This window comes from Pelodiscus sinensis, chromosome 33 (genome assembly GCF_049634645.1).
Source record: "Pelodiscus sinensis isolate JC-2024 chromosome 33, ASM4963464v1, whole genome shotgun sequence".
NCBI lineage: Eukaryota > Metazoa > Chordata > Testudines > Trionychidae > Pelodiscus > Pelodiscus sinensis.
The window spans coordinates 3,172,182-3,237,413 of NC_134743.1; the positions used below are offsets into that span (position 1 = coordinate 3,172,182).

Genomic DNA, 65,232 nt, shown 5'->3' on the forward strand with positions numbered 1-65,232 from the left:
TGTTTGTGGAAGGCTGGAGATGGATGGCATGAGACAAATGGCTTGGTCATTGTCTTCGGTCCATCCCCTCCAGGATACCTAGTGTTGGCTGCTGTCGGCAGACATGCTACTGGGCTAGATGGACCTTTGGTCTGACCCACTACGGCCGTTCTAAGCTCAGGGCTCAGGGTTGGGGGTCTCACTGGACCACCTCGATATTCATGTAAACCTGCTCCTGGGTGGCCAGGCTGGCAGCTATCCTGCCCTAGGGTATGTCTACACTACCCCGCTAGTTCGAACTAGCGGGGTAATGTATGCATACCGAACTTGCTAATGAATCCCGGGATTTGAATTTCCCGGGCTTCATTAGCATAAAGCCAGCGCCGCCATTTTTAAAAGCCGGCTAGTGCGAACCCCGTGCCGCGCGGCTACACACGGCACGGGCTAGATAGTTCGAACTACGTAGCCATTCCAAACTATCTAGCCCGTGCCGCATGTAGCCGCACGGCATGGGGTTCGCACTAGCCGGCTTTTAAAAACGGCGCGCCGGCTTTATGCTAATGACCCCGGGAAATTCAAATCCCGGGCTTCATTAGCAAGTTCGGTATGCATACATTACCCCGCTAGTTCGAACTAGCGGGGTAGTGTAGACATACCCCTACATGGCCACATTCCTGTGCCTAGTGCAGAGGTCGTGGATGAGGTCCACGATGTCTGCACTAGACCAGGCGGGTGCCCGCCTCTTGCGGACCTTGGCAGGCTCCCAGGATCTGCCAGCCTGGTCCCTGGAAGAGGCGGAGGACTGGGTGGCAGCGGGTGGCTGGCTCAAGCCATGCCAGGTGCAGGGTCTGCTGGCTGGTTGCTGGCAGGCTTGCACCTGGCACGGGCACCGTAGCCAGCCTGTGCCCCTTTAAGGGCTCCGGGGCCGGAAGGGGGGCAGAAGAGTTTCCCTGGTGGTGCTCAGAGTGGCCACCAGGGAAAGCTGGGGAGGGCTGGCCTCCCACTAGTTCGAATTAAGTGGCTACACAGCCCTTAATTTGAACTACTTATTTCAAACTAGGCGTTAGTCCTCATAGAATGAGGTTTACCTAGTTCGAATTAAGCGCTCCGCTAGTTCGAATTAAGTTCGAACTAGCGGTTTGCTAGTGTAGCGCCTATCAAAGTTAATTCGAACTAACGTCTGTAGTGTAGACATGCCCATAGCTCTTGCGCAAGAAGCCCTCTCTTACCACGCCGTACTATAAGTCTTCTTGTGAAAGAAAAGTGGGGGGCCATGTGGACGCTCTGTAGATTCTTGCGCAAGAACAACCATTCTTGCACAAGAACTCATTAGTGTAGACATAGCCTTGGAGTCCAATCAGCTTGCTAGTCCTCGGGTTCAGTCGTCTGCTTTGCCAGCCACTGGCTGATTATAGCAAACCTGCTGCTGAGGAGGCAACATAACCAGTAGATTTCCTGTCTCCCCACAGTGTGTTCTGTTACAGCGGTCACACCTTCAGTCCTCCCCCTCCGTCCATTGGGCCCCAAAGCACCGAGACCTGTGTGTTTGTGAAAAGGCACCTCAGCACTTGGGGGGTTGCAGGAGTCTTCACCTATGAATCCGACAGTTTCTCATTTGCCGCCATGTTCTCCAACCCCTTTGACAACAACCTGCATGATCTTGAGTATGGACTGGAAATCCTGGAAGGCAAAAAGAACTTCAGTGAAACAGATCTGAAGATCATGTATGAAAAGATGCGCAGCTCTCAGAGTAAAAGTGAAACATACGTAAGCGAAAAGCTTAGCCGAAATTCAAGAGCTCTTGCGGTTGCACGAGGGCCATTTAAAATTTCTGCCACCATGTCCAACCACAGTAAAGCTGTTTTTAAGATCCTGATTGAAGAAATTGAATCCCCCCCTGCCTATGCTCCAGCATCTGAGGAGCCTCAATCCTTATTTCATGCTAAAACTAAGCACTAAAATGCCTGCAAATGATTGAACATCGAACATGGTGCATTTTAAACAAATGGAAAATGTTCCTCTGCTTTTGAATCTCATTCCACAAGCTGCAGAACTCAGGATGCTTTCCCCCCCAAAAGAAGTTCCTGCCTTTATTTTTTGATGTTTGGGAACTTTTCATAAACTAATTTTTGAGATGTGCAAAGTGTTTCAGTTTGGTCCTTTTTCTCCTACCACTTTTAAAGATGAACCTCCCCCCACCCATACACACATGCTGTTGGATTGATGAACTGCTTTCAATCTATTTTTTTTTCAATTTCCAATTCCTGACAGTTATGCTTACTCTTTAGCTGTCTGATTTTATCCCAACTCATAGTTTGGAAAAAAAAATTCCTACAAAATATTTTTGATTAAACCAATTTTTTTGGGTTGGAAAATGTTTCCAGCAACAAAAGTTGTAATTAGCTGTCGTGCAGTGGTTTGACAGGCTCATCAAAATTGGAACACGGGCTAGCTAGGTTATAAGGCACAATATTAATATATGGAGATACACCTGTCTCATAGAGCTGGAAGGGACTTTGAGAGGTCATTAAGTCCACTCTCCTGCTCTCATGGTAGGATTATCCCTGAGGGTATGTCTACACTACAAAGTTAATTCGAACTAACAGACGTTAGTTCGAATTAACTTTGATAGGTGCTACACAGGCAAACCGCTAGTTCGAACTTAATCCGAACTAGCGGAGCGCTTAATTCAAACTAAGTAAACCTCATTCTACGAGGACTAACGCCTAGTTCGAAATAAGTAGTTCGAATTAAGGGCTGTGTAGCCACTTAATTCGAACTAGTGGGAGGCTAGCCCTCCCCAGTTTTCCCTGGTGGCCACTCTGGGCACCACCAGGGAAACTCTTCTGCCCCCCTCTCGGCCCCGGAGCCCTTAAAGGGGCACGGTCTGGCTACGGTGCCCGTGCCAGGTGCAAGCCTGCTAGCACCCAGCCAGCAGACCCTGCACCTGGCACGGCACGAGCCAGACACCCACTGCCACCCAGCCCTCCGCCTCTTCCCGGGACCAGGCTGGCGGCTCCCGGGAGCCTGCCCAGGTCTGCAAGAGGCGGGCGCCCACCTGGTCTAGTGCGGAGATCGTGGACCTCATCAGGTTTGCATGAAAATCAGGGTGGTCCAGTGAGACCCCCAACCGTGAGCCCTGAGCTTATAACATAAGAACATACAATTGGCCGTACTGGGTCAGACCAAAGGTCCATCTAGCCCAGTAGCCTGTCTGCGGACAGCGGCCAACACTAGGTACCCTGGAGGGGATGGACCGAAGACAATGACCAAGACATTTGTCTCGTGCCATCCAGCTCCAGCCTTCAATAAACAGAGGCCAGGGACACCATTCCTACCCCCTGGCTAATAGCACTCCATGGACAGAACCTCCATGACTTTAACTCACTTCTCTTTAAACTCTGTTCTAGTTCTAGCCTTCACAGCCTCCTGCGGCAAGGAGTTCCACAGGTTGACTATTTGCTTTGTGAAGAAGAACTTTCTGTTATTAGTTTGAAGCCTGCTACCTATTCATTTCATTTGGTGTCCTCTAGTCCTTCTATTATGGGAACTAATGAAGAACTTTTCTTTATGCTCCCTATCCACACCACTCATGCTTTTATAGACCTCTATCATATGCCCCCTCAGTCTCCTCTTTTCTAAGCTGAAAAGTCCCAGTCTCTTTAGCCTCTCTTCATATGGGACCTGTTCCCAACCCCTGATCATTTTAGTTGCCCTTTTCTGAACCTTTTCCAAGGTCGAAATATCTTTTCTGGGGTGAGGAGATCACATCTGTACACAGTACTGAAGATATGGCGTACCATAGTTTGATACTTCCCTTTCTCCTTCTTTCCCTGGCTCCCCTCTCCCAGGTTTCCTCCTCCCCCTCCCACCCTCTCTATTCCCCTCTCCCACCTCCTTTTCCCAGTCTCCCCGAGTTTTGTTCAATAAAGAGAGTTTCCATTTTTGAACACACGTGTTCTTTATTTTGTACATCAGGAAGGGGGGCTAGAGAGGGGTAAGTGGAAGGATGTGAGGGAGGAATGGGGTATGAGCCCCCAATGGGGAGCACTCTGTGGGCTCCTCAGGGTGGAAGCTCTCCTGCAGCTCCTCGATTGACCCCCCCTCGGATGGCAGCCTGCGGCAAGTGCAGCCAGGCTGATGGCCGAGTGCTGTGATGTGCCGAGTGTGGGCATTCAGGGCACTGGAAGGAGGTGAGGGAGGAATGGGGTACGAGCCCCCGATGGGGAAGACTGGGCTGGCTCTGCGGGCTTCTGGGGGTTGAAGCTCTCCTGAAGCCCCGCAATTGCCCCCTCTACCCAGATGGCAGCCTGCGGCAAGTGCAGCCGGTCTGATGGCTGAGTGCTGTGATGTGCCCAGTGTGGGTACTCCGGGCAATCCAAGCCAGGACTGCTTTGCAAGCAGGGCACCCCTGAGAACTGTCTGTCTGGGGTGGGGGTCGGGCCCCTTTAAGCACAGCCCTCGGCTAGCCTGAGGCAGCAGCTCCATGCTCTAAGTCCTCATCTGATGCCCTGCCAGCACTGCTTCAAGCCATCCTTAACCCCGGTTCAGGGTCCACTTAATGTGGACATGCTAGTTCGAATTAGCAAAACGCTACAGGCAGTCCCCGAGTTACGTGGATCCAACTTATGTCGGATCCGCAGTTACGAATGGGGCTTTTCTCGCCCCGGAGGACGGGAGCGGCGGGATGCCCAGATGCGCCGTGGTCCGCCGCCCCCGTCCTCCGGGGCGAGAAAAGCTGCTCCCCATCTCCCTGGTCTGCAGGGAGACGGGGAGCAAAGCCTTGGAGCACGCCTGCGGCGGGACAGCCCAGGCGCGCTTGGGCTGTCCCACTGCCCACGTGCTCTGCGGCTTTGCTCCGCATCTCCCAGGTCAGCAGTCCCGCCACCCCCGTCTCCCTGGTCTGCTGGGGGGGGGGGGTGCAGCTAGTGCCCCCCCCCCCCCAGCAGACCAGGCTTTTCTTGCCTACCCCTGGGGTAGAGCAGCTGGGGGCTGCTGGGTTGGTCCCGCAGCGCCGCTCTGGACCAACCCGGCAGCACCCCAGCTGCTCTGCCTCAGGCGTCGTGATTCAGCCGCACTACTGGAGCAACCCAGCAGCACCCCAGTTGCTCTGCCCCAGGCGTCCCCAAGTCAGCCGCTGCTGAAACTGACCAGCGCTGACTACAGGAAGCCCGAGGCAGAGTTGCTCTGCCCCAGGCTTCCTGGAATCAGCCGCTGATCAGTTTCAACAGCAGCTGACTTGGGGACGCCTGGGTTTCTTAAGTTGAATCTGTATGTAAGTCAGAACTTGTGTCCAGATTCAGCCGCAGTTGAAACTGATCAGTTTCAGCAGCGGCTGACGCCAGTTCCTACTTACATACAGATTCAACTTAAGAACAAACCTACAGTCCCTATCTTGTACGTAACCCGGGGACTGCCTGTAATTCGAACTAGTTTTTTAGTCTGGATCCGTTAGTTCGAATTAGCTTAGTTTGAATTAACTAATTCGAACTAAGTTATTTCGAATTAGCGCTGTAGTGTAGACATACCCCAATTTAGCCATGAGATGTTTACATTCTTAGTTACAGCATGTCTTACCCCATACCATCCGTTGCCACTTCCCTTGCCTCCCCCCAAAGTTATTTTGAGGATTGCGGTGGTCGCTGTCATCGAACCATACCGGTCTCCATTGGAAGATGTTGCTCTTGTTCCACCAGTTGTTTAGGCTGAGAGGGACAAACTCGATTCCCAGTCCAGGAGAGGAGTCAAGTAAGGTGTTCTGGTACAGCAGTAGCAGTTGGAATGAGAAAGAAGACCATGGCGAGTTGGAGTACCATGTCTTGCTTCAGCTTAGGGTTTTTTTTCTATAGTTCAGTCTATAACTAGCAACAGCGATTGCAAGCGCTATAACAGCAAGCGGTATATATACAAAAAGTTCATGGTGGTTTTCCGGATCCACACCAGCGTTGGGAGGGATCCATCCCACTGGAGCACTGTTCAGGGCCATTGCCTCAGTTTCCTGTAATAAAACATAAGGTTTGCTGGTCTTGGATACAATCCAAGCCTCAGTAATGGTTATTGGTGTTAGCCCAACGTCTGCAGTGGTCCAGATTCCTTTTCCCTTGTGGGAGTGCAGTACGCGGATTTGCATTCTTAAACTGGGGTGTTTGATTACCACAGTGTCTCCGGGTGCATATTTAAAATCTTTGAGTGGGACAGTGGGGCTAGGAGGTGTTCTCCCTGTAGGGAAGAATCTCTTACTGATCGAACTGCCTGTAGGGGTCTGCCAATTGTTTAATTTTTGCACCACAGTATCTAATCTGTTTTTCCATTTGCCATCTGTGGGCCTTTGGGTCCTCATGGATTCTTTACTTCCCCACTCCCATGGGTAGGCACGGGGGAGATGGGGACTCACCACCATAAGGGCAGGGTGGTCAAAGCTATCCTATTCTTCAACACTGGCCTTCTAATTCTTTAATTTAGTTCCATTAATTAACAATCTAATTAGTCTCTGGTCCAAATATTTGGTTAGGTCTAGTGAAGTGGACACAGAGCTGGACAGATCCTTCAAACTATTCAGGATCAGTCGGTTGGCTTGGCTGGTGTCTAGTCCTCCACGGGCACTGGATATTACTGCATCTACCAGCCTGGATTCTATACAATTTCTAGGCTATGACATAAGTGTTGCTGACAGGGTTTTCAGGCCTAAACCAATCTGCGATGGTATCTGCTAAGGCCCGTCATTGCTTAATTAGGCACTTGCCAATTTGATTAGCCAGTCTAGCACACAGCTGGTCTATACCAGTGTGGAACATCACCAAGGTAAGGACCAGTGACAGTTGTCCTGGTTCTGGGACAGGGGTCTGTTCAGGGCATGATGCACAATTGGGAGGCTCTATTTTGTCCTCAAAGTCCTGGTTAATAATATCTAAATGAGAGCAAGTTAGCAATGGCCATTGTTTAACAAATGACAGCCATGCCTCAGGGGTTACCTTTGTCTGGGCTTTAAGTGGTAAGCCCCAGTAGGAGTCAGTAGGTCCAACTTTAGTGGCCTAATGTTAGTGTTTAGCTTCTTTCCCACAATATTCTACACAAACTTTAACTCAGAGGACTGTGTATTCTTTGTCCTCGTAGCGTTCATGTTATTACAATAAACAAAATAATTCAGTGTGAATGAGGGGCAGCCCAAGGCCGTGTATTCCCCATCGCTATTAGTGTGTATTTGTTCTATGTGTGTGACTTGAAGGAGGTTACGTTTACTAGAGTCACTGTTTCTCTTATACGATCAAGCATGGTTCACAGATGTTTAATTGTTAACCCATGCAATTCCATAATTCTTGAGGCCTTTTAAAGCATCAGGCACCAATGAGTAGCAGGGCAAGTAGCTGTTATTGCAATGGTGAGGTTACTAGTTTCCTCATTGTTGTGGGCATCTTTACTTAAATATGCTGATGTCCTACTTGCTCGTGTTGTTTCTTATAGATTTCTTATTATCTCTGGCGCTCTAGAGCTATTAAAGCAAAACCAATCCAGTGGAAGTGAGGGCTGGTACCTCACTCCCAGTCCTTCTGTTCACGTGATGCACTCCTTGCTTCCTTCCAGTTTCTTCTTTAATTACCTGTGGAGACATTGTTAACATTCTCCTAGCCTAAACAATTACCAAACTATTATCCTTTCACTAAAGTTTAAAGTTGCCAATTGACTAAGTTTAGAGTTGCCAATTGATTGGGCCCAATTATGAATTTTGTTGGTTTAAATTCATGCTTCTGCTTTACTCAAATTATCCTTTCATTAAAACAATATCTTACACACAACAATATTTGCAATGCGTATTACAATTAAGACACACAAGACAAACTTGGACAGAACACAAACTTATTGTGTCATGACACAGAACCATGGGTGGTAGTGGTTGTTGTTGTTGTTGTTGTTGTTTCTTCAGCTGGCACCAGCACTTTCTGATGATCTGAAAGACAAGAAAACATCTCTACCCCCATCGGGGTGGCCTATTATAACTTAAAATACTGCCTAAGATCTGCATGGGGAACCTGTTACAGCTAGTTCCTTAACACTTCTATGGGTGAGTGAGCTACAACTTTCTTAGAACGGCGCTTTATCGGTACTCGTGACCTTCCACTCCCTCGAATTACCTTAGAGTTGCTAGCCCTCCCTAACAGTAGCATGCCTCAGTTTCCCTCTTGTACCACAGATCAGGCTTAATGTGTGAAGCTATAATGCTTTTCCTTAGCACAAAGTGTTGGTTAGTTACTGTTCCTGCAAGCAAAAAGATTTTATTTTCCTAAAAAGATTCATATGTACAATGTTACAGGCTTACTTATGAGAGACAGTTGGTTTTACACCTCTTCAGAACAGACAGGCAGTCTGCACCTACTTACAACCTTGAATCTGAGAGCAAGCTAAAAGTGTTATCAACTCAGCCTTGAACAAAGACACAGTGAAGTTTCAGAGTTTGGATTCTTAAAACAATAACTTGGTTTTCTTAGAGAGCAAATTTAACTTTAAAAGTTGAATGCCCAACAGAAGCACTAACTAATTTGTGCTTTGTCTGTTTGCAATTTTAAGCAAGAGGACATTGTCCAAAACAAAATAAAACTAGTTCATTTGAAACCTACAAAATAAAGTTACAATATATAGAACTCATTCTTTATGCAGTTAACCAATTAAGTTTCAGTAGAATACCTAATTTTCCTTTGCAGATTTAACAAAAGTATCCATAGACAAATGTTTACAGTTGATTGTTTCTTTGCCTAGATGGTTTGCACAGTGCTTAAGAAAGAGGCTGCAAAGAAACGAGGTGTCATTTTTAAAGCAGGTTTCTCTTCACATATTACAACAATCGCTTAATTCCTTCCACACTCCCTTGGAGTTCACTTTTTACCTTCACATGCTTTTTCCTCTTATGGTCCGTCCTGATTTCTGCTAAATGACTTTTTCCAATGACACAGGTTTGTTCAGTATCAATTTGGTAAGGAGGGTGAGCTTTTTAATTAGTCCCTCACATCTTTTGATTCCTTTCAATAGGTAAATCTGACTGTTTATTATTGCAGTCAGCTATTACTAATTTTAAACTTCTTAGCATAGGGTTTTTATAACATCCATGCTGCAGCAAAGTCTGTGGTGTAAATAGAGTGCTCATCTTTGGACAGTCATTTTCTTTTGGGCTATTCCCAGTGGCAACTCCTTTCCTTCCAATATGGGCTTAATGATTGGGAGAGGAGTGTGAAGTGTTATGGCTTGAGCTTGGGTTAGCTCCTCTGTTTCTCTTAGTGCTTTGTAGGCTGCCAGAAGCACTTTTTATAAGGCAAGTAATTTGACTGTGACCCCTGCCATAACTTCGAGCCAAACTGTATGGGACGGCGGGGTACCATTTCTCCTTCTTGCCATAGGATATCCCTGAGTTTCCCACAGTAAGGTACAAATGAAATGGGATCCATAGACTGATAAGTGCGTATCTCGTTTTCAGCTGTCTCAGAGCTTCCTTGTGGGTAGGGGCTTATTCCCATCGAGCATGCTTCCTGAGCAAATTATACGGGGAGTAGGTACAAATTAAGATTCCCCGTTTTTCCAAATCTTTAATTAGTTCACAGACCAGAGCCATAGCTTCGGCTGGAATGCTGTACTGTTTTATCTTGGTTACAGTGGAAGGCGGGAGAGCGGGGGTTTGAGCTAGCAAAGTTCTAAAGCCAGCTCCAAAAGCTCATTTTTCTCTATTAATTACTTTCTCCTTCCCCTCTCTAGCCTCAGGAGGAGCCGTTCCTGTAGGTGCTCCATGTCCTTATTTAGGGTTCGCACCTGGGTATCCAGGTTCTGGCATTGCTCCCAGAGTTCGTATCTCTCTCTCTGCACTCTGATAAGCTCTGTTTCTAACTTCCAGTAGCTAGTACAAGCTGCTTGCCACACACCCTTTAACAGCCAGATGCAAGCGCCTTTCCCTAAAATCTCTTTATCCCATTTAGGGTTGCCCTCTTGGGCAAATGCTTTCTCCATACAGCTAAAATCCATGTCCAGCATGACAGGCTTCATGCTGCTGTATGTGAACCAATAACACAATCCTGCCGACTACGCCAATTCTGTCAGCCGACGGTCAGGGCATTGTGTGTGTGTATGTTTCTGAGAAAAGGTTTAACGTCCGTGTCTTTACTGCTAGGACCGGGGTCCTGTCGCAGAGGGTGGCCAGCAGGCCAACAGACGCCCCGTTATATAGGAAGAGCTTATTACACCTTAGATTTTAGCTGCTAGAACACAGGGGTTCCTTCGCAGCGGGCAGCCTAGGAAAGGCTGAAAAGGTGCCTCAATGGATCTTGTCACCTGGGAGTGACACAGATCCAAACGCCTAAGCTCTCCCTATGTCTGTCCCTTTATGACCGGCTGAAGTTCTTTTAAATTGTGCTTGGTTCTATTACAGCAACTGAAGGAGTCAGGTTAAAGCTTAAACAGTTACAGGTTTATTAAAGAGGCTTATAAATCATATGGTTACAATGGCTATTACTTTATTTCTTAAATGCTAGCAAATATATATATATATATATAGATCTTAAAAATGATTACAGGAAAAAGGTAAAGATAGAAAATAGAAATAATGGTACCAAGTGACAGCTTAATCTTTAAAGAGCTCTAACACTATGGCTACGTCTACACTGTCCCCTTTTCCGGAAGGGGCATGTAAATTTCAGCAGTCGTCGTAGGGAAATCCGCGGGGGATTTAAATATCCCCCGCGGCATTTAAATAAAAATGTCCGCCGCTTTTTTCCGGCTTTTAAAAAAGCCGGAAAAGAGCGTCTAGACTGGCCCCGATCCTCCGGAAAAAGTGCCCTTTTCCGGAGGCTCTTATTCCTACTTTGAAGTAGGAATAAGACCCTCCGGAAAAGGGCACTTTTTCCAGAGGATCGGGGCCAGTCTAGACGCTCTTTTCCGGCTTTTTTAAAAGCCGGAAAAAAGCGGCGGACATTTTTATTTAAATGCCGCGGGGGATATTTAAATCCCCCGCGGATTTCCCTACGACGACTCGTGAAATTTACATGCCCCTTCCGGAAGAGGGGCCAGTGTAGACATAGCCCTCGTATATATATACTTAAACAAAGGACCACATCCAGGTACAATTTTTACCCCTTTCTGTGCCTCTCGACTCCAGCGTGTCAGGCCAGGGCCGGTCTCTCAATTCCTAGGAAAGACGAATACAAGGTGGGCGTCCCCTCTGGAACCTCGGGAGATCAAACACCTAACCCGACCAGCAGATAGATGGTAGATTGACACTCAGAGAAAATGTGCTGCTGGACCCATCTATATACCCCTGGGGGCCCGTATCCTCTTTCTTATCTAAGATGCTGAATTGTACTGGTCCGTTTTGTGGTGCCAGTTCTTACAAACAAGTTTCAAGTTAATTTACACTTGCAAGAGAGATAACTAAATTGTGAGTACTAGACATTTTTTTACTGGGCGAGAGATTCCTCCCCTCGCAGACGGCTGTGTGTTCGTATCAATATGGGTTAAGTCAAGGACACTCCTTGGCAGCCTCTTGGTCAGCAATTGGAGTATCTCTGTTTACAGCCATTCACGGTCACACAGCCTGGGCCTTCTGCTCTGTATGCTCCAGGCAAGCAAAAATGGATGTTACAAGGGGCGTTCCTGTCTGGCTACAGCCTCCCTCTACATCAACAGGAAGAAGTACTTCTCCGTGCTCCTGCAGGCCGGGTCTGACCACCGGGGCCAGTTCACGGACATCAGTGTGGGCTGGTCTGGCAAGGCACACGATGCGCGGGTGTTCCGCAACTCCACCATGTGGCAGAGGCTGCACGCCGGGACCTTCTTCCCCAACCGCCACATCAGGGTCGGGGACGTGGACATGCCCGTGTGCCTGGTGGGGGATGTGGTCTACCCCTTACAGCCCTGGCTGATGAAGCCGTACACGGGGCACCTCAACCCTTCCTGCCAGGCCTTCAATGCTAGGCTCACCAGGGGCTGCATCATGGTGGAGGGGGCCTTTGGCTGACTGAAAGCATGGCTTAGGTGTCTCCTCATGCACCTCGACCTCGCTGAGAACAATATTCCTCCCGGGGTAGCAGCATGTTGTGTGCTACACAATTTATGTGAGTGGAAGGGGGAGGCTTTCCTGCCAGCCTGGATGGCTGAGGTGGAACACTTAGCTGGCCAGTATGTGCAGCCCTGCACCGCCGCCTTCCGGGAGGCCCAGCGGGGGGCTGTCCAGATCTGGAAAACCCCGCGGGAGAGCTTCCAGGAGGAAGAGGACTGAACTCTTCCTGGCGTGCCCCACTTTTCCACCCTCCCCTCCTTCCCCTTTCCCCTCCCTAACCCCCTTCCTAATGTAAAATAAAAACACCAGTTTTGCCAACAACTGTGTCTGTTTATTTCATAGAACTGAGATGGAGGAAGGGGGGAATGAGGGTGGGAAAGGGGAGGGGCAAACCTGGGAGGAAGCAGCTGGAAGGGAGAGGTAAGGGGAGGAAAGGAAGGGAAAGCTCAGGGTTTGGGAGTCCTGCTGGCTCTCCCATCTCACAGCACTGCGAGTACAGGGGCGTCGGGGGGGTGGGTGTGGAGGGTGAGGCAGGAGGGACAGGGAGGCAGAGGAAGCAGGGGTGGGAGCAGGGGTGGGAGGAGGAGTGAGAGCTGGGGTGGCTGCAGGGGCTGGAGCAGGAGGAGGCAGGAACCTGTCCACCAGGTTCTGGAGGTGGCCTCAGAGGTCATGGCCCTGCTCCTCCAGCGCCTGCAAGCTCTGCTGCCATATCCGCAGGTCCTGGTTGCGGAGCTGCTGCCCCAGTAGCCACATGTGCCGCTGTTTGTAGTCCTCCTGGTTCCTGGTGCGCCTGCTGGCCCAGATGCAGTTGGCTGGTCCCAGCAGGGTGGTGCGCCCTGCACTCACAGATGCTGCGGCTCTGGTGAAACAAGAGCAGTGGTCAGTTCTCCCTGGGGACAAGGTGGGTGAAACCCAGCCCCCCTCTACAAGGCGAGGTCGGAGTGTGGGGAACGGGCCAGGGCCCCTGCATGACACCCAGCTGCTGCTCCATGGGGGGCAAGGCCCAGGCGCACAGTCCCTTGCCCCCCCCCCGCCTCACACACACATAAGGGAACCATGACGGCACTCACATGTGGAGCCCTCCCCGGCCTCAGATGACACAGCTGATGGGCTCTGTGGGATGACTCGGGGGTCCTGGGTGCTGGGCAGGCTACCTGCAGGCTCCTGCGGCTCCTGGCTGTTGTCCTCCTCATCTTCCTCCTCTTCCCGTTTCAGGGGTTGGGCTCTCTGCCCCGGGGTCAATCACAACCCAGGGGGCACGGACTGTGTGAGACCCCAGGATGTGGTCCAGGGCCTCATAATGAGGGCAGGTGTCAACCCCTGGTTGGGAGCCCCTGGAGTAGGCCTGCTGCAGGTCTTTAATTTTGCAGCGCACCTGCTCCTGGCTGCGCATGTGGCCTCTGGTGGCCAGGCTGGCAGAGCTGTAGACGGCTGCATTCCTGTGCCTAGTGCAGAGATCGTGGGCATTGGAGGCCTCCCCCAAACCTCAGTGAAATCCGTGATCTCCGCACTAGACTAGGTGGGCACCCATCTTTTTCGGTCCCTGGCAGACTCCTGAGAGCCGCCAACCTGGTCCTCGGAAGAGGCAGAGGGCTGGGTGGCAGCGGGTGGCTGGCTCATGGTGTGCCAGGTGCAGGGTCTGCTGGCTGGATGCTGGCAGGCTTGCACCTGGCACAGGCACTGTGGCCAGAATCTGCCCCTTTAAGGGCTCCAGGGCTGGAAGGGGGGCAGAAGAGTTTTTCTGGTTTGGCCCAGAGTGGTCACCAGGGCAAGCTGGGGAGGGCTAGCCTCCCACTAGTTTGAACTAAGTGGCTACACAAACCTTAATTCGAACTACTTAATTCGAACTAGGCATTAGTCCTCATGGAATGAGGTTTACCTAGTTCGAATTAAGCGCTCCGCTAGTTCGAACTAGCGGTTTGTATGTGTAGCCCCTATTAAAGTTAATTTAAACTAACAGCTGCTAGTTTGAATTAACTTTGTAGTGTAGACATACCCTCCCAGAGCCTCAGACAGGTCGGGGGGAGGGGGAGGACAGGAGGGACGTGGACACAGTCTGGGAACCACCACAATGTCTACAAACCCACTGCCCTGAGTGCTGTAATTAAACAGTTAAACTACAACGTCTTCTCAATGAGCCATCTAGCATTGCTCCCTTCTGTCACCTCTTCTTCATTTGACTGTGGTGCTTTCCTGTGGTTGATCAGCACAGTCACCAGCTGTTTTCCCATAAATGCTGTGAGAGGCTTGTGGTCTTTAGACCCGGGGGCTGGACTCTGCCTTCCTACAAAACCGGCAAGAGCCGCTACATCTGAGGACAGAGAGAATCTGGAAACGCCCAAGGGAGCTCGCCAGCAGAAGGCTGTTGATCTGCGACAATCCCAGGTACGTCGGTTCCCGTTGCCCCTCAGCAGGGCTGTCCAAGTGCATCCACAGCTGCTGTTTTGTTGTAGGCTCGAAAGGATGAGATTTTAATCAGGGAATAGCAGCAAACGTCGATTTCATGCGTGAACACACAAACCAACAAAAATTACCCTGGATAACAACCTACCTTTGCTGCCAGGAAGAATGAGAAACATGCTAGCTGTAAAACTCTGGAGCTTGATTAGAGGTGATTTGTGGATTTGAAATCTAATGGTGGTGATTTGTGGCAGAGGGGCTGCGACGCTTTAACTTTTTGAATCTCAGTGTCCACTGTGGTTCAATTATTGTCGCCCGACGCCTCCGTTATCTCCACCAATGGGAAGCCGAGTCACCTCTTCAGGGGAAACCTCAATGAGCTGCTGGAGACAAACCCTGCCCCTCCCACTGCCGGGGTCCCTACAACCGGCCCTTCTCAGCTTGGGCTTTGCACCTGGCTCCCGGCCACTCCCTGCAGGCTGGTGCCCGGCCAAGCGGAGGAGCAGGCTGGATGTCTGTGTCCCCAGACACAGACAACGCATATTCCTTGTGTCCCCAGCACCAGGTCTGGTTCCTGGGCCTGGCAGGGTTGTCAACAAAAGTTTATTGTTGTAAACATGGAACTGCTGAACTTTGCCGTGCTCACGTGTTTACATACAGGCAGACGCTGGCTTTTAAACTGTCTTCCGCTTGTCCCCCCACCTGGCTGCCTCTGACAGCAGCATGGGGGCAAGTGGCTCCATGGGAACTGCTACACGCAGGGATTCGACTTCCCATGTGTCCCAGCTCTGTGGGAGGCAGGGTGGGGGAGAGGTGGCTCTGCAGTAGCTGGCAGCCGCAGAGAGCTGGCTCCCTGCACATACCGGCTCCTGCCTGCCCTTCCCGCCCTATTGCCTGTGATATGCCTATGATACAGAGGCAGCAAGGGGGAGGGGTGGAGTGTATCCTTTTGGAATAACCAATGAGCCCAGGTTTATTGGTTAATTGTATAAACGCGATAACATCCCGAGGGCCCGGGGTACCCATTGAGCTACGGCAGAGGTGCCTGGGCCCCCTTCCTCCACTGAGACAGGTTGTGTAGATCCCTGTAAGGAGCAGGCCAGCCCGAGAGCCAGCAAGTAACCCACAGGGGCGGCAGTGAGCTTCCCCTGTCATTGTGCTGGCTCTGCCCCTCCTTCCTTAGCCAGGGTTCCTTTGTAGCCCTTCCACCCCCTACATCCTGCCTGTGCTCAGCCCTGCCCTGCAGACCAAGGGCGCTGTGTGACCCAGCTGGAAGGACACCCATGCAGCCAGGGCTGGCAGGGGAGTGAGTTGGCTTTTCTCCCACAGGGGCTCTGCAGAGGCTGCTGCTGAACAGTTCCTCAGTGCTGCATGATGACGACCATTGAAAAGGAAGTGGCGGAGCTGAACGTTGGCAGGTGTGTGGGCATCGAGATAAGCAACAAAACCAAAAATGTGACTCTCGAGAAACCCAGGTGAGCGAGTTTCCATGGCCCCCCCTACACGTCTCTATGGACTGGCCAGGGTGTGGGGTACATGCCTGCTACCGAGTGTCTGTCTGCCATTCCCATACACCTCCTCCATCCATCCACCCACTCCCATACACCTCCCCTGCCTTCTCTCTCTCCCCGCCCCTTCCAGACTGGGTGCCAAGGGGCTCCCTGGGAGTGGGCTTGGAAGCTCACTAGCTACCAGCCCCACCCCTGGGGACTATCCAATAGCTGTGTAACTGCCAAGATTTCATGCAGTTACATACATGACTGTTCAGTGACATGGCAGATAATGCACCGAGTCTGGAATGGAACTTCACCATTTAAATGTCGCTACTGAGGCTCGGGGATGCACATGTGGGGGATTCCCTCCCCCTCCATGTGGTGTCTGCGGGGCTGGGAGTGTCTCACCCGAAACCAGCGCAGCCCCTTGGGGAAAGCTTAGTGCTTCCTCCTGTGCAGCATCTACAGGGGCGAGAGGGACTTCACTCCCTTCACACACTGACTCCCAGACTCAGCAGCCGGGATTAGGGATAGGAATAGGGATAGGGATAAGCTTGCATCTTATCCTTCCACTCTCCAGAATTTCAACAATTTTTTAAAACATGGACAGGACACCCACAATACTAACTCTCACCCTAACCCTAGTCCTAACCCTAAACATAACCCTAACTTTATTTCTATCCCTATCCCTAACACTAATGCTAACCCTATTCCTAACCCATACCCTATCCCTAACCCTAACCTTAACCCTAACTTTAATCCAAAATCTAACCATAACTCTTGCCAAACACAATCCCTACTCCTAAACCTAACTGCATCCTAACCGTAACCCTAAACACTAAGGCTGTGTCTAGACTGGCCAGTTTTTCCGGAAAATCAGCCGCTTTTCTGGAAAAACTTGCCAGCTGTCTACACTGGCCGCTTGAATTTCCGCAAAAGCACTGCCTTCCTACTGTAAGAAATCAGTGCTTCTTGCAGAAATACTATTCTGCTCCCGTTCTGGCAAAAGTCCCTTTTGCGCAAAGTGTAGACAGCTCAGATTAGTTTTCCGCAAAAAATCCCTGATCGCGAAAATGGTGATCGGGACTTTTTTGTGGAAAAGCGCATCTAGATTGGCACGGACGCTTTTCCGCAAAAAGTGCTTTTGTGGAAAAGTGTCCATGCCAATCTAGATGCTCTGTTCCGAAAATGCTTTTAACAGAAAACTTTTCCGTTAAAAGCATTTCCGGAAAATCATGCCAATCATGACGCAGCGTAACTGTAAACCTAATTCTATCCCTATTCCTAATCCTAACCCTAAACCGTAACCCTAACCCTACTCTAACCTATTCCCTGTTCCTACCCCTAATTCAAATCTTTCCTTAACCCTAACCCTAACCCCTGACCCTAATCATATCTTTAGCCCTATCCCTAACCGAAATCCTAAACCAAACCCAAACGCTAACCCTAACCATAACCAAATGCTATCCCAACACTACTCACACTAAACTCTACCCGAACTCTACACTAACCATAACCCTAACCCTAACCCTAGCCTTAACCCAAACCCTGATGCTATCCTTAACTTAAACCTTATCCCTAACCCTCTCTCTAACCCTCTTTCCCTAACTCTAACCCTTACCCTAGCCCTACCTCTTGTTACCCCAAACACATTCTCACTGGAGACTACCCAGGGTTACACTAGTGTGGGTTTATTGCCACTAGGTAAAACTAAAGAGGAGAGAGCAGCCACCAAAGGTTTAAACTGAAGAAGATACAGAGCTCACACACACACACACACACACACACACACACACACACACACACACACAAAAGCAGGCACACACCCCCTCCATTCATTCATTCACTCACTCATTCACACCCATTCATTCCTGCCCTCAGGCACTCGCACACTTACACAGGCATATGGATTGCAGAAGGAGCCAAGACATGCAGATTCTGGAGAGTCTGTCTGCTTATAATGGCTGGGGAAGCTGATTAGGAGGAAAGACACTAGAGAGGAGCTTCTCAGGAGAAGGGAAGAGAAAAAGAGTCTCATATGTGCTCCCTCTTTTTATATTGTGTCTGAATGGCTCCTGTGACTCATTCACCTCGTCATAAGGGAGCATGCCCAGACTTCCTAAAACTAATGGTAAGCCTAATCCTAACCTTGAACCTAACCCTAAACAAATGTGATCTCTAACCCTAATCCTAAAATAACCCTACACACTAATCCTAACTCTAACCCTAAATTTAACAGTAACCAAACACTATTCCTAACCCTAACCCTAACTGTAATACTAAATGGTAACCCTAACCCTAAATATAACCATAACCAAACACTATCCCTAACCTTAACACTAACACTAACTCTAATCCTTAATGCTAACCCTAATCCTAAATTTATTCCTAACTTTAACCCTAACCTTAACCTTAACCCCTAAAACAAACCCTAACCCTAATCCTAACCAAATGGTATCCCTAATCCTAACCTGAACACTAATTCTAATCCTATCCCTAACCCTAATAATAAACCTCACCCTAAAACATAGCTCTAATCCTAACAATTCTAACCCTTTCACTAACTCTAGCCCTAACCTCAACCCAATCTCTAATCCTAATGCTAATCCTGACCCTATTTGTATACATAACCTAACTCTAATGCTATCACTAACCCTAACCATAACGCTAACCCTAACTCAGTCTGTATTGCTATCCCTCGCCCTGTCTTTAATCCTATCCCTAATGCTCACCCTAACCCTATCACTGACCCTAACTCTGTCACTAACCCTAAGCCAGTCTTCTGGCAGTGGGGATTCTCATGATCTTAAACTCATAAGATAAAGGAAGCAAATGGAACTTTAGTCCCTTAACAATGACCTGTACGTTGTAAGCACGCACAATCTGGTTGGGAGGGGAAGGGGCATTTTCGTTAGAGGGACTTCAGCCAAATCAGTGTAAATCTTTTAAACTTTCATTCTGATTGGTGGGATCCAGAGGTGGGTGGACTCCAGGAGCCAATCTAAACCTGAGAAGCAATAGCAACTATCAAACTCCTGAACATGAAAAAAATCAAATCAAACCAAAACACACCAACAACAAACTGACCAACATAGTAAAAGGAGCCAAGTCAACCAAAACAACTGCATTTCAGACTATTTTTGGCTGAACAGGTGATGTGTATGTGGCCCGTGACTAATTTTTCTGTGGATCAGCAGCTCCCGACCCAAGAAAGGTTCCCCACCCCTGCCCAAGGATAAACCAGAACCCCAATGTAAGCTCTGGCACCCTGATGCCCCCTTTCTATCCTCCTAAGTAAAAACCCTGTTGCCTAGAGCCTCCTGCCACCCCAGTAACAACCCAGAGCCTCCAAGAAACACCCTGCCACCTAGAGCTTCCCCACAAGTGTTCCCTCTACACTGAGTGGCAGCACGGCCCTGCAGCTGCTTAATCAGCTCTGCTCAGCCAGGCAGCGCCCTGCACAGAGCCCTGAGCATTTGACTGGGCAGGGCTGATTAAGCAGCTATGGGGCTGTGCTGCCACGCAGCTTAGAGGGACACTGTCCCCTGAGCCAGCCCCATCATGTTCAGCCTAGTGGGGCAGCTGTGCCTGCTCCTCTTCTTAGATCCATCCTGGCTGCTGCTGCCTCCCAGACCGGAGGTCTCCTCCTTGCCCATCCTGGAACCTGCTGGGCTCCACCTGCTCAGCCCAGGCTCTGCAGCCACAGCTTCCCCCAGGCAGGCTGGTGCTGTGTGAGCAGGGCACTGGCAGGGATAGGGGCAGAGCCCAGCCTGGGTTGGGTGGGAGGGTCAGTTCCCACTTACCTTATCTCTGCTCCCTTATGCCTTGGTCATTCAGGAAAGGCCCCTCTGCCCTGGGCTTGGCCCAAGTTGGGTCGTGCTCCCTTGTCCAGCGATGTGCTGTGCATCTCTCTGTAGAAGAGCTGAGACGCTGTGACCCACCTCAGCCCCAGGGTCAGGGGTCTCCTGCTGTTAATTATTGTCAGGGATACTGTGTGCTGAGGTGCCCTGTTGTCTGTTCCTCCAGGACTTACTGTAAGAGTGGCTACGTATGGACGGAGCCAACACTTGAAATCTGCCCTGGCTCCTCGGGGAGAAGCGTGTTTGTGAAAACTAGATACACTGCCCGCGGGAGTGTGGGGGCGCTGAGCTATGAGTCCGATACCTTCACCCTGGCCATCATGTTCTCCAACCCCTTTGACTACAATTTGTACAGCATCACGTTTGCTCTTGAACTCTGCAGTGGCAGGGAGCACTTCGAAAGCATGAAACGCCTCTACAGCTATATGTACGACGGTGGCCCGCCCTACCAGTGCAACTCCTTCAAGAAAGCAGTGCTCCAGGGGTGGAATCCTGGGGAACTGAGGGTGCGCAACCAGGAGATAGAGGTGAAAGCCACCATGACCAGCAACTATAAGTCCTACATTAAAGTGGAGATTGAGCAAAAACAATCCTAGCCTGCCCTAGCTATACACTCAGCCCAGGCAAGTGTCCCTGTGTGACAGACTGGGGTGGAGTGTGTGTGTGGAGGGGCAGGGGCAGGGACTTTTTTCTCCCAGCCTGTGTAGACAACCTTGCGTTAGCTCTGCTCATGCGAGGCCACTAAAAATGGCCAGAGCAGTGGGGTTGGTGGGAAGAGCTAGCCAGCCAAGTACCATCTTGCCTGATCTCTTGGGTTTGCACTCGGTGGCTAGCCTGAACTGCTCTTTTTTGGCACTAGTACATGTCTGTCTCCTCAGTGTGGGGGTATCTGGGCATGCAGGATTATAAAGAAGGTATTTTTTTTCTGCTTATTTCCTAATCTCAGAAATAGTAGGTGTTGGCATATGAAGGCCTGAAGCTTCAGCATTTATCTTGGTGATAAAGCTTTGCAAAAAGTCATGCTAAAAAGATAACAGAATTTTTAAAAAATAAATGTTGAAGAGCTTGACCTTTTGGTGTAGCTGTGTAAGGTTGCTATTGATTGCATGTGTGCTTACGAGGAAAACTAGAATTGGCTAAGCAACTTGAATGGCAAGTTATAAACACACAAGGAAAGGGTAGGTGCAGAAGATCATAACACAATTGCCCACTGTGACGGACCGGGCCGTGTCTGGGCACAGCTGAGGGCGTCCGCTCAGGGCGAATTGCTCGAATCCGGGGCTCCTTACAGCCCCCAGACTGGTGACCTCTCCACACAGGCCACAAACCAGTCTCACAGAGCGCTTCAGCAACCTGCCTGAAGCCTCCTGAGCAAAACCCCTCCGATACCCCAGCAATATCCGTGCCCCAGATGGCCCCGGGCCTCATACACAGGTGGGGGGTCCTAGCACCCAATCCCACCTACCCCGAACAAGTTCTGTCCGGTTCCAAGAAACCAGCCACAGATCCCTGGTCAATTTACCCTCTGGACCTTACCCACAAATCACGCTGAGCCAATCCTTTAGCATCTAACATCTAAAGGTTTATTATTACAATAAAGAAAAGCATGAGAGTAAGGTTGTTAAAGAATAGTACGTTACATGCACCGAATCTCCCAGTCCTCGATGCAGGCTCTAGCAGAGATGTTACAGCTGCTAGTTTAAAAGTTCTTGTTGAACATCCTAGGGTCAGGATGGGTTCACAGGTCTTCCGGGCTCTTCGATCCCTGCAATGCTGCCTCTGGGATGAAGTGCTGAGCTGAGAATAAAATGGCATCGACCACATGGCCTCTTTATACCTCCTTCCTGGCCTCTTCTTCTATGCAGCAAGTCACCTGGTCAGAGGCCAATCTCTATGTTCCCTGCTGGCTGCTCTCAGGTGACAAACCCCATTCTTTGGGTGTGTCCATAGCCCATTGAGATCCATTGTCCCACAGGGCTTCGCTACTCAGCCTGTCCATAGCCATGCTTAGCCACATTCAGAGAAATATTCAGCTTCCACACAGATTACAGATTCCTACCTACACACATAGACATTATACACTCACATAAATAGCGTACATAAGATCAACAAACGATAAGCTCCCATTCAATACCCCACATGGCTCCCTTTTATACCAATTTCTGGGGCCAACACCCCTACCTAGGGGTGCAGCAGCGATCTGGCTGCTTCCCTCCAATTCGGTAATGTGACACCCACCCAACCCAGTGCCAGATGCTTCAGAGGGAATGAACAGAGCAGGACAACTTCAAGTGACCCATCCCCTGTGGTCCACTCCCAGCCTCTGGCAGTGAGAGGTTTAGAGACACCTAGAGAATGGGCTTCGGCCCCTGCCCACCTTGGCTAGTAGCCATTGATGGAGTCGTCCTTCATGAACTTGTCTAAGTCGCTTTTGAACCCCATTGTAATTTTGGCCTTTACAACACGCCCAGCAACATGTTCCACAGGCGGACTGTGAGCTTTGTGAAGAAATACGTCCTTTGGTCTGGTATAAACCTGCCCCTTTGAATGTCATTTGGTGACCCCTAGTTCTTGTGTTAGGAAAAGATGGCACCTCCTTATTCCATGAATACATTTCCCTATTTGCTTTCTCTGCACCATTCAAGATTTTATAGCCCTCTGTCATACCCCAGCAGGTCTGTGCGCCTGTATTTGCCCCTTTCATCACACGGCTGCAATCATTTGTGTACAAATTTGGAAAAGTCCTAACTCACTAAACAATACTGTTCTGAAAAAACACATGTAGCAATATTGTATGTAAAGTGTGGCAGGGTCAGTCCCACTCCTGGGCCCCTGTTCAGCCCACTGTCCCACAGTCTAGAAGTCACAGTAATACGGCTTATTCGCCTTGGTTTGAGTTTTGTTGTGTCCCTGTAGTCTTTTAACAAGGTTGATGCTGTTCTCTTGACTCCTCCAGTGTCTTTCTCTCTCCAAACTCCTCCACAGTTCACTCCACACTCTCACAACTCTCCAAACTCCTTCCCTTCCCTTCCCATCTCTCTCTCTCTCCTCACCCACAGGGAGGGTTCTTAAATAGGTCTCCAGGTAGCCTCAATTGGTTTCACCTGGGCCCTGGCTCAGCTGCCCCTAAATAGCCAGGATTGCTGACTCTCTCTGTCCCTCTCTGGCTACATCCCCCAGCTCTGTTTCTGACTTGGAGGTCTATTTGGAAATCATGGGAGGGTGGGCGGGCAGATAGAGCAGCGGACCCGCGCTCCACCTGATGGCCTGAAGCGCGGGTGGGAGGGAGCCGGCCTGCCACTCGTCCCCGACCACCAGGCCAGAGCTCTTGACCCAGTTGACCCGGGCGGAGGAGGCTTGGCAAGCCTCCACCCGCGCCAGGTCACCCGGGTCCTGGACCACGAGGAGCACGTCATCGGCGTACGCCGACAGGACCAGCCGCAGCTCCGGCTCCCGAAGCACCAACCCCGTCAACCTCCTACGGAGGAGACAGAGGAAGGGCTCGATCGCCAGAGCGTACAGCTGGCCCGACAGCGGACACCCCTGACGTACCCTCCGCCCGAAGCTGACCGGCTCGGTCAGGGTCCAGTTGAGCCTGACCAAACACTCCGCGAGGGCGTACAGCACCCGGAGAAAACCCACAAACCGGGGCCCGAAGCCGAAGGCCTGCAGGGTGCCCAGGAGATACCCGTGGTCCATCCTGTCGAACGCCTTCTCCTGGTCCAGGGACAGGAGGGCGAAAGACAAGCCGTCCCTACACCCGAGCTCTAAGAGATCCCGGACCAAATACAAGTTATCAAATATACTACGGCCCGGGACGGTGTAGGTCTGGTCGGGATGGATCACGTCCGCCAGCACGGACCGCAGTTGCAGCGAGATGGTTTTCGCTACGATCTTGTAGTCCATGCTGAGGAGCGAGACGGGACGCCAATTCCGTAGGTCGCGGAGGTCCCCCCTCTTCGGCAGTAAGGCGAGCACCGCTCGCCTGCACAACAGAGGGAGGACCCCGCTCTCCAGGGACTCGGCCCAGATGGTGATGAGGTCCGGGCCGAGGACGGTCCCAGAACACGCAGTAGAACTCCACGGTCAGCCCGTCCATGCCCGGGACTTGGAGGTGGAGAGAGGAACCACTCTTCCACTGAGCATGGCAGGCTGCTGGTCTGGGCTTGTTGTGCTTTTTCCTCCCCTGCACCCCTCCCCTCCATTTTTTGGGAGGTGTGTGTGTGGGGGGGGGGCTACTGGGGTTGTGGCAGGCTGGCCCTGGCTACATTCTGGGCTAGGTCCCTTTTCTCTCTGCCTGCTCTATCTGCAGGCAGCCTTTCCCTACCCCCACCCCTCAGCTGGCTGCAGGAGCTGCTGGGAGTGTGGGGGTGGACGGGGGGCCTTTGCTGCCCTCACCCTGGTGGGGGGAGCAGGACCCCCCCATTTTCCATCTTTTTGGGGACTGCCTGGCCCCTTTTTCACAGTTGCAGGCCTGAACTTCACCGTTCCTGCAGCTGCTACTCCCTCTGGAGTGGAGGAGGTAAGGGGGCTGCTTTACAGCAACTCCTGGGGTTCTTAATTCCCCTCCATGAGTTTGTGGGGGGGGGGGTGAGTGTTTGTGAGGGGCCTCTTGCCATCTGGGCCCCTAGGTGGCAGCTGGCACAGCTTTTGTGGGGTGCTGGGACTGGGGGTGGTTCCCTCTGCTCCCTGCTGTCTCCCCTGCATTTCTGCTGCTGCTGTTGCTGCTCCCTCCCCTGCCTCAGGTGCTGCCTCAGGTGCTGCAGGGCTATCTTCTTCCTTGGCCCCACTGCTTGCCTCCCTGCCCCTCCCTTGCTCTGGTGGGTCCTGCAGCAGGTACAGTGAGCCTGCCACTCAGGTGACCGTGGGCACACTCGCTTCCTTTCCCCCTCTCCAGCCTGAAGTATCTTGCTGCCCTCCTGCTTTCTTGAGCAGGCCCCTTCTCACAGGCTGCATCCCCTCTCCTCTACCCGTGCCATGCCCCCTCTGGCATCTCGTTTGGCGCCTGAGCCTCCCACTCTACTTTAGTTACCCCCCCCCACACACACACACCATTTCACTTGCCACATGCCTTTCAATAATTGACCCTCTCACATTCCCAGTGCAGCCGGAGGAGCCGCTCTTTCTATCCCGTGCTGGGAGCTGTATTCCTTCCTCCTCCTCTCCCTCTCCCTCCTTGTTCCCTCCCCTGGTGTTTTTGGTCCTTCCTTCCCACCTATAACCACAATGGAGGGGTTGTCCAGTGACACCCCTGCCAGACCTTCCCCTCCCACCCCTAAAAACAAGAACCCCTCTGAGGCTGCCGGGCCCCCCCGTCACTATGGTAGAGGGGGCGAACATGGATGAGGACCCCAGGGCCTCGACCGCTTTTGCCGCGGCACCTCCAGTCACCTCTAAAGAACTTCCCCTGAAGGGTAGGAAGGGCCGGGGGACCAAGAAGGGCAAGAGCCCCGCCCGGAAGGCAAAACCTCCTGAGGCGAAGGCTCGCTCCCCAGCCACGACCCATCTGCTGGCCGCAGCCCCCCCCCCTTCCCGCTCCCCTGTTCCTTCCACCAGCTCTGGGGGCAACGGTGTCCCGGGCCCCAGGGCGTACGCCCAGGTAGCTGCCACCCTCCCACCTGCTGCTTCTCAAGCCGCCTCCCGGAATACCATCCCCGGCAGCCGCGGCCCCTTTCCCACCCTGACCAGGAGGCACGGGGTCCGTTGTCTCTTGGTGGCTTCTCGCCCCACGTGGAGACCTACGTGCGGGCGTAGGCACGCGTGGTGGGGCCCGCGGCCGTGGTGGCAGCCTCTAGGATGTTCGGGAAGGTGGTATTCTTCCTGGCGTCTGAGGCCGCCGCCCAGGAGGCGGTGGAAAGGGGTTTGGCGGTGGGGGGAGTCCACATTCCCCTCGAGCCTTTGGAGGACGTAGGAGTATGGGTGGTTTTGTCCTCCATTCCTCCTCAATGCCACCCTGTTGCCTTTCCTCTCCACCCTGGGGAGGCCTCTGTCAGTCCTGAGTCCCCTTCCTCTGGGCTGCAAAGATCCTACCCTCCGCCACGTCCTCTCCTTTCGCCGGCAGGTACAAATCCAACTACTGCCGGCGGGACGTGGCGGAGAAGCCCTCAAAGGGTCATTTCTGGTGCCCCATCAAGGGGCCCGGTACCGGATGTACTACACCATGGGGGAGGCCCGGTGTTTTCTCTGTCGGGCGACGGGGCACGTCTGAAGGGACTGTCCCCTGGCCCGGTTTGGAGAGACACCCGGGACCCCTGACGCCCGGGAGGGCACCGGCCCTACCATCGCCAGTGGCCCTGACGGTCTGGACCCTGGGGTCACCCCTCCTCCAACCGTGACCGTCGTCAATCCTGCTCGGGTTCCGCAGGGCCCAGACGAGCGTGCGGGTGCTGTTGCTGCCACTGCCAAAAGCGGCAAGGCCGGGCCCACGGAGGAGAGGGCGGCGGGGTCAGTGAGGGGACTCGGGCAGGACCTGCCTCAGGGGGAGGCATCCCTTTCCCCTGCTGCCCAGCCCTCATCTACCCTTGCCCTCCCACCACCGCCCTTGTCCCCTGGCTCTTCCTCCCATCAGGCTCAGCCCCCTTCCTCCGAGGGATGGGAGCTTGCAACAGGGAGGCGCCGAAAGCGTGCTCGGCATTCCACCCCGCCCACTGAGGGGGAGGACAACCTCCCTGCACCTATGGGGATGGATGCTGGAACCGTCCCACCCTTTGAGCCCTCGAACGATTCACAGCACTGCGAAGCGGTTGAGGTGACCGCGGCGGTTGCGGGAGAGGTGAACACCTCCCTCCCGGGGTCCCTGCAAGAGGGGGAGTTCGTGAAGGATGCTCTCACTGTTCCCACCTCCGCTGAGGGGGCAGCTGCTGACCTTGCCACCGACAAAGATCACCATCTGGTGGCGGCTAGCAGGCTTGCCTTCCTCTCCCAGGAGGTGGAGGCTTTGGGGCTGACCCCGGCTGCCTCGGGGGGATCATCAGGTCCTGGAGGGACAACAACAGACCTCTCCTTCCCCTTCCGACTCGCTGCTATCCCTTCTCCCTGCCTCTGAGTTGCCCCGGGGTGCGACCATCTGCCCGGCCATCGACAGCGGAAGGGAGCTCCCATTAATATCCATCACCCCCGGTGCTGAGGCTTCTGGTGCTGCACTCTCTGTGGCACTGGAGCCCAGCACTGGGAGAGTATTACTACCCCTACCGTTGCCACTGACTCTCTGCCCTGCAAGGAGGCACCGCTGAGGCTTCTTGCCCTCCTCCTTCTCCTGCTCCCTGTTCCAACCCCCTCCCAACTGAGCTTCCTGACCCTCTTCCTCCTTCCCCCCAGTCCTTGTCTTTTCCCCAATCCCTCACCTCTTCCTCCCCCTACTCCCCTTCCTCGTCTCCCTCCTTTTCCTGATCCCCTGCCTGAACTTTTTTCCTCCCCTTACTCTGTTACTGCCGCCCCTGGGGTTGCCACGTTTACTCTAGACGTTGACCCCCGGGAGGCGGTTTTCGTTTCTCTTGCTCCCAGCACATCTGGGGCTGGGCTCCCTCCGCCACTGTCCTCCCAGCAGGGACCTCAGATGCCCTGCATCCCGGTGTCGATGGGCCACAGGGCTCAGGGAGGGGTCTGGCCCCAAGGCGTTCGAGGGCCCGAGCCCCCGACACCAGATGCGCTGAAGGGAGAGATGCGTGCTTTCTTGGAAGACATCCGTGCCTCCAAGAACAAAGTCGCTCTCGCCCTTCAGTGCTGGGGAGATTTTCATCTCATCCTACAAATAGTAAGGGCCCTCCTGGGGGAGGGTAAAAGGACCGGGCGGCAGGAGGCCACGGCTTACCAGCGGGTCCGCAGCTTCCGTGACACCCTTCTTACCTTTGGGCACGGTCATGGTTTGCTGCGAGTCCCAATGGGGGCCGCTGGCACTCCTGCCAATGAGGATCTTCCCCAGCCCTCTCAATGCCTCTGCTCATCATTGCCACTCTACACACCTGGGGCTGCCGGTCCGGCCTCCGTAGGTGTCAGGTACTCACCTTCCTTCGGAAGGGGAGGTACTCTGTCGTATTCCTCCAGGAGTCCCATGCAGCTGTGGCCGCCAAGGCTAGCTGGCAGCTGGAGTGGGGGGACAGGGTTTATTTCAGCCACCTTCGGGGGCAGTGGGTGCTGTCTGGGATTCTCTGCCCGGTGTCCCCATCCGCTTCCCTCGTTTTAACCCTTTGACCCTCACACCCGTCCCTGTTTTTTCATTTGTCCCCAGTAATTAGTTGGTTTTTCTGGGTTCTGTGGACTCTCCCTGCAGGATAGGGGGAGGTCCTTTAGAGGTGGGCGGGCGTTAGCCCGCCCACCTCCTGGATACCAAATAGTATCAAGCTCTTTAATCTGCTTTATCACTCCTGCTCTGTCACAAAAGTTAATACGCTTGTGTTCTCAAAATCGAGGGCTGTGTCTAGACTGCATCCCTTTTTTCGTAAAAGGAATGCAGATTAGACGTATCGCAATTGCTAATGAAGCGGGGATTTAAATCTCCCCCCGCTTCATTAGCATAAACATGGCTGTCGCTTTTTTTCCGGCTCGGAGCTTTGCCAGAAAAAAGCGCCAGTCTAGACGCGGATCTTTCGGAAAATAAAGCCTTTTCCGAAAGATTCCTTATTCCTTATTTTAAGAGGAATAAGGGATCTTTTGGAAAAGGCTTTATTTTCTGAAAGATCCCCGTCTAGATTGGCGCTTTTTTCCAGCAAAGCTCCGAGCTGGAAAAAAGCGGCAGCCATGTTTATGCAAATGAAGTGGGGGGGATTTAAATCTCTGCTCCATTTGCAATTGCCATGTGTCTAATTTGCATCCCTTTTACGGAAAAGGGATGCAGTCTAGACACAGCCAATGTGTTTGGATTTAAGTGCCTGGGGAAAACTCCCTTTAGAAGAACAGGATTTGTGCATGTCATCCAATGTCGCTGGCTGGGTGTCCTGAGTGGTATCTTCCTCTCAAGTGCCAATAACCATTTGGCCGTGTGCATGTGCTCCCTCTGTGCAGGTAGCCAGCCCAGCAGGTCACAAGAGAACCTCCAGTGACCACAAATCAGATAAGGGACAAAGGCACCGGGGGCAGAGTTATTGTGAAAGCAGTTCAGTAACAGCAGCTGGTAGACTCTACGAGGATAATAAGAATGTTTGTCTATGACAATGGATTCAGCTCAGCAGGGGCAGAACTTTCCACTGCCGTCTAGGCTGGACAAGGACAGTTCCCATAGAGCAGTGGTCTCCAAACTTTTTTGATTGCGCACCCCTATCAGTAAAATTTTTGAGCACGCACCCCCTATATTTATGTATTTATAAATTATGTATTATAAAACATACACCAGAAATAGAAATTAAAGGATGAGATAAAGATGAACTAAACAATGTTTTTAAAATATTTTATTTTATTTATGAATGGTACAGAAAGCCTTTTTGCTCTCACGCTACACACCTGCCCTGCTTCTCTCCTCTGGTGCTGGTCCCTCCCCTGCAGGTGTCTGCCCTTCTGCTTCACCCCCAGAATCCTCTGGCATCTGCACCTTCCCTTACCCCTGCACCCTCTTGGTGCTTCCCCCTTCCTTCACTGCCCCTGCCCCCTTGTCCTCTTTTTCTCTGATACCCACCCCCTCACCACCCTCTGCCCCCGTTCCCCTCATGTCTCTTTGCCCTCACACATTAACTTGCTCAATCCCTGCCTTCCTCATGCCCACCCCTTCTTTCAAACCTTCTCCCAGCACATCCCCCTCCCCCCTCTAGCCCAATACCCTTACCCTCTCCTCTCCCTGCATCACCCTGTCCCCCCTCCCCTCAGCACAAATCCCTTCTTCTCCCATCTCTTCCCCTCTCCTACCTTTGCCTTCCAGTTTGCGGGGCTGGAGTCCCCATTTTTCTCTGTTGCTTTCCCAGCTGGAGGGAACCGTGGCGGATGGTTGCATGGTGGAGCAGCTGTGATCGCAGCTCTCCTGCTGGAGCGGGTGATGGCTGTCTCCAGATGCTGATTGCTCAAGCACTTGGCAGGCACCAGGAAGGAGGCGCGGGCAGGAGGCTGCTATAGTGGTGGGGGCGGCAGTGGCAGCAATGGGAGCGGGCTGCTGAGGGGTGGCCGGGGGAAGGTGTCTGCTGCCTAGCCTGAGCCATCGGAGCCCAGACAGGTGGCACTCACTGCGGGGGGCCCATGCAGTGACAGCACCAGGCCGCGGGTGCCCTCTGGGTGAATTTGCAGCCTGAGGAGTGTGTTGCTTGTCCTTGGCGCTCAGGCTATGGGGCCCCACTGCGGCTGAGCCCCAGCAGCCACTGAGTCCCTGAACTCTACTCAGTGAGCTGGGAGTCGGCTGCTGCCGAGAGCAGCCACTATGTCCACAGCCTGCCCTGCCCCGTCCTCCAGGAAGTGCCCCAGCAGGAGTTCTGGAAGAGGCAGGTGTCATGCGCCTTTCCCAATCATCCGACGGTGATGTCGGTGAAGTGTCCTTTGTGATTCATGAGGGCCTGCAGCACCATGGAGACGTTCCCCTTTCAGGTCATGAACTCCGAAGCTTGGTGATTGCCAACTATGGCCCCCCAGCTGTTGGGGAAGCCCATGCCGGCAAAGCTGGCTATTATGTTATCCATGTTACCCAGAGTGATGACCTTCTGTAGCAGCACGTGGCAGATGGCCATGGCTACCTGCAAGAGCCTGGCCCCTCCTGTGGAATTCCCCACGCCAAACTGGTTCTTGACTGACCAGTAACTGTCCAGCGTGGCGAGCTTCCACAGGGCGATGGCCACTTGCTTCTGCACGGGGATGGCGGGTCTCATGCAAGTGTCCTGTCATCTGAGGGCAGGTGTGAGGCAGTCGCAGAGCTCCAGGAAGGTGGCCTTGCTCATGTGGAAGTTCTGCAGCCACTGCAGGTCATCCCATCCCTGCAGGACGATCTGGTCCCACCAGTCTGAGCTTGTCTCCCACTGCCAGAAATGGCATTTTGGGGCACTGAGGGCCATGTACAACTGAGGAGCATCAGGACTTGGCTGAGCAGGGCCTCCTTGTCTTTGTCCTGCTGGAGCAGCATGTGGGTAGTTTGGAAGTACTGCACCATGAGGCGCAGAACAAGGCCCGTGGGCATGGCACTGCTTTGCAGCAGCTCTGTCTCCAGGCTGTGTGTGCTGTGGCATCCTCATGGGCAACCAGAGCACAAGGAGGCACGTATTCACTGCGTCCCACTTGTGTCCCGCAGGAGGTAGGCGAGGGAGAAGTGGCTTGTGAGATGCAGCAGGGGCCACAGAGAGGAGCCCTATGAGTGCACATTGCAGCTTGCCTGACCAAGCAGCCACAGACAGTATCTGCCCTTCTGGTGCCCTCCCCAGAGTGCTCCCAGGGGTTCAGTCCAAGGTGGACTCCAGTCGGTGGAGACGTGCTATTTCAGACTAATTCTAACACTTTCAATGCTTGCCCATAGCGAGGACACTCGAGTTTGACTTTCCCACCCAGGGAATTAAGTTGAATTTTGAGATGTTGAGATAATTTCCGAGTGCAGATGTGGCCTTAGCGTAGGTGGAAGGTCTCTGTTCAGACACAGGTGCTGTGTTTTGTGCAAGGCCATAGTTTGGCCACAGTGTCAGATGTCTCAGGGGAGTGTCCGGACGCACTCAGTCCAAAGTTGGGCTGTTGTGCGGAGGGGCCAGGCAGCCCAGGAGCCGACAGGTGGGAGGGGGGTTGAGGCAGAGGCTGGCTTCCTGCTGTGTCCAGTGCATGCAACTTCTTGGGACAGAGTAACTTCCCCTTGCCTCAGGAGGGAGGGCGGTGTGGGAAGTGCTCCGGCCACTCCCTCTAGGGCACCTGGCACTGGCCACTGTCAGCAGAAATGACACAGGGCTAGATGGGCCGTTGGTCCAACCCAGTCTGGCCGTTATGAGGTGCTAGCAAGGAAGGTCTGTGGGACCCACCGGGAGAGGTTAAAATGGTGAGTAAGGGAGGGACGGCTCTGACATGGGACCCAGACAGCTTGTGGTACAATTCCAGGAATGCACATGTGCGGCAGGTAAGGGAGGGAACAGCCTTCCCCAAACTGCCTACATTCCCAGCTGCCAGGGAGGGCTGGGGCCATGGTGTGACAACCCGGGATCCCAGCCATCAGGGAGGGACGGGCCAGTGGCACGGCAGCCAGGCTCCCTGGCCACCCCAGAGCACTGGAGCCAGGGCTGCGGCACAGCAACCCTGACCCTCCAGGTGGCCAGGAAAGATTGGGCTGGATTGGGTCAGACTCCTCCTCCCACTTTTGTCTCCCTTCCTGGGCAAAAGGTGTTACCTGGTCGCACCCCCTCTTGGGCTCAGGTTACGAAGGGAGTTTGCTGTTGTTCACATACAGGCCATGGGGCAGCCTTCCTCAAGTCAGTCACACCTGAAACTCCCATCACCATCTAGGCCTGGATGTAGCACCCAGGGAAACTGAGGCACACACAGGCTTTGGACAGCAGAGCTCAAGTGCAACATAACACAGTGAATAAAATCCTTGCTCCATCACATGGGGGAACTGTGTATTACGGAGCCAGTAGCACCATGACAGGCCCACGCTTGAAAGGGCTCCTAACAATTACCAAGTCAATATGGGGAGAGCTGCAACCCCCCATTATTATTGGGGCTTCTGGTTCTGTAGACCCAGGATCTCCCAGGGCCTTTCTCAGTCAGTGTCACCCCACTGGTCAGATGGTCAGTGGTAGCTTCCAGCTGCTGTCCTCTTATTATTTAAGCATGGAAACTCTGTCCATAGGAATGTGATGGTGCTGTGGTGCCGTTTGAGTCATTTCAGATGGTAACTGTATTTGACTCTTCGCTTTCTTTCCCATACAGAGCCACTCCTTTCTCTCCGGTTTCCATCTGAACGTTATCAACTTCCATTCTCTCATCTTTGCTAGGATAGTGTCCCATTTAATAAATCCCCCCAAGGGAGGTCTCTGTCATGTGCTTCTCTATTGCTGTTGGCTCCCTCCATCCCAGCCCTTAGTGTAAAATCTCCTCTACGGCCTTTTTAATTTTCCATGCCAACAGTGTTGCTCCTTTTCAGTTTAGGCAGAGCCCAGCCCTCCTGTGGGCAGAGATCATCAATATACCATGCGCATGCCGCAAGTGGCGTGTGAGATGGTTTTGAGTGGCACACGGCCCAGCCGGCAGGGCTGTGTGATGGGTGGCTGCCCAATTTTCCATGGTTGGAGCCGGGTCATAGTGAGACTGTCCCTACTGGGACTGCATCACCACAGTACCTGTTCCCATGGCAGCCACACAGCCTAGCCAGCTCCAGGAGCTGGGCTGTTCTGGGTGCTGGAGCTGCTTCAGTTAGGCTCCTGGGGGTGGCCAGCCTGCATGGAGGAGCGGGGTTGGTGCGGGGGCTGGGGTTTCTTCAGGGGTGGTTAGGCCATATGGAGGAGTGAGGCTTCCCGAGCCAGCTTCTGGAGGCAGGCTAGAGCCGGACTGGGGTGCAGTGGCCATGGGGAAATGGGGGGGGGACTCACTCTGGTGCTGCTTCAGAGGATTGTGGTGTGTGTGTGTGTGTGTGTGTGTGTGTGTGTAGCTGCCTTCCTGCCCCTCCAGCGCCTTCGCCTGAGAGTCCCATCCCCACCTCCTCCAGCCCACTGCTCTCCGCCCTGTTATGCAGACCCAGCCCTGCAGCCTTGGTGCCCCCACTCCGCTCGCCTCCCTTTCTGCCTCGCGGTGCCCCTGCCAGGCGGACTAAAGCTAGTGCTGAATTCACACTCAGCCACAAGCACCACTGCCGCTGGGCCCCAAAGCTACGTTGGCCTCTGGCTGCCTGGGTCTCTGGCAGGAAAGCGAGAGCACCATGGGCTGGACCCGCACGGATCCCTGTCTCCACCCACCCACCCACCCCTGCCTTGCCCATTTCTCTGAATCCCCCCAGTGATCCTGACCCCAGCCTATGCTGGTGGTGCAGCATCGCGCCCCCTACAAGATTGGAGCCAGTGCCAGCTTCCTGCGGGGGTTAGGGGTGGGGATGGGAAGCCCCGAGGCTCCGCGCTACATCCATCTTCCAGGGAAGTGCCATGTGCTGCTCCTTCCCTCCTCACAAGGCAAGAGCCCAAGCGGGGCGAGCAGTGGAGAAAGCCCCTCTCCCGCTCCCTAGAGCAGTGCAGCCCAGAGCAGGAGGGTTAAATCTCGGCACAGCACTCCGGAAAGCTTGCTGACCCCTGCTGAAGAGGTTCCTCTTTATCCAAAAGGTTCCCTAGTTCCTCATAAACTTGAATCTCTCCTTCCTGCACCAGTGTCTCATCCCTGCACAGAGACCCTGCAGATCTGCCCAACTGGCCCTGGGTGTGGAATTGGAAGGATTCCAGAGAACGCTACCATGGAGGTCCTAGCGCCGGTGTGGGCAGATATCTGGTTTGGCAGGGTTAACCCCTAGTTGCCTCACCATTGTATTTACCTCGGCAGGCATGGGTGATTGCAGCTCCTGTTGGCTGCATATCACTGTTCCTGGCCAATGGGAACAATGGGAAGTGGTGTCCTGTTCCATGCTACTTGCTGCAGCTCCCATTAGTCAGGAACGGCAATCCGTGGCCAATGGGAGCTGTGATCACTGGTGTCTTCAGGTAAATATAATGACGGCAGCCCGCCGGGGCTAATCCCAGTGAGAAGCTGCCATTTTATTGTCCACCCCGTCCTAGATTCTCACCTAGCAGTCTCAATTGGACCTCTCACTTATGTGACTGGTACCATATGTACCACAATTTAGAAAAACTTTATGAAAAGGGGAAAACACTAAAAAGCAGACCAGATGGGGGTTGATAATGTGAAATCACAAATCGGGGGGAGGCAAAGAAAAGGTTTATTCTAGCTGCTTGTGGACATAGGGGGTTCTTGCAGTGCACCGGGCACATTGCTCAGCAGATCCCTGTCAGGGGATTGTATATACATAGGAACTAGAATTGAGATCCAAACTGTACGCACCTGATTATAAAGCAATAGAAGTAAGATGAGGGACTCCTTTGCATATAATTGACCATGGGACACAAAATTTGAGAAATGCTCTTGGGCTTTTGCCTGTTCCCTGTGTAACACCGTAGCAGAGGACAAAAGTGAACAGGAAATGAAAGTGAAAGTGTTCCAGCTGCTGCTTGATGGTGCTAGATACAGAAGAAGCATTTGTGTCTTGCCATTTATAACATGCCTGAGATGAGATCTGTGAAAAAGCCAGCAACAGCACACAGAGAAAACCCACCGAAAGGTCAAAGAGAGGTTGAGACAGTTATGAAACAAACATAGAGAGCAGGAGCCAGCCACAAATTATGCAACATGTGGCCAGATAATAACTTATGAAAACAACTGAAATATTGTGGTGCTGTATTTAGTGTCTTAAATCCTTTATTTTCTCTCTTTCTAATTGTATGAATTCCTTCCTTTCTGACATTTTCTTAATGGGTACTTGCTTGTTTCCTTTTTTCCCCCTTGAATTCTGCATGTGCAAAACAGACATCATCACAAACGTTTCCCTAAAATTTATAATTAGGCTAAGTAATACAATTTAAAAGCAACACCTCATAATTATTTATTTGCGCCTAAATTCAGTCATTTATTTTTACTTAGAGGTCACTGTAATTTTGGATTTTTGTGGATTAAAATTAATTTAGCAATTACAGGACACAAACACTATACTTCTGTTTTCTAAAGGGCATTGATCTAAGCATTAGAATTACCTTGTAGTGTATGTTTCAAAATCTGGAATTGAACTGTGTGTTGTTAAATGTTTGGGAAAATATTATTTAATGTTTAACCTTGTTGTGTTGTTATATGCTACTTAAAATGCACAATTATGTTAAATCTAGCCTGTGTGCATTACATACACTGAGGGTATGTCTACACTACCACCCTAGTTCGAACTAGGGTGGTTAATGTAGGCAACCGGAGTTGCAAATGAAGCCCGGGATTTGAATTTCCCGGGCTTCATTTGCATGTTGCCGGGTGCCGTCATTTTTAAATGTCTGCTAGTTCGGACTCCACGAGGAGTAACGGTAGTTCGGAATAGGAAGCCTAATCCGAACTACATAGTTCGTGCCACGTGTAGCCGTGGGCACGGAGTCCGAACTAGCGGACATTTAAAAATGGCGGCGCCCGGCAACATGCAAATGAAGCCCGGGAAATTCAAATCCCGGGCTTCATTTGCAACTCCGGTTGCCTACATTAACCACCCTAGTTTGAACTAGGGTGGTAGTGTAGACATACCCTGACTATGTATGTCTACACTACCACGTTTTGTTGACAAAACTTATGTTGACAGCCAAAATTCAAAAAATCAAAGATTGTCAGAAAGTGTTCACACTTGATCCTTCTATCTACCGAGCATGTGCACACTATCATTAACATGTGAGCAATACGTTGTGGGGATATGCCCCACAGAGCAGTGTTGTGAGAAAGCAGGACTGATTGCTGTGATTTTTAGGATGCCCTCCAAATTCTCCCACAGGTGCTGGGAGTTCAACTATGTGTAGGGGTTTGGAATGGGTCCCATATGAGGAGAGGTTAAAGCGACTGGGACTTTTCAGTTTAGAAAAGAGGAGACTGAGGGGGGATATGATAGAGGTCTATAAAATCATGAGTGGTGTGGAGAGGGCCGATAAAAAAAAGTTATTTATTAGCTCCCTAAATAGAAGAACTAGAGGACACCAAATGAAATTAATGGGTAGCAGGTTTAAAACTAATAAAAGAAAGTTCTTCTTCACACAGCGTATAGTCAACCTGTGGAACTCCTTGCCAGAGGAGGCTGTGAAGGCTAGGACTATAATAGAGTTTAAAGAGAAGCTAGATAATTTCCTGGAGGTTAGGTCCATAAAAGGCTATTAGCCAGGGGATAAAATGGTGTCCTTGGCCTCTGTTTGTCAGAGGCTGGAGAGGGATGGCAGGAGACAAATTGCTTGATCACTGTCTCCGGTCCACCCTCTCTGGGGCCCTGGTGCTGGCCACTGTCGGCAGACAGGATACTGGGCTAGATGGACCATTGGTCTGACCCAGTACGGCCGTTCTTATGTTCTAAGCTCTCTGTGCTGAGGAATGTTGAAGCAACGCAGTAATCTGTCTCCCTCCTAGAGCAGCAGCCTTCTGCCTGCTATGTGTTCCTAACAAGGCAGAAAAGAAGCAGTATAATGGGAGCAGCTCACTCAGCTGTCAGATACTTCCTCAAGCTTTGACAGGGGAAGGGTACATGCAGGGAAATGAGGCCGGATTATGACATTATAAGGCCCTATGCTAATGTCAAGTTTAAGAGGCCCCATGCCATAAAAATATATATATTATTTTCACAGAAAGGACATTGAAAATATAAACATAAAAGGTTTATTATTTGCATCTATACAAAGGCAACATTGTAAGAATACTAAATTCACCTAATGTTGATGAAACATTTTCTTCAAACAAATTTCAGGTAAAATCCTTTATCCCTATAATGGATGCACTTGAAACCAATGTGAAAGAAAGAGCAACCATATATAGAAGTATTGCAAACAATTTTGTATTTTTTCACTTTGGGTTGACTTAGGTGAAAATGAAACATGTCTTGCAATATGCCTGTTTGCATTATAAAATAGTTAAAAATTAGCATATTTTCATGTATGATTTCTTAATAAGTAGATATGAAAACTTTATATCTACAGACACACCAAAACAGCTACAGGTGCACAAACCACCTTATAAAATGGAAGCAGTGCAACTGGCAGAATGGCAGTTTGCACATCACATTAATTTTAACACTGAAATTTAAAATGTGTTGTGCTTTTTGGAGAGCAAAGTTATTGACGAAGTCCTCATCTGATAAGGTACAGAATTTGTCACTCTCAATGCACTGAACGCTTAGGATAGATCGCTTTTCTTGTAGCATTTTTGTTCACAGTTCATTCTTGAGATATTTTGGTTGCAACATATGGCCTTTCTCCTGAGCAGTTAGCTACTATGAAACTAAAAAATAAAAAGATGCAAAATCATTTCTGCATTATGGAATGCTAATGGAATCTCATCTTGGATGATGAATTGAGAAAGGTCCTGGTGGTTCAAATGTCCTTTATGTGCATATTTTTTTTCCTTGATATAGGCATGGAAGTGCTTTATTTCCCCAGCGAGGTTAACACCAACAGCGTCAGGGCAGTTTTTCATCAAGAGCATTATTCTTTCATTTTGCTGTTTCTCCCAGGCACCTTAGACAACCAAAAGTGAAAAATTGTTTGCAACACTTTTGTATATGATTTCTCTTGTCTTCAAATTGGTTTCAAGTGCATCCATTATACTATAGCAAGGGTGGGCAAGACACAGCCCAGAGGCTGGCTGTGGCCTGCCAAGCCATTCAATCCAGCCCACAACCCTGTCCCACAAGACCCACAGACAAGGTGCAGCCCCAGGGCTCAGAGCAGATGGCTGCTCCATCTGCCCCTCTGTGCTGGCGTTAAGGGGATTCTTCATGCACTGCGAACCCCCTCCTTCACCCAAACTCCCTCTCAGACCCCACACCCCCTCCTGTACCTCTATCCACTACTCCAAGCTCCCTTCTGTACCCAAGCTCCGCCCTTATATGCCCTCCATACAAAAGTGCAACCCTTGACCACTTACCAAATTTTGGAGTGCCCCCCCCCCATCAAAAGTTATTGCCCACCCCTGTACTACAGGGATAAAGGATTCTACCTGAAATTTGTCTCTTGAAAAAAACATTTCATCAATATTAGGTGTGTCACCACCATTAGCTTTTTTAAACTTCTTTTCTGGTTAGCTATGGTTTGTGGTCTATGTCAGGCAGTTTTTCTTTTGCTTTATGTCCCTGGTTGTCTAAATGATTCTGGGTTTCTTTCACAAAGCAGGGCAGTGAGATGCCAAACTTTGCTCATGTATCAAGGGTTCTCCCTGCATCGTGTGGTGTCCTGCTGGTGTCATGGAACTGATTCCAACGTTCTGACTGGAGCACAAGGACCACGCTCCTCCTTGTTGTCATGGGGTATGTCTACACTACAGCACTAATTCGAACTAACTTAATTCGAATTAGTTAATTCGAACTAAGCTAATTCGAACTAGTGCATCTAGACCTAAAAACTAGTTTGAATTAGCATTTTGCTAATTCGAACTAGCATGTCCACATTGAGTGGACCCTGAACCGAGGTTAAGGCTGGCCGGAAGCAGTGCCGGCAGGGCATCAGGTTAGGACTTAGAGCGTGGAGCTGCTGTCTCAGGCTAGCCGAGGGCTGTGCTTAAAGGGACCCGACCCCCACCCCGGACAGACAGTTCTCAGGGGTTCCCCGCTCACTTGTCTAACTCGATAAGGGGCAGCAAAGCAGTCCTGGCTTGGAGTGCTCTGAATGCCCGCGTTTGGCACATCACAGCACTGGGCCATCAGCCCGGCAGCACTTGCCGCACGCTGCCATCCGGGGGGCAGGTGTCAATCGGAGGGCTGCAGGAGAGCTTCCACCCAGAGGAGCCCGCAGAGCCACCCCAGTCCTCCCCATCGGGGGCTCATACCCCAATCCTCCCTCACCTCCTTCCACTTACCCTTCCCTAGCCCCCCTTCCTGATGTACAAAATAAAGAACACGTGTGTTCAAAAATAGAAACTCTCTTTATTGAACAAAACTCGGGGACACTGGGAAAAGGAGGTGGGATAGGGGAAGAGAGAGGGTGGGAGAGGGGAGGGCAACTAAAATGATCAGGGGGTTGGATCAGGTCCCATATCAAGAGAGGCTAAAGAGACTGGGACTTTTCAGCTTAGAAAAGAGGAGACTGAGGGGAGATATGATAGAGGTCTATAAAAGCATGAGTGGTGTGGAGAGGGTGAATAAAGAAAAGTTCTTCATTAGTTCCCATAATAGAAGGACTAGAGGACACCAAATGAAATGAATAGATAGCAGGCTTCAAACTAACAAAAAGTTCTTCTTCACAAAACAAACAGTCAACCTGTGGAACTCCTTGCTGCAGGAGGCTGTGAAGGCTACAACTAGAACAGAGTTTAAAGAGAAGTTAGATAAATTCATGGAGGTTGGATCCATGGAGTGCTACTAGCCAGCGGTTAGAAATGGTGTCCCTGGCCTCTGTTTGTGGAAGGCTGGAGATGGATGGCACGAGACAAATGGCTTGGTCATTATCCTCGGTCCATCCCTCCAGGGGTACCTAGTGTTGGCCGCTGTTGGCAGACAGGCTACTGGGCTAGATGGACCTTTGGTCTGACCCAGTACGGCCATTCTAAGCTCAGGGCTCAGAGTCAGGGGTCTCCCTGGACCACACTGATTTTCATGTAAACCTGCTCCTGGGTGGCCAGGCTGGCAGCTATCCTGCCCTAGTCGGCCACTTTCCTGTGCCTAGTATGGAGCTCATGGATGAGGTCCACGATCTCCGCACTAGACCAGGCGGGCGCCCGCCTCTTGAGGACCTGGGCAGGCTCCCGGGAGCCGCCAGCCTGGTCCCGGGAAGAAGCGGAGGGCTGGGTGGCAGCGGGTGGCTGGTTCGTGCCGTGCCAGGTGCAGGGTCTGCTGGCAGGCTTGCACCTGGCATGGGCACCATAGCCAGCCCGTGCCCCTTTAAGGGCTCCGGGGCCGGGAGGGAGGCAGAAGAGTTTCCCTGGTGGTGCCCAGAGTGGCCACCAGGGAAAGCTGGGGAGGGCTAGCCTCCCACTAGTTCCAATTAAGTGGCTACACAGCCCTTAATTCGAACTACTTAATTTGAACTAGGCGTTAGTCCTTGTGGAATGAGGTTTTCATAGTTCGAATTAAGCACTCCAATAGTTCGAATTAAGTCCAAACTAGCGGTTTGCATGTGTAGTACTATCAAAGTTAACTTTGTAGTGTAGACATACCCATGCCGAATACCAAACCTCTCTCCTTGTATTACTTTTTTCACTGCCATCAGTATGAAGAGGATTAAGTGGTTTAATAATTGAACTGTAGCTATCTGCTGTAAACCTTGCCCATGCTTCCCAACTAGCATCAGAAGGAAGTTTTGGTATGGGGGACTTGGGACTCAAAAACAATATGAGCGCTGTCTGGTGGTGTGATGAGACAGGAAAGAATGTAGACAGCTCTTCCACAATAGCAAACAAGTTAACTGTAGCTACTCAGCAATCTACTACAGCAAGGGTGGGCAATAAAATGGCAGCGATTCACCAGAGTTAGTCCCTGGTGGGCTGCTGCTGCTATATTTATCTGCACCTCTGCAGGGACTAGCAATCGCAGCTCTCGTTGGCCAGGAATGGTGATCCACAGCCAATGGGAGCTGAGATCTCCTGGACCTGTGGAGGCACAGGTAAATATGGCAGTGTGGGGGCCTGCCAGGGGCTAACCCTGGCACTATATCTGGCCCATGGGCCAGTGTTTGCCTATCCCTGAACTCCAGCATGGCCAACAAGAGTAAGAGAATGTCTAGCACTGCTGGCCTTCCAGCTGTTCCCAGCCAAGGGGGAGGCTATAGGTGTCAGCCGCAGGCCGAGTCCCATCCAAGTAGAGCTTGACAGGATTGCGGCACAACACCACTGTCATAGTTCCCCCAGTTTTATCAGCAGTGAGCTTATTTATTTATTTCAATCGGCTCTGAAGGCTCAGCCAGAATTTTACCAGGAGCCAACAAGACACTGGCCTTGGGACACTGATAGCGGACCTACTTGTAGAAATACCAGTTTTATAAATGCAATTATTTTTTTCAGCCCTGGCCTCCTGCCTGTCAATAATGAAGGGTGAGGGTATTTATTTTTCTAGCCAGATGTGTATATTTTTGCCATATTTGAATGGAAATGTCTGTATTTCCAGAGAATCTTTTCCCCATAGCTCCTTTATTTATCAGCTGATTTTGATCAAATTAGAAATGGAGTTCATTGTTTTTTATTTTTTAGCAGTCCCTCATACTGCCAGGCCCTAAGCTGTAACTTAGATAGTTCATGTCTAAATCCAGCACTGCCGGAAGAGCAGCAGAAATCAAAACACAGAGCAGAGCCAACAGGGCAGGCATTGTGGGATATTGGGTGGAAGCCAGTTCTGTCGTCAAAACAAACAGCAGTTCTATGTTGACAATAAAGAGAGGAGAAAGAAAAACATCTCTAGTAGAGATGGAATTTTTCTGTTGCTGAAACTGGGCATTTTTCCAGACATTGCATTGTGCACGTCTCACTGTTTTGTCACTATAAGGCAGTTTTTGGTGACAAAACTTGGATATGTAGATGCAGCCTCAGTTCCTGTAGATGAATTGCTCTCTGTGTGAGTGAAAATGGTACAATTAAAAAAAACCTTTGCTGTAAATAAGTTCAGTAAAACTAATTATTTTAACCTTGCAAATTCCAAATCTCACTCTTCTACTATAATTTCCAAGCAACAAAGTGTTAATGTTGCATTCTTTCCATATGTATTGTAGGCCTCGGGAGGTAAGGACAACAACAGTACAATAAAAATGAAGTTTTGTTTCATTTAGAATTTGCTTAATTGCTGTTTTTGAGAGGTAGGATTCTTTTTTCTCTCATTTAAAAAAATCCACTCTTTTCCAGTGAAGAAAATATATATATATATATATATATATCTAAAGGAGTGTAAGGAAGTGCAAGATAAAATATTTTCTGAGTTTCCCATGGGAAAAAAGTCAGAAAACAGAAGGGCAGAAGAAACCAAAACCGAAAAACAAACACTTCCTCACCTCCAACCAAGAACAAACTCTTCGGAGAGGAAATGAATGGGCGCATTTCGTCATTTTTTCTTGATTTTTTTTGTCACAAAACCCCACATCGACCGTCAACATTTCCCCTTTTCCAAAAAGCCTGTTTTCCTCCAAAGCTATTTTCCCCCTTTAAGATACAACTTCTCCCAGCAATGCTGGAAGGTCCGGGGCTCTGAGAATGATTCTCCATTCAGCCCAAGGTCTCACCTGGCTGTGGTGCAGCCGCAGGCTCTATGCATCACCCTTCCTTTGTGGGTGGGATGCCATGTGGTCACAGACTGGGCAGGAGAGGAGCTGTTGAGCAGCCGTCAGACACAGTGATGTCATATGCACACAAGAAGTGCTGCTTTTTATGAGACAAGCAGCCCAGAAGTGCTGTCTACAGCGCCTGTCACCGTCAGCTGGGGCAGGGGGATCTGAGTCTCCGGAGAACCCAGCTGTCGCAGGCTGGATGCAGCCAGAAGGCTCCAGGAGTCTAGGATACGTAGAAATGCCACCACAGTCTAAGCAGTAAGCTGGCAGCATGGGAGAGTGGCAGGGCCGACACAGCGCTGCAAACTCTGGACACTGCCAAAGGATGCAGAGGTGGCAGGAGCTGCAGAAACAGAAACACTTGTTGCTCATAAAACACCCGTCCCAACACACACACGCATGTGCGCGCGCGCACACACACACACACACACACACACACACACACACAAATGACATAAGACACACAGGTAAGTTGTCCATCACCAGCCATAGTACCTGAGCACTGCTCAACATCAAATCTCTTTACCTTCCCACAGTTTAATGGCAGTGAGTCCCTGGACTCCTCTACTCAGGATCCTGCAGATATACAGAGACTCCCAGGAGCGGGGCAGCCTTCCTATGGGTGCTCTGGCTGGCACACCATCTCTGCCACTTGAACGTAGGGCCCCGCTTTGCCCATCCAAACACCCAAAACAATGTGTTGTGCTGCTCAAATAGTTGGAGAGGAAACTAGAACAGCCCCAGGGGGTTCTATTTATTTGTATTACAAATTCGTTGTTCAAAAGCAAATTTTTAGTTGTTATTTAAAGCTGAGCAGAACTGTTGATAGCCATGATCCTAACGGGAGACTAACAAATTCATTAGAGCATAAGCTTTGGTGAGCTACAGCTCACTGCCTCAGATGCTGAAGAAAGAAAGAAAGAAAGAAAGAAAGAAAGAAAGAAAGAAAGAAAGAAAGAAAGAAAGAAAGAAAGAAAGAAAGAAAGAAAGAAAGAAAGAAAGAAAGAAAGAAAGAAAGAAAGAAAGAAAATGACAGCAATGTGACCTCGGTGCTATTAAAATCAGGATGGACGTGACTCATCTCCAACAGCCATAAAAAGTGAGAGTACCTGAATGGGAAATTACCTGAATGGGAAATTACCTACTGTGATGCAGGAACTACACAATGTGTTTGTTCAGACTTTGGTTCAAGGTGTCAAATTTGCATATGAATTCCAGCTCAGCAGCTTCCGCTCTGTAGTCTGTTTTGGAAGTTTTTCTATGTCAACTTGCAAGTTTGAAACTGCCCAGAAAGGTGAATGTCTCCCTTCCCAGCTGTTGGATGTTGCCGTTCCTAATGTCTAATTTATGTCCATTTATTCTTTTACATAGAGACAGTTGTAGCTCACAAAAGTGTATGCTCTAACATCCTAATAACATTGTTTAGTCTTGAAAGTGCCACCAGTCTCCTTCTTTTGCTGAAACAGACTAACACAGCCACCTCTCTGAAACCTGTTGATATCCTTATGTCTGATAGCCTCTTGGCAGCAAACATAAGAGTAGAGGCTTTCCTAGAGGAAGACTAGGTAATACACATTGTTCCTCCAAAGTAAATCACTATTTCCTAGGCAGACAACAATAACTTGCTGCATTCATTAGTGTAAGGTGATTAACTGTTCAAACGATTACACAGGTGGGTTACCATAAAAACTTGAAAGAGCAATAAATATAATTATGCCACAAGAGCCATCTAAATGCTAATGTCCCTTTTTGATCTCTGAATCAACAGAATATAGGAAGGAAATATTATAGACAGGAACAGAAGTTTAGCATATACAACATAATTAGATCACCCTGTTCAACTTCTAACAAGAGACAGACACACAGACAAGTACAATTACTATCTACTTCTATTTTCTTTTACTTTATGTAACAAGGCTTTGGTAATTACCTATAAGGAATGCTCTTCTTTACTTCTATGCTTAAAAGTACTGCACAGGATCTTTTCAGGGGAAAAGGCAAAATGCTGCATTTATCGGTAGCACATATATCAATCAACACTTATATGCATATGGAATATCACACTGATGCACTCACACACAGACCCACCAAACACATTCCATCTTGTTGTTGTTACCAATAGTTGTTCCCCCTAACTGCACTGGCTGGGTGAGTTAGGTCGGGGAGGGGCGGAGCTGGGCTCCTGCCAATCGTTACCAGTGCTCCAGTGGTGACAAGACGAGACCTTGGGTCCTCCTGCAAAACACCTTTGATTTATAGACGCTCCCTCCTCCTGCAAATCTAACATCTTATGCATATGCAGTTAGTCTTCTGTGATGCCTTCTTCTGGGAGGTGTCTCAAAGCTGCCACATTCATCTTCAAAGAGGGGGCTTCCAAAAGCAGGCACTTGCTGCTGACTCCCAACGGCATCCATATGTCCAGTCTTTTTTCAATGGGCCCACTTCAGAGATCTCATTATTCTTGGATCTGGCTTCCATCCCCTCTCCAACTGTTGCAACTGCCTGGAAGTGCTTTTCTTTCTCACTTTATCCATTCACAGCTCATTCATTTGACAGGACAATCAAGTAAGACTGTTCTACAAGATGCAAAATACAGGACTATGCAGCACTTTAAAGACTAGCAAGATGGTTTATTAGGTGATGAGCTTTCGTGGGCCAGACCCACTTCCTCAGATCAAATAGTGGAAGAAAATTGTCACAACCATATACACCAAAGGATACAATTTAGAAAAATGAACACATATGAAAAGGGAAATTTGATTTGTCCTTTTCATGTGTGTTCATTTTTTTAAATTGTATCCTTTGGTATATATGGTTGTGACTATTTTCTTCCACTATTTGATCTGAGGAAGTGGGTCTGGCCCACGGAAGCTCATCACCTAATAAACCATCTTGTTAGTCTTTAAAGTGCTACACAGTCCTGTTTTTTGTTTCAGCTACACCAGACTAACAAGGCTACATTTCTATCACTATTCTACAAGATACAAAGTGTGCCTATAAAAGGACTTAATGCAAAGCTATACAAAAGGACTTGCTACAAAGTTAAAAACTTCAATGAAAATTTATTAAAACAGAGCTGTATGATTAATACAGAGCTGTATCTACATTACCATTTCAATATTCTTCTAATACATCTTTATGGGTTGTTTTCAGCTCGCATGGCCTGATGGCTACTCACCCTGCTGGCTCAATGTCATACCATGCAAGCAGGACATTTTTGGTTAACATGTCTTTTGCATTCCTATGGGAGTAGAGAAAATATGCAAGTACTTTCCTCTACAAGTCCCCTCAGGATTGGGTGTCTCTTTCTAAAGACCCAGTCTAGCTCAATCACAGGATATGGGCAAGATGCATGAATGGCTTGGAGGAGGTTCTGTGGTCTATATGTGATGCTGGGAGTCAGATTAGATTATCAGAATGGTCCCTTCTGGTCTTCAAATCTTTGACTTTCCCTTTTCTCACGTACCAGCTCTGGGAACCCTTCCTGAAGTTCTCCTGGGCTGTATAAAGCTCCCAATGACCCTAATGGAATCTAGAAAGTTCTCAGGAGACTTGGCAGACTCTAGCAAGTCTCCTGGTTGTAACTCATGATTCTGCATGGGCCTATGTCTGTGTGTGACACCAGAAGTGGCTGCAATCCCTACTGGGTGACATTAAACCCTGAGGATATTTTCTATTTCCATTTTTTTACAGCATTGGCCTCATCTGACCTGAACTCTCCAGCCTCTGTTCTTCATCTTCTCCTCATCGCTGTCCCTGCTGAAATTAGCCAGCCTCCTCAATCTGGCATCACTCCCTTGAGCAGCCGATTTTAAAAGCTGCCACCCTGTGATGGACCGGGCCGTGTCTGGGTGCTGCTGAGGCCATCCGCTCAGGGCGAATTGCTCAAATCCGGGGCTCCTTACAGTCCCCAGACTGGTGACCTCTCCACACAGGCCACAAACCAGTCCCACAGAGCACTTCAGCAGCCTGCCTGAAGCCTCACGACACCCCAGCAATATCCGTGCCCTAGATGGCCCCGGGCCTCATTCACAGGTGGGGGGGGGTGTCTTAGAACCTAATCCCACCTACCCCGAACAAGTTCCAAGAAACCAGCCACAGATCCCTGGTCAATTTACCCTCTGGACCTTACCCACAAATCATGCTGAGCCAATCCTTTAGCATCTATCCTCTAAAGGTTTATTACTACAATAAAGAAAAGCATGAGAGTGAGGTTATTAAAGGATAGTACATTACATGCATCGAATCTCCCAGTTCTCGATGCAGGCCCTAGCACAGATGTTACAGCTGCTGGTTTAAAAGTCCTTGTTGTGCATCCTAGGATCAGGATGGGTCCACAGGTCTTTCTGGCTCTTCAATCCCTGCACTGCTGCCTCTGGGATGAAGTGCTGAGCTGAAGACCAAGATGGAGTCCACCACATGGCCCATTTATCCCTCCTTCCTGGTCTCTTCTTGGCTACAGCAGGTCACCTGGCCCACGGTTTATTCCTGCTGGTAGCCCTTAGGCATGAGTCACCACTCATTCTTTAGGTGTGTTCTTGGCCCTTTCAGTGACATTGTCCCACAGGGCCTCACTAATTAGCATGTCCATAGGCCGGGCTCTGCCCTATCCTCAACAACATTCAGAGAAATATTCAGTATCCACACAGATTCCTACCTAGACACACAGACACTATACAATCACATGACTAGCGTACACAGGATTATCAGACAGTAAGCTTCTATTCAACACCCCACATGGCCCCCTTTTATACCATTTTTGGGGCCAACACCCCTACCTATAGGTGCATCAGTGATCTGGCTGCTCCCCTCAAAATCCGGTAACGTGACACACCCCTTCCCCAAGTGGTTGTCAGCGCAGTCAAGGTCACACTCATGGAACATCCGTGTACCCTGAACACTCCCTGCCAGCTCACTGCCCATAAATCCTGGTGGAGTTTCCTCCCTTTGCCTTATGACTTGAGAGACAAGCCTGAAGGTCATTAAACCCCAGGGCTGGGCTTTGCCTTCCCATAAAAACAGCAAGAGCCACAACCTGTAAGCCACAGAGAGAATCTGGAAGCGCTCAAGGGAGCTCGCCAGCAGGAGGCTGTTGGTCTGCTACAGTCCCAGGTACGTCAGTTCCCATGGACCCTTAGCAGGGCTTTCCGAGCGCGTCCACAGCTGCTGTCTTGCTCTAGGCTTGGAAGGAAATTGCCTGCACAAACCAACAAAAGAATAGTGATAGAAATGTAGCTGTGTTAGTTTGGTGTAGCTGGAACAAAATACAGGACTATGTAGCACTTTAGAAACTAACAAGATGGTTAGGTCCCTCAGAGTTCAGGGCTGCAGGCTGCAGTTTCATTTCCATTAGGCATCTGTACTTGCCCTGTGTTAGGGTCCCATTCTCGTTCCTGTGTCTTTTGCTCTTTACATTGTGATGAAATGAGGGTTTTATTCACCTTGCTTTGTTGCAAGTGAGTGCTCTTGTCCTATAGTAACCCCATGTGTGACTCTGTTTCCCTGGACACTGCACCAATACTTAGATGGTGATGGGAATTTTGGCTGTGACTCTCTGAGGGAAGCTGCTGTTGGTACAGATGTGCTGAGCAGGCTGTTTGTGTCTGTTATTAATATGAAAGCAGGAATACACCAAAAGGGCCTATTTGTCCCTCATGTCACCCTTTTACTATTAGGATTGTTTTCTTTAATTTAAAACCATAAGAATGTTTTTTGTACTAAATCTGATATTACAAAAGCAACTGTACCACTTTTGCTTGTGTGGGTGCAGAATAAGTAATGTGCATTAAAAAATAAGTGTAAAGGCCCTCACCAAACCATCTGTTGTAAAGAGAAGCTGAGGGCAAACATAAAGATGAAAGAAGATTGCTGCATATCCCTATTAAAATGCAAATGAAGGGCAAATGAACAACTCTAAAAATCAAGGCAAACGCCTATCAATTGGAACAAAATAGCTGTGATATAAAAGGTGCAAAAGCTGTGCTATATAAGGGTGCAAAACTTACTAATTCCAATAAAAACATTGCTATGAAAAGGGGCAGCTTTGTTACTGTTTTTGGGTCCTGTCTTGCCAACATCCTGGAGCATCGTTCTGGACTGACAGGCTATGTCTACACTACAAGGTTTTTGCACAAAAACCGGTGGCATGTCCATACCTCAAGCATGTTTTTGCACACAAAAAGACCCCAAAACAAAACAGTAAATCAACAGGACAGAGGGCTTTTGCTGGTATAGTTATTCATTTCCCTATGAGGAATAATTCCTTTTTGTGTTATAGCTCTTGTGCAAAAAGGCAAGTGTGGACGCTCCGCAGGGGTTTCTTGTGCAAAAAGAACCTATCAGAAAAAGCACAGGTGCTCTGATGGCCATTCTGTGAATGGCCATCATAGCTCTCTTGTGCAAGAGTGTCCATGCAGTGTGGGTGCTCTCTTGCACAAAAGCACATTGCTTTTGCGACGTGCTTATGAGGTGTGGACGCGCTTTTGTGCAAGAAGTTTTTGCGAAAGATCTCTTCCACAAAAAGCTTCTTGCGCAAAAACCCTGCAGTATAGACAAAGCCACAGAGCCCTGCTTCTCCCTTGCTCAGCCTACGTGGCTAGTAGGTTGATAAAAATAACAAACTGGTAACTATCACAACATTGGTAAAACTGGTAAGTGTGGCTGTGTCTAGACTGGCATGCTTTTGTGCAAAAGCGACTGCTTTTGCGCAAAATCTTGCCACCTGTCTACACTGGCCGTGAGTATTTGTGCAAGAACACCGACATTGTAATGTACAAAATCAGTGGTTCTTGTGCAAATACTCCAACACTCCCCGTAGCCACGGGGCGGTATTCTTGCGCAAGAGGCCAGTGTAGACAGCCACATTAATTTCTTGCGCAAGAAAGCCCGATGGTTAAAATGGCCAGCAGAGCTTTCTTGCACAAGAGAGCGTCTACACTGGGCACGGATGCTTTTGCGCAAAAGCACATCTCTTGTGCAAAGGCACATGCCAGTGTAGATTCTCTCTTGCACAAATACTTTTAACGGAAAAACTTTTCTGTTAAAAGTATTTGCGCAAAATCTTGCCAATCTAGACGCAGCCTGTGTGTGTGTGTCTGTGTGAGCATCTGCCAGCTGCTTTACTACTGTATCCTTAATAAACACAGTGTCTTGCCTCTTCCCACCCCAAAGTCCTATGTGCTTCTTACAAGCCTAACAAGGCTCACACATTACTCAAGCATTACTCCTGATTCCTGTGCAGCACCACTAGCCTATTAAACTTACTTGCTGATCCATGGCCCCAGGGCATGTTCCACTCCTCCTGAAAGCTTAGGAGCTCTAACTCTGGGCAGGACATGGCTGGGGGGAGCTGTTGTTGCACAGGGCGGTCCTGGTCCTCTCGTGAGCACACGTGGCACGTGGGTGGTGGTTACGCCGCTCCGCTCAGCTGGGCTTTGCGGGGGGCTGTGCCAGTGCTCCGCTCGCTGACGCTCTGCTCAATGATTGCTTTCCAGAGCCCTGCACTCGGCCGAGATGGAAAAGGGCAAAGACATCGAAGAGATCCTGAGGGGCGTGAGTCCCTCCCGGTGCGTGGGGGTCGAGATAACCAACAGAAGTTCAGTCTCCCTCCGCAACCCCAGGTGAGGCCTTTGCTCAGGGTGCCCGTAGAAAGGGCCCTGCCTGCTGCTCTGTATAGAAAGTAGCATTGCCCCGGTGGACGTACACTCAGGATGGCCTGGTGCGGGGCCAAAAGCAGACCCAGACGCCGTTTTGCCCATGAAGGACCCACTGCTGCCATGGCCACGTCCCTGCTGCTCTGCCCCCACCTAGCACCGCCCGCGCAGGCCGTGCACTCACCCCCGCCAGAGAGCCCTGTGGGGCCACTGGAGTCCACCATCCAGATGCCAGTGGGCTGGGTCCTGCCCAGTCTGCCTGGACCCGCCGGCCAGAATCCCTGTGCTCCTGGCAAGGCGCAGCCTCCATTCCACACTCGGCCCATGGGCCTCTCTGGAGCAGCATCTGGCAGCCACGTGGGAGTGACTGCCACAGTAAATAAGCCCTGTTACAGACACTGGGGTTCGGGGTCCCTGCTCTGCAGGTGAACTCTGCCCCAGTGGGATCAATCAGCCCGGGGCGACGGGGAGGGAGGGTGCTGGCCTGCTCTCCTGTCCCTTGTGGCCTGGCCAGGGGACTGGGCAAACCCAGCTGCAAGAGAGGGTGTGTCCAGGGACCTGGGAGCTGCCCTGCACTGGAGTGAAAGTGGGGCTGAGACCTGCCCTGCTTGGAGGGGGGTACTGGGAGCTCCAGACTGGAAGTTGTCTTGGCAGGGGGAAGGCATAAACTCCTAGGGGCAGTGGTAGAGTCTCCATCTCTTGATGGCCAGACACCTTCTTGAGGGGGGCTTTAGGCAAACGCAACTACAGGAGTAGCTAGCTGAGAATCTCCAATTCTGTCACCACTGAAAGCCGGGGCTCTGGGGCAAAGTGTGTGGGGGCAGCTCTGCTCCCTAGAAGGGGCAGGGCCAAGGGTAGAAGAGGCGGAGCTGAGGGCAGTCAGCCCTTCCTACTGCCCAGACCGTGGGGCTGTCTTCCCCCTCAGAGCCAGGTGTAGCAGCTCTCTGGCACTTCTGCGGAAGTGGGGGCTGCTGGATCCTCAGGCTCCTTTGAATGGCCAGGCCCCTGTGCATCACCCCCTTTGCTCCCCTCACCCTCCAGCAGGCCTGTTCCTTACAGTCCTCCTCTTGGCTTCCTGCTCCAGCCTGCGCCCTGTAGTCCAGCCCCCACAAGTTAACTCCTGGCTGAGTCCAATAATGAGGATGCTTTCTCTGCCTTCAGCGTCTTCTGTTCCAGCGGCCACACCAGGATCCCCCCCATCCCAGTCATCAACCCTGGCTGCAAGGAGACCTGCGTGTTTGTGAAAAGGGAGCTCAGCACCTGGGGAGTCACAGGGGCCCTCGCCTATGAGTGGCCAGGGTTCTCCCTTGCCATCATGTTCTTCAACCCCTTTAACAGCAGCGTGCGGAGCCTCGAGTATGCCCTGGATATCCGCGAGGGCAGCATGGATGGCAGGGAGCTGGAGAGTATGTATCACAGCATGCGTGGCCACAGGCCGCTGTCCAGCACCTACCAGAAGGACCAGCTCGGGAAAAACGCAACGGGCCTTGTTGTGACCTTGGGCAACTTTGAGATTTCTGCCACAATGTCCAACCACAACAAAGCAGCCCTTCGCGTCCTCATTGAAGAGAAAGATTCTCCTCCTGGCTACACCTCAGCTCCTCTGCTCCCCCCCTTCCCTAAGAAGCTGAAACCTTAACCGGCCTGAATCCAGTGTGCCTGTCTCAGAAACCCCTCCTGAAAGGGACATGCCTGGAATACCCCGCATGCAGAATCCACGGCCCGCGGAGCGGAACTTTTCACTGGATTCCCCCTCCCTCACTGTTCAGATTATTGTTTTGTTTTGTCCATGGGGGGGGAATGGGAAACAGCCTGTACAGCCCTTCCCGAACAAAGCATGTACAGGCTGAACCTCTCTAGTCAACATCCGTGGTCTGGCATGATTTTAGTCATCCCCATGTCTACTTATCATAGGTGTGGCCAAGTTCCCCACGGTCCCATAAAGTCCAGCCACCACTCCAGGTCTCAGTGTTCTGGGCTGTTATTTAGCTCCAATTTATCCCTAAATGTCTCCTCAGAGCCCACTAAGCAGTGAAAGTGCTGGGAATGCTGCTGGACAATACTGACCTCCTGTGGCCTGGTTCGACACTGAACAGCTCTTGAAGGTGCCAGACTACAAAGGCCCCACCGGCAGTGAAACAGGACCCCAGAAAGCTTGTGGGAAACAATCACTGCTCGGTCTCTGGCCTGTGCCAGCTTCCTGCACAGGAACAGTGCTCAGCCGCAGAGCCATGCCCAAGCCCCCAGACAAGCAGTAAGGCCGATGGTAAGACGACCAGGGGGCCTGATACAGCCACCCATAGCCACGTTGGATGAAACTCCCTTTGCGCACAGAGTCCCACGCACCCCACTGGAGCTCCCATAATTCAGCCTACATGGTGTGACTGGACCCCCGGCAGCACAATCCCAGGGGCCTGGCACCTACTGATGCAGTGCGATTTCCATGAGCACTCAGCTCCTGACATGCCCTGGTGTTTGGCCAGCCGCACTCTGCGAGTTAGCCCCCATCGGGCCCTTGCAGAGGAAGGTGCTGCTGAAGATGAATCAAGGCAGAGGGGAGCCCCCTTGTCGGTGGAGTGGTCATAGACCTGGCCAGCACATGCAGGGAAATGCCTGCACCCCATCGCTGCTGCAGGTGCCCCATTGCCGAGCGCTGGAGCCATGAGTTTTCAGATATCAATATGGGTGGGGTCGGGAAGGCCTGGGGGAGGCTTTGGCGGACCCATATCTGGAACTGGCGGGAAACCAGAGGTCCCTGGATGGGCGAGTTTCTAGGCTTTTTCTCCAGCAACGGGTGAAGATCTTTCATCAAATGTCAGGCAGGCAGCTGGCGATCTGCACCAGCCCAGCCCCTGCCTTGCCGCATCCAGACACCCTGAGACACTAGCCCAGCCCCTGCCTTGCCGCATCCAGACAGCCTGAGACACTAGCCCAGCCCCCGCCATGCCCCATCCAGACAGCCTGAGACATCAGCCCAGCCCCCGCCATGCCCCATCCAGACAGCCTGAGACACTAGCCCAGCCCCCGCCATGCCCCATCCAGACAGCCTGAGACACTAGCCCAGCCCCTGCCATGCCCCATCCAGACAGCCTGAGACACTAGCCCAGCCCCCGCCATGCCCCATCCAGACAGCCTGAGACACCAGCCCAGCCCCCGCCATGCCCCATCCAGACAGCCTGAGACACCAGCCCAGCCCCCGCCATGCCCCATCCAGACAGCCTGAGACACTAGCCCAGCCCCCGCCATGCCCCATCCAGACAGCCTGAGCCACCAGCCCAGCCCCCGCCATGCCCCATCCAGACAGCCTGAGACACCAGCCCAGCCCCCGCCATGCCCCATCCAGACAGCCTGAGACACTAGCCCAGCCCCCGCCATGCCCCATCCAGACAGCCTGAGCCACCAGCCCAGCCCCCGCCATGCCCCATCCAGACAGCCTGAGACACCAGCCCAGCCCCCGCCATGCCCCATCCAGACAGCCTGAGACACCAGCCCAGCCCCCGCCATGCCCCATCCAGACAGGCTGAGCCACCAGCCCAGCCCCCGCCATGCCCCATCCAGACAGGCTGAGACACCAGCCCAGCCCCCGCCATGCCCCATCCAGACAGCCTGAGACACCAGCCCAGCCCCCGCCATGCCCCATCCAGACAGGCTGAGCCACCAGCCCAGCCCCCGCCATGCCCCATCCAGACAGCCTGAGACACTAGCCCAGCCCCCGCCATGCCCCATCCAGACAGCCTGAGACCTGCAGGTTTCCCATAAGCCAAGGCCTGGTTTTCAGCAGCCGCCCCCGGCCCTGAGTCCAGTTTTCAATAAGCTTTCCCCAGTGAGCTGTCCGCGGTGCTGCTGCTCTGTCAGCCAGTTGCCTCCTCTGCACTCCTTACCCTCCAAAGTGGCAGGGTCTGGCTCTCACCCAGCAGTTTTATTTATACTGGTTTGCTGGTCCTTAATTGGCTGCCTCTCACACCGTTGCTCCGGGGTGCTTGGAGGACTTCTTTACTGCTCCTTTTCAGGGGTGGTGTGTGGCAAGGCCACAAGCCTCCAGCAGGGGACTTTAGGACTTAATCCACTCTGTAACATGGTGGCCACATGCCCTCAAACTCTGGGCGGGCAAGACCCTACTCCCCAACATCAGACCCCCCCCCCCGGCCAGGTATGATCCCCCTGCAAGTCTGGCCTGCTAGCCTCTTGGCTTGGGGTGTCTCCCTCCGAGGGTCCCCCTTGCCCTTCACAGCTTCTCACCCCACCCCACTCTGAATGGCTCCAGCTCCACTCAGCCTCAGCACTGATGCTGCCTCCAGTCCCAGGCTGCTTGTCTGGCCCTTCTGCATTGCCAGTGGGTATCAGAGGCTCTGGAGGATGTGCCTCCCCCAACAGCCAGGAGTAACCTGACCACCTCCACCCCAGCCCCGCTTCTGCGTCCATGGCTCTCCCTCTGCCGGGGCCGGGCAGTGAGCACATGTAGTCACGAGGGAACATTTGGGGGGGGGGGGAGATACAATTTTACTCTGAAGAAGCTGCACTTTCCTTTACTCCTCATGTCTTTGCCTCCCTCCCCAGCTAGCTATTTGGCTGCATTCTCACCCTCTCACCTTTTCTGCTTTACTCTCCCAGCCCTCTTCTGCCTCCAAACTCCCTCTCGTACCCCCATCTCACACCCTCTCCTGCTGCCAAACTCCCTTCCAGACCCTGTCCTCCTCACCCCATCCTGCACCTCCCCTCCCACCCAGATTTTGCATCCCTATCCCACTTGCTGGCAGTCCCGCACAATGAACCCCTCAGTTTTGTTCCCACCCCAGAGTCTAAGGGAGTCCACATAATCCATTAGCCCTGGAAAAGTAAATCTGGCCTATGGAAAGCCCTGAACCTCAGTCCTCCCTGTCCTTCCCCTCACCTGTAGGGTTGGAGCACCAGAGGAGTGAGGTGTCTCCATTGGGGGCCACATCAGTGAGAGGGGTTTGGGAGGAGTGTTTTGCTTCTCACTTGTGTGGCTCCCAGCTGATTTTTCTGTGGGTCAGAGACCCCCAATGCAAAAAATGGTTTTCCACCCCTGCCATAAATAAAGAAAATATTAAAATCTTTTGTGTTGGACACAGTGTTTTATTTTATTTAAATAAATAACAGGTGAGTGCTACCAGGGAGTTTAGAGAGGGAGTTCTCCAGGTAAAGGAGAAGAAGATACAGGACTCTTGAGGGAAGTGTTTGGGGCTTCTTGCTGTGTGCTGAGCTTGTGTTTGTGAGTGAGGGTTACTGTGTGTTTTTTTCCCCTGTGATTGTGAGTGAGGCTTTTTTTCACTTCCCCTTTCCCCTCCCCCTTCCCTTCACAGAGTGTGTGCTCTGACTGGCAGGTGGAAAGAAGAAGACGGGTGGTGGTGGTCGGGGACTCCCTCCTAAGAGGGACTGAGCCATCCATCTGCCGTCTGGACCTGGAATCTCAAGAGGTGGGCTACTTACCGGGAGTTCAAATTCAGAATGTGACTGAGAGGATTGCAAAACTTATCAAACCTTAGGATTGCTACGCCTTCCTGCTTCTCCATGTGGAAACTATCGATATGGCCAAGAATGACCTTGAGCAGGTCACTGCAGATTATGTAGCACTGGGCGCAAGTGGTGTTCTCGTCCATCCTCCCTGTTGAAGGGAAAGGACTGGGCAGGGATCATCAAACTGAGGAAGTAAATGCGTGGTTGCGCAGGTGGTTTCAGAGTGAGGGCTTTGGTTTCTTCAACCGTGGGACTCTGTTCCAGGCACAAGGATTGTTAGGAAGAGATGGGATCCACCTAACAAAGAGAGGAAGGAGCATCATGGTGGGCAGTCTTGCAAACCCAGTGAGGGTTTGTTGGGGGTTGGTGACCAAAACCCTGAGTGGAGTGGGGAAGTCAGATACCAGAAAGAAATGCAAAGAGGAACAAGCAAGAAAGGAGGACCCCTGATTCAAATGGAGAAGATAGGGCAATCACCTGGTTATCTGAGGTGTTTTTACACCAATGCGAGAAGCCTGGGCAACAAACAGGAAGAATTGGAGGCCTTGGCTCAGTCCAAGAAATATGATTTAATTGGGATAACAGAGACTTGGTGGGATGACTTGCATGACTGGAGCGCTGTCATGGAAGGGTATAGACTGTTCAGGAAGAACAGGCAGGGCAGAAAAGGAGGAGGAGTTGCACTATATGTAAGAGAGAACTATGATTGCTCAGAACTCCAGTATATAGAGAGAAAAAACATGTTGAGAGTCTATGGGTTAAGATTAGAGGTGCAAACAACAGCAGTGATGTTGTGGTTGGTGTCTGCTACAGGCCACCAAATCAGGTAGATGAGGTAGATGAGGCTTTCTTTGGACAACTGAGAGAAGCTTCCAGATCTCAGTCCCTGGTTCTTGTGGAGGACTTTAATCACCCTAACATCTGTTGGGAGACCAATACGGCAGTACACAGGCAATCCAGGAAGTTTTTGGAGAATGTTGGGGATAATTTCTTGGTACTAGTGCTCAAGGATCTGACCAGGGACCGTCAACAACTTGACCTTCTGCTCACAGACAGGAAGGAACTAATTGGGGGAGTAGAGGTGGGTGACAACCTCTGAAACAGTGATCATGAGATGGTAGATTTCAGGATCCTGACCAAAGAAAGAAAAGAGAGTAGTAAAATACACACCTTGGACTTCAAAAAAGCAGATTTTGACTCCCTGTCAGAATCCCCTGGGTTGCTAACATGAAGGGGAAAGGAGTCCAGGAAAGCTGGCAGTATTTTAAAGAATCCTTATTGAAGGCACAGAAAGAAACCATCCCGACACGTAGCAAGAGAGACAAACATGGTAGGAGACCGGATTGGCTTACAGGGGAAATCCTTGGTGAAATTAAGCACAAAAAGGAAGCTTACAAAAAGTGGAAACTTGGACAAATGACCAGGGAGGAGTTTAAATGTCTAGCTCGAGAGTGCCGGGGGGTTATCAGGAAGGCGAAAGCACATAAGGAATTGCAACTGGCAAAGGATGTGAAGAATAACAAGAAGGTGGTGATCAGAGAGGGTGCACGGCCCCTACTGGATGAAGGAGGTAACCTAGGCTATGTCTAGACTGCAAGCCTCTTTCGAAAGAGCCTCTTTAGAAAGAGAGCGTCTAGACTGCACGGAGAAATTTCGAAAAAGAGGCTTGCTTTTTCGAAAGAAAGCATCCAGTGAGTCTGGATGCTCTCTTTTGAAGAAGCCCTACTTACATTGAAGAACGCCTTCTTTCGAAAGAGGAACTTTCAAAAGAAGGCGTTCTTCCTCGTAAATTGAGGTTTACCGCCATCGAAAGAAAAGCCGCGTTCTTTCGAATTAATTTAGAAAGAATGCGGCTTGAGTCTGGATGCAGGGGAAGTTTTTTCGGGAAAAGGCTACTTTTCCCGAAAAAACCCCTGAGTCTGGACACAGCCCCAGTGACAGATGATGTGGGGAAAGCTGAAGTACTCAAGGCTTTCTTTGCCTCTGTATTCACGGACAAGTTCAGCTCCTGGACTAATGCGCTAAGTGATGCAAGATGGGATGAAGATGGACAGCCCGTGGTGGGTAAAGAACAGGTTAGGAACTATTTAGAAAAACTAAACGTACATAAATCCATGGGTCCGGACTTAATGCATCCGAGGGTACTGAGGGAGTTGGCAAATGTCATTGAGGAGCCTTTGGCCATTATCTTTGAAAAGTTGTGGAGATCGGGAGAGATCCCAGATGACTGGAAAAAGGCAAATTTAGTGCCCATCTTCAAAAAAGGGAAAAAGGGCAATGCAGAGAACTATAGGCCGGTCAGTCTTACCTCGGTTCCTGGAAAAATCATGGAAGGGATCCTTAAGGAATCCATATTGAGGCACTTGGATGAGAGGAAAGTGATCAGGAATAGTCAGCATGGATTCACAAAGGGCAAGTCGTGCCTGACCAATCTGATTAGCTTCTATGATGAGGTAACTGGCTCTGTGGACATGGGAAAGTCAGTGGATGTGATATAGCTTGACTTTAGCAAGGCTTTTGATACGGTCTCACACAATATTCTTGCCATCAGTTTAAGGGAATGTGGATTGGACAAATAGACGGTAAGATGGATAGAAGGGCAGGCCCAGCGGGTAGTGATCAATAGCTCGATGTCAGGTTGGCGGTTGGTTTCTAGCGGAGTGCCCCAAGCTTCGGTTCTAGGACCGGTTTTGTTCAATATCTTTATTAATGACGTGGATGAGGGGATGGATTGCACCCTCAGCAAGTTTGCAGATGACACTAATCTAGGGGAAGAGGTAGATACGCTCAAGGGCAGAGATAGGGTCCAGAGTGACTTAGACAAATTGGAGGATTGGGCTAAAAGAAATCTGATGAGGTTCAACAAGGACAAGTGTAGAGTCCTGCACTTGGGACGGAAGAATCCCAAGCATTGTTACAGGCTGGGGACCAACTGGCTAAGTAGTAGTTCTGCAGAAAAGGACCTGGGGGTTACAGTGGATGAGAAGCTGGATATGAGTCAACAGTGTGCCCTTGTAGCCAAGAAGGCTAATGGCCTTTTAGGTTGCATTAAGAGGAACATTGCCAGCAGATCCAGAGTTGTCATTATTCCCCTTTATTCGGCTCTGGTGAAGCCACATCTGAAGTATTGTGTCCAGTTCTGGGCCACCAATTACAGGAAGGATGTGGATGCACTGGAGAGGGTCCAGTGGTGGGCAACAAAAATGATTAGGGTGCTGGAGAATATGACCTACGAGGAGAGGCTGAGGGAGTTGGGTCTGTTTAGTCTTCCAAAGAGAAGAGTGAGGGGGGTTTTGAGAGCTGCCTTCAACTTCCTGAAGGGAGGTTCCAAAGAGGATGGAGAGAGGCTGTTCTCAGTAGTGACAGATGGCAGAACAAGGAGCAATGGTCTCAAGTTGTGGTGGGAGAGGTTCAGGTTGGATATTAGGAAAAACTATTTCACTAGGAGGGTGGTGAAGCACTGGGATGGGTTCCCTAGGGAAGTAGTGGAGTCTCCATCCCTAGAGATTTTTAAGTCTTGGCTTGACAAAGCCCTGGCTGGGTTGATTTAGTTGGGATTGGTCCTGCCTAGAGCAGGGGGCTGGACTTGATGACCTTCTGAGATCTCTTCCAGCTCTATGGTTCTATGATTCTAAATTTGATAAACTAACACAAAAAAGTTAAAATGCTGAATCTGTTTAATAATTTAAATTAAATCGTTCTCCCTAGCTGCAGCACTAGCGAAACGGCTCAGATGTAATTATGTAATTAACGGCGAATTTCCATGAGCAGCTGGTCACTGCGGAAAAGTTTGCATTGACCCCGGTGGTCCATGGGGCACGTGGTGGAGTGAGTCCCTCCCCGCTTCCAGGAGAGCAGCATGGCCTGGGGCAGGAGGGTTAAATACTGGCAGGCCACTTCGGAAAGGCTGCTGAGCCTGCTGTAGCAATTCGAAGTTCGCAGCTGAGCAGCAGCACACTGTTCAGTGCAGCCCTTGGCCCCAGGACACCACTTGGGCCAGAACGCAGCCCCTGGGCACTGTGCATCCTGGCCCAGTGTTGGGTCTGGATCCTGGCCCCAGGGTGCTGTTGGTCTGGAACCAGGCTCTAAACCCTCACCGCTCCTGACCTGCATCACCTTAAAGCACCTTTGAATCCAGGTCAGAGGATGGAGACACTGGAATATTTTTTCAGGGGGTGCACTGAGAGCCATTGAATCCAACTGTAACTATGATGGAAGCCACTGCAAGCCTGGGGCACAGCAGCCCCTACAGCACCCCTCATGCCTGCACCCCGTCAGAGAGTCTGTGTAGCTGTGGAGGGGGGGCATGTTAGGTTACCACATGGGTAAGAACTCGGTTTAAGTGTGCGGGAAAGACAGGACCTATGAGAGCTCCTCCAATTTTTTCCCTGGCTCAGGACAGGAAGAGGAAAGTCCTGGCTCTACTCCTTCGGTGACAGCAGGTCACAGGGCTGCATTTGCAGATGCAAACAGCTTGATGAGGAAGCAGACGGACTTAAAGCCTAATGCCTGACAGATCTCCCAGCCAGAGTGGTTGTTTCCTCATTTCAGTTAAATTTTATCCACGCCCGACATGCAAACAGTGCAGTCCTTTCCTGCCCAGGTGGCCAAGGTTTGCAATAAAGATAAATACTTTCTGCAGCAGTCACTGAATTCCAGTCATGGGTAGCTCCTCATTTCAACTTCACATTTGCAGGCTTGGATACTGATAAACAGAGCCCCACAAATCCGTGGACATCTGCTTTATAGCCACATCTATATCCACAGATGTGGATGTGGATGTGGATATCCGTGGCTCTCTTATGCAGATATGGATGGGGATACAAATTTTGTATCTAGAACCCAGCAACTCTGCGGATATCCGCTTGCTATCCATGTGTTCTGTTGCTCTCCTCCTCCAGTTCTTACATTTCCGTCTTACCATGTGATGCCCACAGCTCAGGAGCAGAGGAGAGACACGCCTGGTCTGCAGCATGTTGCTAGGAGCTGCATCACCTTGTAGTGATGGGATAGCAAGGGAAGGAGACTGGAAAATGTATCAACAAGGTTTCCATAGTGACCCCTAATAAATTCTCTGTGTGTCCATGGTGCATGTGGCCCTTTGCAGGGGAACCTTCGAGGCCAATGAGGCAGTACAAGAGACACGGCAGCACAAGACAGGTCCAGATATGAGCAGAATGCTACGTATCCCAGAACCCCCTGCATTCATTCCAGCCACATTACATTCTGGATGTGACATGGCATTCTATAGGCTTTATGAAAATAAGTTCAGGATATGAATAAGTTATAAGTGAGATTTGCCCTCTGCAAGATGGCTGATGTAATCTCATTGGAAAGGTGATGATTTCTAGAATATGGCTAGCCTATTTGCATACACCCTGTTGCTGGAGTTAGGAACATGGATGGTAGATTTTATATTACCAATGTGTCCACGCTGGGCGAAGCCTTCTATCTGCCCTTCCTGTACAATGGAAAAACTGGACAGTGCTGAGGGCTCGTCAGCAAGAGACTGTGAAAAAGCCTCACCTTCCTGGGAATGGATGGGTCAGTCTGTGAAGAATGGCCCCAGGGTCCCTACAGAGACATGTGACCGTGGCAGCAGATACTTGGAACCCATCCTGAATTCTGTACCTTTCCATGAAAAGCTGGTGGGAAGTGTGTGTGTGGGGGGAGGGGGGGAGGCGTGTCAGACTAGGAAAAAATGGATTTATGCAAACCCTATTTAAGGGTGGGGAGTGAGGTAATCTGGGTCATGAATTCTTCCAGCTACCTCACCCAAGATGACTACTGGAAACAATTAAGGCTGAACTGGGGGAAGAAACTGGGCCCAGGCTGGAAGGATGTCTGTCCTGTGAAGAAGATAAGAACAATATTTAGGGAGAGAAATATTGATTATAGCCAATTTCTGTGGTATGCTAAGATTAGCAAGTCTGTTTTATTTACTGAAGTGAGCTTCTTTGTTCTGTTTGTTGCCACTTATAACAACTTAAAATCCACCCTCCTCTTTTAGCTAATACATTTTTTTTTACTGTAACCCAGTTTGTGGAATTTCTAACCAGGGAAGGGGGCGAGAATCTGTGTATTCCTTCCTTCACCCTGAGGAAGGAGGTGAACTTCATTTGATTTTGGGTTTGTTCCCCAAAAGGGAGGGGGTGAACATCTGGGTGCTAAAGCTCAGTCTTCCCAGTGCTGATCTCAGTGTCTGTATTTTCTGCAGGTGGGTGTGCCTCTGCCTGTGTGCTGTGCTAGCGCCCGAGAATCTGCCTTAGCAAGACAGGCTTTAAGGGGGGCCCAGGCTGGCAGTGAAGCAGGGCTCAGTGATGTTTAGGGCCTTGACTACATTGGTACATTTTGACACCAAAAATTGCCTTTGATGACAAAACAGTGAGTGCGTTTACCCTGCAATGAGACTTGTGGGGAAAATCTTCCAACCCTCTGAGAGACTTTTGTCTTTTCCCCTCCCTTTATTGTTGAAAAGCAGTCAGTGTGGACTCAGCTGTTTGTTTTATTGAGGGAATTGGTGTCCACTAATATCCCATAATGCCTGCCCTGATGGCTGTGCTCAGTGTTCTGTGATCTCTGCTGCCCTGCAGGCATGAACCCTCGCTTTTCAAAGGTGACAGCTGACAGCTGAGGGAGCTGCTTTGTTTGGGGAACAAAGAAAATCTTTAGAATGCTTCTGTTCTGCGCTGCTAGGAACACAGTGACAGGCAGACTGTGGCTGCAGAGGGAGGGCTGGAGAGACGACTGTGCTGCTTTGACATTCCTTAGCACAGAGAGCTCACTGAGGTAGGAAGGAATCCCAAGAAGTGCAGGAATTAGCTCTGCCTTCCACAGCACTGCACTGTAGGATGCTTACTCATATTCCTTTGCTCTACCTGTCAACTGGGTACTAATAAAGTGGCTGTGAAATGTCGACAATGGGAGGCAGAAAAACTGATTTGGCCAGTTTTCACTTTTGGCGGCTTTTGCATGTCACCAGCGCTTTTGTCGACAAACCTTCCCAGTGTAGACATAGCCTTAGTGTAACCTACACACCTACTGGGTCTGGGTCACTGTCCCATGGAGTGGTACTTAGACCACTGACATAGAGAATAATAAGCCTGTTTACACCCTTCCCTGAGAGCTAGCTGGCTCCTAGCTCAAGCTGTACAGGCTTGTGCACCAAGGTCCAGAGGTCCCAGGTTTGGTTCCACTTGTTGGTGTTACAAAAGCACCTCAGGTGACATCCCAGGGGTCCTGAGGTGCCACATTTGGTGATTGTTGTGTGATCTCGCCTGCAACCCAGGGGAGCTGTGGGGAAGGGGTCAGACCTGTCACCTTCCCACCATGTCACAGATCTCAGCTCCCACCATTCCTCATGGAGGTTGCAGTGAGACAAATGCCTGTTCAAAAAAGGCACTCCAGGGAGGGCAGCCCATTGCTGGGATTCAGGTACAAGGGGGCTATGTCTACACTGGCATGATTTTCCAGAAATGCTTTTAACAGAAAACTTTTCAGTTAAAAGCATTTTTGGAAAAGCACGTCTACATTGGCAGGATGCTTTTCTGCAAAAGCACTTTTTGCGGAAAAGCATCCGTGGCCAATCTAGATGTGCTTTTCCGTTAAAAAGCCCCAATCGCCATTTTCGTGATCGGGGCTTTTTTGCGGAAAACAAATCTCTGCTGTCTACACTGGCCCTTTTGTGCAAAAGTTTTTCAGAAAATGACTTTTGCCTGAATGGGAGCAGCATAGTATTTCCGCAAAAGCGCTGACAATCTTACATGAGATCGTCAGTGCTTTTGCGGAAATTCAAATGGCCAGTGTAGACAGCTGGCAAGTTTTTTCTGCAAAAGCAGATGATTTTGAGGAAAAACTTGCCAGTCTAGACACAGCCGGGATGTGGGAGGTTCCCCAGCCTTGGAATCTTTACACTAAGGCTATGTCTACACTCTCGGCTTCTTGCTCAAGAAATATGCAAATTAGGCTAAGCGTGGAATATCACCAAGCTTCATTTGCATACCTAATGAGCTGCCATTTTGTGGAAGACGCTTTTGTGCCAGAAGCAGGTGTCTACACTGCCCTTTCTTGCGCAACAAAAACCCTCTTGCGCAATGCCATTCTTCCTGAAAAATAAGTGGCAGAACAGCATTGTGCAAGAGGGTTTTTGTTGTGCAAGAAGGGGCAGTGTAGACAGCTCCTTCTGGCACAAAAGCCTTTAACGCAAAAATGGCGGCTCATTAGGTATGCAAATGAGGCTCAGCAATATTCCACGCTTAGCCTCATTTGCATATTTCTTGTGCAAGAAGTTGCAAGTGTAGACATAGCCCAAGAATCCAACTTGGACCAGCAGAGAAAGACAGAAAAGTGAAAAGGTGACACAACCCCAGACCAACCAGGGTGTCCTTCACTCTCCTGCATCCTGGGGTGGGAAGGGAAAACAGCAAGGACATTTCAAAATGTTTCAACAAGGTGTTTAATGAAATGTTGCAAATGTTCTTCAGTTTTGGAGCTGCAATTGGTTTCTCCCTTCGGTCAGCATCTAGATCACATCTGTCTCCTTGCCCTTTTAGAAAAGAGAAGGTTTTGGATAAGCTTTGCCTTAATGCTCCTGACAAACACCACAGGAGGATGGGGGGTGGAGTCCTCTGGGCAAGCAGCCAGACCTCACCTGGAGACATCTCTCGCCTGTCAGCTTACTTACAGCTGGTGCGTGGGAGCATTTATTGCTCACTGAAAAGTCCAGCTTCCTCAGTCAGGCTGGGTGCTCAGTGAAAGCAGCGCGAACCCTGTGTGAGGAGGCACCCGGCTGAGACTTGCTGACCCGCTAGTAAGTCCCTGTGCTTGGCGAGCTTTGGAGATGGACAGGGGCAGAGCCATCGAAGGGATTCTTAAAGATGTGAATCATTCCAGATGTGTGGGAGTCGAGATAACCAACAAAACGACTGTGACCCTTGCATCCCCAGGGTAGGTGGGTCTTTGTTTCATCCAGAATGTTTGTTCCAGATGCTCTCTATATACTAGAGGGCTACGTCTACACTGGCACCCTTTTCCGGAAATGCTTAAAACGGAACAGTTTTCTGTTATAAGTATTTCCGGAAAAAGAGCGTCTACATTGTCAGGATGCTTTTCCGGAAAAGCACTTTTTCCGGAAAAGCGTCCGTGGCCAATGTAGACGTGCTTTTCCACAAAAAAGCCCCAATTGTCATTTTCGCGATCAGGGCTTTTTTGCGGAAAAGACTACTGGACTGTCTACACTGGCCCTTTTCTGGAACAGTTTTTCCGGAAAAGGACTTTTGCCCGAATGGGAGCAGCATAATTTTTCCGGAAAAACATTGACAATTTTACAGTAGATCATCATTGCTTTTCCGGAAAAGCAAGCGGCCAATGTAGACAGCTGGCAAGTTATTCCGGAAAAGCGGCTGCTTTTCCGGAATAAGTGGCCCAGTGTAGACACAGCCGAGATGTGTAGATTTCACTCTGTAG

General features: G+C 50.6%; 1 protein-coding gene across 3 annotated transcripts; it reads left to right on the forward strand.

Moving 5' to 3' along the window:
• Positions 1 to 14,135: 14,135 nt before the first annotated feature.
• On the forward strand, positions 14,136 to 53,798 carry LOC142823407 (uncharacterized). 3 transcript variants are annotated; one of them, XM_075914437.1, is made up of 4 exons: positions 14,136 to 14,621; positions 15,740 to 15,885; positions 50,131 to 50,256; positions 51,451 to 53,798. In XM_075914437.1, exons 2-4 carry the CDS (start codon positions 15,782 to 15,784, stop codon positions 51,926 to 51,928), a joined length of 708 nt encoding a protein of 235 aa, XP_075770552.1. In that variant the 5' UTR covers positions 14,136 to 14,621; positions 15,740 to 15,781; the 3' UTR covers positions 51,929 to 53,798. The 3 variants fall into 3 exon arrangements, with proteins under 3 accessions (XP_075770552.1, XP_075770553.1, XP_075770554.1); XM_075914438.1 differs by having other exon boundaries at positions 14,136 to 14,395; XM_075914439.1 differs by lacking the exons at positions 14,136 to 14,621; positions 15,740 to 15,885 and adding an exon at positions 47,460 to 47,749.
• The last annotated feature ends 11,434 nt before the right edge of the window (positions 53,799 to 65,232 follow it).

Bases quoted from the DNA above. Each gene is read 5' to 3' on its own strand.
- LOC142823407 (XM_075914437.1), top strand. From the start codon at position 15,782: ATGATGACGACCATTGAAAAGGAAGTGGCGGAGCTGAACGTTGGCAGG. The intron at 15,886-50,130 runs GTGAGCGAGTTT...ATTGCTTTCCAG, and splicing joins GTGACTCTCGAGAAACCCAG to AGCCCTGCACTCGGCCGAGA. The intron at 50,257-51,450 runs GTGAGGCCTTTG...CTCTGCCTTCAG, and splicing joins GTCTCCCTCCGCAACCCCAG to CGTCTTCTGTTCCAGCGGCC.